Source organism: Trachurus japonicus, chromosome 1, assembly GCF_045865225.1.
Source record: "Trachurus japonicus isolate A0001 chromosome 1, Traja_1.0".
NCBI lineage: Eukaryota > Metazoa > Chordata > Actinopteri > Carangiformes > Carangidae > Trachurus > Trachurus japonicus.
In genome coordinates this window covers 20,842,081-20,911,788 of record NC_140907.1, presented here as the reverse complement: position 1 = coordinate 20,911,788, position 69,708 = coordinate 20,842,081, and the positions used below count along the sequence as shown (strand labels likewise).

General features: G+C 42.7%; 7 protein-coding genes and 1 long non-coding RNA gene across 14 annotated transcripts in view; 1 reads left to right on the top strand and 7 right to left on the bottom strand.

The window, feature by feature from the left end:
• Positions 1–642: 642 nt before the first annotated feature.
• Positions 643–6,710, bottom strand: ndufs8a (NADH:ubiquinone oxidoreductase core subunit S8a). The gene is made up of 8 exons (XM_085780032.1): positions 6,646–6,710; positions 5,180–5,229; positions 5,012–5,077; positions 4,489–4,578; positions 4,025–4,133; positions 1,899–1,962; positions 1,451–1,579; positions 643–1,330 (listed from the first exon to the last, which is right to left on the bottom strand). Exons 2-8 carry the CDS (start codon positions 5,220–5,222, stop codon positions 1,199–1,201), a joined length of 633 nt encoding a protein of 210 aa, XP_085636158.1. The 5' UTR covers positions 5,223–5,229; positions 6,646–6,710; the 3' UTR covers positions 643–1,198.
• A 4,361-nt stretch (positions 6,711–11,071) lies between these two features.
• On the bottom strand, positions 11,072–12,323 carry tmem187 (transmembrane protein 187). The gene has a single exon (XM_085780010.1). It carries the CDS (start codon positions 12,238–12,240, stop codon positions 11,452–11,454), a length of 789 nt encoding a protein of 262 aa, XP_085636136.1. The 5' UTR covers positions 12,241–12,323; the 3' UTR covers positions 11,072–11,451.
• Positions 12,324–15,610: 3,287 nt separating this feature from the next.
• LOC146991866 (uncharacterized) lies at positions 15,611–16,434 on the bottom strand. Its single transcript, XR_015036020.1, has 3 exons — positions 16,359–16,434; positions 16,084–16,221; positions 15,611–15,897 (listed from the first exon to the last, which is right to left on the bottom strand). It is a non-coding gene; the product is annotated as an uncharacterized LOC146991866 (long non-coding RNA).
• A 429-nt stretch (positions 16,435–16,863) lies between these two features.
• LOC146991865 (uncharacterized) lies at positions 16,864–17,562 on the bottom strand. Its single transcript, XM_085789209.1, has 4 exons — positions 17,559–17,562; positions 17,326–17,505; positions 17,016–17,089; positions 16,864–16,923 (listed from the first exon to the last, which is right to left on the bottom strand). The coding sequence occupies exons 1-4, from the start codon at positions 17,560–17,562 to the stop codon at positions 16,864–16,866; spliced, it is 318 nt and encodes a 105-aa protein (XP_085645335.1).
• Positions 17,563–20,757: 3,195 nt separating this feature from the next.
• saraf (store-operated calcium entry-associated regulatory factor) lies at positions 20,758–25,987 on the bottom strand. 3 transcript variants are annotated; one of them, XR_015036019.1, is made up of 8 exons: positions 25,851–25,987; positions 25,190–25,368; positions 24,573–24,771; positions 23,535–23,822; positions 23,209–23,416; positions 22,240–22,361; positions 21,469–21,809; positions 20,758–21,403 (listed from the first exon to the last, which is right to left on the bottom strand). XR_015036019.1 is itself a non-coding variant. In XM_085779984.1 (8 exons), exons 1-8 carry the CDS (start codon positions 25,915–25,917, stop codon positions 21,784–21,786), a joined length of 1,035 nt encoding a protein of 344 aa, XP_085636110.1. In that variant the 5' UTR covers positions 25,918–25,987; the 3' UTR covers positions 20,758–21,783. The 3 variants fall into 3 exon arrangements, 2 of the variants coding, with proteins under 2 accessions (XP_085636110.1, XP_085636096.1); XM_085779984.1 differs by having other exon boundaries at positions 20,758–21,809; positions 23,209–23,296; positions 23,351–23,416; XM_085779970.1 differs by having other exon boundaries at positions 20,758–21,809.
• Positions 25,988–26,918: 931 nt separating this feature from the next.
• On the bottom strand, positions 26,919–43,263 carry galnt7 (UDP-N-acetyl-alpha-D-galactosamine: polypeptide N-acetylgalactosaminyltransferase 7). 4 transcript variants are annotated; one of them, XM_085779940.1, is made up of 15 exons: positions 43,078–43,263; positions 39,146–39,260; positions 38,235–38,556; positions 36,240–36,406; positions 35,650–35,780; positions 34,409–34,488; positions 33,281–33,463; positions 31,936–32,053; positions 31,699–31,821; positions 31,469–31,584; positions 30,888–30,990; positions 30,664–30,762; positions 30,313–30,441; positions 29,988–30,018; positions 26,919–29,053 (listed from the first exon to the last, which is right to left on the bottom strand). In XM_085779940.1, exons 1-15 carry the CDS (start codon positions 43,198–43,200, stop codon positions 28,947–28,949), a joined length of 1,947 nt encoding a protein of 648 aa, XP_085636066.1. In that variant the 5' UTR covers positions 43,201–43,263; the 3' UTR covers positions 26,919–28,946. The 4 variants fall into 4 exon arrangements, with proteins under 4 accessions (XP_085636066.1, XP_085636059.1, XP_085636083.1 ...); XM_085779933.1 differs by lacking the exon at positions 33,281–33,463 and adding an exon at positions 32,834–33,016 and having other exon boundaries at positions 43,078–43,262; XM_085779957.1 differs by having other exon boundaries at positions 39,146–39,257; positions 43,078–43,262.
• Positions 43,264–45,322: 2,059 nt separating this feature from the next.
• LOC146991862 (ankyrin repeat and SOCS box protein 5-like) lies at positions 45,323–53,724 on the bottom strand. Of its 2 annotated transcripts, XM_085779920.1 has the most exons (8): positions 53,558–53,724; positions 49,723–49,825; positions 48,886–48,965; positions 47,856–47,963; positions 47,568–47,721; positions 46,679–46,813; positions 46,060–46,251; positions 45,323–45,964 (listed from the first exon to the last, which is right to left on the bottom strand). In XM_085779920.1, exons 2-8 carry the CDS (start codon positions 49,772–49,774, stop codon positions 45,837–45,839), a joined length of 849 nt encoding a protein of 282 aa, XP_085636046.1. In that variant the 5' UTR covers positions 49,775–49,825; positions 53,558–53,724; the 3' UTR covers positions 45,323–45,836. The 2 variants fall into 2 exon arrangements, with proteins under 2 accessions (XP_085636046.1, XP_085636038.1); XM_085779912.1 differs by lacking the exon at positions 49,723–49,825.
• An 11,353-nt stretch (positions 53,725–65,077) lies between these two features.
• Positions 65,078–69,708, top strand: part of spcs3 (signal peptidase complex subunit 3) — a 6,816-nt gene continuing 2,185 nt past the window's right edge. Inside the window, exons 1-2 of the mRNA XM_085779900.1 lie at positions 65,078–65,332; positions 66,244–66,319. Coding sequence (XP_085636026.1) covers positions 65,190–65,332; positions 66,244–66,319 — 219 coding nt within the window. The 5' untranslated portion in view covers positions 65,078–65,189. The remainder of the gene's footprint in view (positions 65,333–66,243; positions 66,320–69,708) is intronic.

Sequence of the window (69,708 nt, the reverse complement as noted above, 5' to 3'; positions counted from 1 at the left end):
TTACAAATTATATGCATGGATAGCAGGGCTATATTCTATATTATATTACAGGGCTATTTATATTTTTGGTGGCAGTGGGAAAGGCGCACCGAGCCGTGTCAACCCGTTAATTTTAGTGGGAAAACAGCTTAATAAAGCCTCACTGCCTTACAACACTTCATTTGGCCACCAGCAGGGTGGGCACCGGGCAAAGACTTATGTTTATGTTTTTTTGACAACTTGTAAATGAAGTTAACTTGTTAAAAGCAATGAGCTGGGAAATGGGTGCTAGTTGGGTGCCAGCTGGGCCTGTGTCCAACATTTTTAGTTCTGCACATGTCTGGGTCTCATCGTCAAGTAATAGCAGTCTGCATCGTTTCGTTTTTGGGATGTTTGAAAAATAATCAAGCAACACAATAGAAAGATTAGCTGTTTCATATTGGAAGTTACAAGCTTGTGCTTAATAGTTCAAGTAGATATCTGTACTTTTATTTCAAATTAAATGAGAAACCTCCAATAAATTACACAGCCCTGTTCTGCATTTCTAATATGAAAGGTGCTGTATCAATAAAGTTTAATATTATATTCAAAAGTTACAGCATCCCCTAATGTTTGAAATCCAAGCTTTAAATCAGGTTGAACAGATGAACCCTTCACAGTCAGTAGTTTCTCCCAGATCTTTATTATTTGATTGAGGGTGGAAACAGCATCAAGACCATAAAACTAACTGACATCCAAGATAATAACAATAATGTACACTTCTGTGGGACATCAGGATCAAACCAGGAAGGAGTCTGCCATCGGGGTGCAGCACGACTCACACTGTGTGTTAGTCCAGTGGGACTGTGCCAACACAACCACATGGTCCTCGGTGGATGACCACACACACACTAACACACCGGTCTATGCTGCCACACAGACATCCACTGTAGCATTCACCTTTCTACAATAAATATGTCGTCAATGCCGTGGTAAAAATCAAAAACATGTCAAAGCATAATCGTCGAGTCAGAGGGGGGATGACGCTGAAGTTTGGTTTGAAACAAAAGATGCATCGTCAAATAGAAATCCAACCCTGAAGCACATCCACCACAGCTGCGCCTGTCTTCTTACAGTATGTACAGTATGGACGTATGTGTGTCACAAGAGGTTATGTTGGCATGTGCTAACTTGTATATGTGTGTGTGTGTATGTGTGTGTGTGTGTGTGTGTGTGGTGACTATCGGTAAAGGTAATCAGCTTGTATGTTGGCGGCTATCTCTGCCTCCCACTTGTCTCCATTGTTGAGGAGCTTCTCCTTGTTGTAGAGCAGCTCTTCATGGGTCTCGGTGGAAAACTCAAAGTTGGGGCCCTGCAGGAAACAAGAAGGGAGACAGGTGGAGGAAGGAAGGGAGACAGGTGAGTGGAGAACAACAGAAAATGCTTTTTCTTTGAGTTTGTCACCGTCTGAGTGAGTAGCTACAGTACACACCTCTACGATGGCATCAACAGGACACGCCTCCTGACAGAAACCGCAGTAGATGCATTTGGTCATGTCGATGTCGTAGCGAGTCGTCCTCCTGCTGCCATCAGCACGGGTCTCAGCTTCGATGCTTATGGCCTGGACAAACACACACACACACAGTGTTAGTGACAACAGCGCTGCACTGACACCACCACACCTACTAGATCTGTTGGTGGTTCGTTCCAGTTAAAGAGAGTTTGATCAAAATAACGTTCGAACAAAGGAGCGCTTCGTGGACTTGTTGTTTAAAAGGATGTGCTCTTTGGAAAGGGATCAAGGATGTGGGAAAACAAAAGAAAAATTCCAAGGCACTCTCTTAACTATAAAATGCCTTTATTAAATTATGGCATGGTCAAAATGACAATTAAAAGAGAGTTTGATTTCTACATTAGTGTACATCAGTGTGTGTGTGTACCTGGGCAGGGCAGATGGCTTCACACAGCTTGCAGGCGATGCAGCGCTCCTCTCCTGAAGGATACCTGGGGTAACATCATCACACATCATCATCATCAACTGATCTCTATGAGCTGACCTTACAAATCACAATTTACTCTCCATGGCCCTCATTTATGAAACTTGCGTACACCAAAAAAATGGGTGTACACCAAATTCACCGCAAGGATCGGCATTTATTAATCTGAGCGTGAGCGTACGGTACGCACAAATCTCACGCCAGCTCTGACCAGGTGTACGCACATTTGGAACCAGCGTAGAACATGCAGGAAGGAGTGCCGCTGTGTCAAAATGATTATTAAACCATAGTCTAATAACGCAGCGATGTGGACCACATGTTGTTGTTGTTTATATTGATAAAAAGATAAAAAGTAGCCAAAAAAAAAAAAAAAAGAAACGATAAAACCAAGTCCGTGTTGAAACTCGAGTTTTATTTTGGGCAACTGAGATGAATTAAAAACCACGATGTGACAGATGCTCGTTAATCAGCTGTGTAAACAGAAACAGTCAATGACAGACAGACCTGTTATTGTAGATCACACACACAAACTTCCAACATCTCCTGCACCAGAGCATGACCGGACGGCTCCTCAGTCTCTCTCTCTGCTGGACACCGGAGCCGGCGGGGGAGGGGGGGGGGCTCCGCTGCCGTGATTCTCCTCAGTCACTTGTGTTTAGTAAACTGCAGGAGCATTTCATGAGGTCGCTGTGTTTCCTGACGTGGTCGGTGACACGTGCGTCTGCAGCCTCCATCCACCGGGATGACGCTTATCAATCACAAAACCTATCAATCTATCAATGTCCAGATATTTAATGTTGCCGCCCTCTCCCTGTTCAACGCGGTAACGCCAGTAAAGTCCCTCTTCTTGGCCGTCTTCCGTGTCTCCATGTCGTAAAAGGGGCAGGGCGACGCCTCTAAAGCAGGAATATATCGGGGCGTGACATTTAAATTAGGCTCGTTTTCAGCCGCCGGATTTATCACCACCACGCCGGTTCTACGCCGAAATCAGCAGCGTACACACTTTTAGTAAATCACACGTGACACTTGCCGTACACTGATATTTACACCAGAATCTACACCAGATCCTGCGCAAGTTTGATAAATGAGGGCCCATGTCACTGCAGGTGTTCTCTCTCTCAGACAGGACGTTTGTGCCACTGACGTTACCGGTTGTGTTTTCAGTGAGCAGCAGCAGGACTTCACGACACGCGACCTCTAACCCTTTAATACAGTATTACTGTAGCCCTTATCTCTTATCGTATGTTATTTTGTATGTAATTTTACTGTGAAACTGCTGCTAATACTTTGTTTTCTATTACATTTATGCAGGTAACAATGCCATGCAGCGATGCATGGCATTGTTACCTGTTTTCTCATTTCCTATTTTTTTATTGATACAAATGCTGCTAGTACTGCTGCTACTCCTCCTTTATATTTATGCAGGTTGCTACCTGTTCTCTCATTGTTTTAACTGCTGCTATTACTGTCTTCTCTTGCACTTATGCAGGTAGCTTCCTATTGTTATCTCTTTGTACGGTATGTCTACCCGTTTTTAAATGTGAGGACTACGGATGGAAATTAGCTCCTAGCTAAATCCGGTACATTTACATGACGTGATGTGCACCACTAATTGTTCATTAATGTGCATTGTCCTCAGCAAATAAACAATAAATGAAAAATGAGGTGACGTAAAATCAGCTGTGGTTTCTGCGGTTGCCAGGGTAGCAACAGGCTTACTATCTGAAAGCAGCTTGAAGGTAAATAAATACAACACTGTGTCAGAACTTATTCTTCTAGTGTTGGAACATTTTTTCTTGGGGTTGTGTGTTCACATTGACAGTGTCGACAGAAAATCGTATGAACAATCTATAATATAACCTTGACTTTTCTGATGCTATGTCCACATCACTAGTCAATCTAAATGTCTGATCCCAGTTTATACCGGCTCACACATGCTCAGTGTATACAAATGTGTTATGTGTTTTACCTCTGTATCAAAGACTGTACCATAGAGAACAAAACAAAAACACAGTAGAGTGGATGTTGCCTCATGTGACGCTGAGTGTTTGCTGAGGGCTCAGTCTCACCTGCGCAGGGCGTGCTCTCCTCTGAAGCGAGGCGACAGCGGCCCCTTCTCAAACGGGTAGTTGATGGTGGCGGGCTCTCTGAACAAGTAGCTCATCGTCATGCCCAGACCTGACGTCACAGCACCGTCATCCATGTTAAAAAGAGCAAACACACACAGAGCAACCGATTAGTCCATTACAATGTTTTCTGTGAACTGAAGTCATTTAATAATATTACATTTCTTTAAATCAGTCATCAATTTCACATAAATGGTGAAGCTGTTTAGTTGTAATGCACAGGGTCACAAATTGACACATCAACTCTTTGTGGTTATTTGCAGACAGTTTGAGAAAGACAAAAAAAAAACTGCTTGAATTGTCACATCAATTCAAGTCAAGTGTCTGCACATCTGTGTGTGTGTGTGTGTGTGTGTGTGTGTGTGTGTGTGTGTGTGTGTGTGTGTGTGTGTGTGTGTGTAACTGACCTCTAATGAGCTCTGTCCACAGCAGCGTCTGAGCAGCTCGGTCTGTGATGGACTTCATATCTGTGGGAAGCTCCTGAGCGTTCACATACTCTGCACACACAAACGCAATCAGGTGAAGGTGGCGCTGTGTGTATGAGGTGAGACCATATGACCATTAACTGAATTAAACCTTTGATGCCATTTATGAAAATGTCCAAGACAGCAGGAAACTGGGATCTTTCTCTGTTAAACTATTGTAAACAAACTTTAACCTCAATAATGTTCCAGTTCATTAGGATTTATATCAGTGGCAAGTACTGACAAAATTTAATATACTCATATATTTATGATTCTGTGCCATATCAGCTTTCTAACATATTTTAATACTTAAATAGCATGATCATGAAAAAGATAAAATTATTTGTGGTATTAAATAAAAACTCAAAGTGAGTTTGCTCTGTGATACAGAAAACCCTGACAGAGCGTGGTTACTCACTGATCTCCTCAGTGATACTTGAAAAGTTGTGTTTGTCGTGGTACTTACTGAATCCTTCCCTCTGTGCAGACACACTGAAGGACCTTACTAGATTTTGGGTGGTCACTAAAGTGCCTGCAGGTAAAAAAAAAAATAAAGTATTAGAAGCTGCATCAGTGGAAATGTCCTTTAGACTGCACTGTTAAACTTCACACAACATGTGTTTTTTTTTCTCACCTGGCCTTGACACAGAGTACAGTAAACGCAGCGTTGCAGCCATGACGAAGCTGAAACAACACACAAGATAACAATGAGGAGTAGTTTCAAAAAAGCAAACAAGTCCAATAAAAACAAACTTTCAACAGTGCAACATGTTAGGTCATTGTCAGCAGCGGAGCCACTTTCTCTTTTCTAACTGACTCAGGTGGGATGTTGTAATTTGGGCTTCTTGTTTTTTGTGTCAGTATTAGGGCGGTTTCTGCCTGAGAAAAAATAATATATACAAACAGTCAATCCCAGCAGTCAGAGACCAGAAGTTAAAATACTTCTACGTGGAGACATTGTTTACTCCCATGAGGAAATGTATGTCCAGCAGTTAATTACAGATAATAATAAGTATAGCAGTATTAATGACAACAATAGTTAGTAATGAATAATAAATGATAATGATTAATAAATTTGTCCTTTCAAGAGCCACTTCCTTCTATTTAGGTTGAATGTAACACATTTCCACTACTGACTTCAACTAAGGTTGTGGTTGTGCTGATGCAGGATGATATCGATGATGGACGACCAATCGAGCTATTATTTGAAAAATTAAATGAATACTAAATTCAATTTCCCTGCCACAGTTAAAGTGCATGTAAGCATGATTGCGACGCGCAGACACAATATGAACAGCTGGTTATAATGTGCTGGTTTGTGTTTTAGAAGAAGAGAGAGAGGAGGTCGACGGACAGAGCACGTCAGTTTGTCCAGTTGTCCTACGCTCCTGCTTTTCAGGATGGTAAACAGATATGTGCACAGTCTGATACACAATAATGAATCCTCCTCACAGACAGATAGTGAAGCTGTTGAGGGTGGTGTCCAACTACAGAGTACAAACATCTGGCGCCCTGAATACTCCTGACACATGACACACTGTGGTATCATCTCTCCTGGCTGCCTCCTCACACACACACTCACTCTCTTCTGTCACTGTCACACGTCCTTTTCCCCTTTCTTTCTCCTCCACATTGAGCTGCAGGTGTCTGTCTGTCTGTCTGTCTGTCTGTCTGTCTGTGCACCTCATCTGTCCATGAACTCAGTGAGCACCCCGGCTCTTCACGCCGCCCCGGCTGCCAGCAGCGTGACATTGTTCCCCCGCATCTGTAGCTCGTTGGAGGGCACACACACACGCCGTACCCCCGTGGCCACTCGACTTGACTTTACACCACACATGTAACTGTGTATATTAAATTATCGTTGTCTTAAGGTTTGCTTTTTTCCTGTTAAGTCGTGGTTTATTGCTACGCTAAGCTAAGGCAGCGCGTAACTGTCAAGGACTTTTGCAGAAAGGTCGCTTGAGGTGAATTAAAGGTAAATTTAACGCTTTAAAGACACGGATACGACTGATATGAACGGTACTAAGTGTATAATCTGGTGTTACGCAGATAAACTTTTAGAAATACAAGATATAAAGAGTTATTTGGTTTGAAACTCACCGATTTGTCGCTATTTGGCCTTCTGAACCAGAACAGCGGACGACTAGCGGAAGGGACCCTGCGTGCACAGGAAGTTACACAACGTCTTACGTCACCGCACGTTCGACGCAAAACTGTATAAAAAAAGGCTCGACGGTCATTTTTTTCTCCAAAATATATGCCTATTATTTTTATTTTATTTAGATTTTCTTATTATAATTATTAACACAATCAATGTACAAGAAAGCTAGGGAATTAATTTATAAAGGAATAACATTCAGTAAACAATGGTGGAGGCATAAGGCTGATACAACACAGTCAAAAAATAAACCTAAAGTGGCCAAAGTAAATGCTGTCCATAGTCAAGAGACAGCTGGAGAAAGAAGAAAATAATCTTGAGAGAGAATCAGCCCCCCAAAATATGAATCCACTTAAAATGTTTGCAAAAATTAGACAACTTAAAAATTGTGGATACCTCAAAATCCCATTTAAGCAGGAAGATCATTCGTTCTATTAAATATATTGATAGTGATGTAGTACCAGTAATTTAATAATAATCAACAATAAATTCAACAAACAAAAAAAGTCTCTCTCCTGCAACTTCTCCTTTCTGGTCTAATATACAGAAAGGCGTTGTTGCATAAAGAGGCAGTAGCCATGGCATCAGTTGTAAAATCTGGTAGTACCTACTTAGTACTAAAACTGCACATCTGATTTAAAAGTGGAAAAAAGCCTCCATAACCCTACAGCAGTTAAAAAACATATTGTCTGACTTATTACAGTATCGGCTATGATGATAGTTAACTTTCCTCGCTGTTTTTCAGTGGATGGCAGTATAGTTAAAAGCAGTAGAAAGTGAATTACACACACACACACACACACACACACACACACACACACACACACACACACACACACACACACACACACACACACACAACCTGCATCAGAGCCACTCTGGTTAAGTTAATGAGGCATGTGAATTTTAATTGAAAATATTTTTGATGACACTTCACTCTGAGCTCTCCAGTACAAACACACACAACTCACTGTTGAACGCTGTGGACTGACAGCTCGTTGTAAAAGTAAGTGTCGCTGTTTTCTCTATAGATATTAAACCGCACTTCTTTGGATTTTTCTTTTCTATACTGTATATACCTATGTAATAAACTCTGCTATGGTCTGTGCTGCCTGTCTCCCAGTGGCTGAGTGGTTTAATGGGACAGTGCCCATTGAAGGTCTGTGGAAGGAGCCAGAGAAATGGGTGCTGGTGGCTGTGCTGGGACTCGAGATGGTCATAGGAATTGTGGGAAATTGTTTTGTTCTCCTTGTAAAAGTCAGGGTAAGGTGAAATGAATGTGCTTTACATTTAATTGAAACTTTACTCATGGTTGAAACATAACTCTTTCACTCTTTCACTTTCAGTGCAGGGGCCAGTTCTGCTGTCGTTACTGGCCTCCGTTCCTCAGTCTCACCTTGTCAGATTTAGGTACAACTCACACAATGATGCCAATAACAATGCAGAGCAAAGAATCTATGTTGTAATGTCCTTTTTTGTTGTGTCCCACTATCCACCTCCTCATGATAATGAACCATTACGTTGGGAAGGCTGCTCCCTGCTCATCATCTCTGGCTCCCTGTTTGCCATGCTGACCGGTGGTCAAAGGTCACCGTGGTGTGAGGTTGTCAGCCTGCTGAAGTTTGCCTTCATTACTTCCTCCATAGGGAGCATAGGTACGACACAGCTTCACATAGACCGGGGGTGTCAAACTCATTTTAGTTCAGGGGCCACATACAACAGCGCAATTTGATCTCAAGTTGGACCAGTAAAATAATAGCATAATAACCTATAAACAAAGGCAACAGTAATTGTTTTCCCTTTGTTTTATTGAAAAGAAGTGCAAGTAGCCTACAAGATGCTTACAGTTAATGAACTATCCTTTAACAAAATGAACAACCTGAATTTCTTGAGAAAAATCTGTGCAATTTCAACAATATTATGCCTCTTCTGTCTTTTATGTAATTTTCACACTTGGCCTCACGTTTAACGACCCTGACATAGACCATTCAATGTTGCTCTCCACAAAGAATTAAAATGTAGCATTTTAAAAATGTAAACATTTCCCCTGGAAGGAAAAGGAGTAGTTCAGGTATAGTGACAGGCAGCACTGTATCTGAGGGTTTCTGCTCTCGTTCACAGCTCTCCTCTGCGTGCAGCGGCTGATTGGCAGGAGATCCACAGAAAGTCCTGTGTTTGTCGTCATCGTGACCGCATGCTCAGGCTCTTGGGTGACTGGGGTGGTGTTTGGGAGTGTTCCTGTTGTCTACAGATGGATCAGGTATATTATAAGAAGGGACACTGTCAGTGACATAAATTAAGTGCTTAATATCTTATGATATGAAAATTGCAGTGAGGTGGAGTTGACGTTCCACGTGGATTCCTGGATCATGAATGAACCATAGTGAGGGGAACACAAACACACACACCACTTTCCTCTGCATCACGTCTTCTCTCTCCTGTAGGTACGACAGCGCAGAGATGCTGTGTGCCGTCTTCTGGGAGAGCAGCTACTCCGACATGTTGGTCTACATCCTCTGTGCTTTCTCCATCTGTGTCTTCCTCCCTTTCCTCATCATCCTCTTCTGCTCCGTGCTGAGCGCCACCAGCTGCTGCATGAGCCGCAACAGGTAAACCACCTGACAAAGGATCATTTCATTTCATATGACACAAGCTGAAAATACAAAGGTATTGAAATTTGATGCAATTCCCAAAAATGCGATAATTAGGCTATGGTTTTATGAGTCATGCTGGTTTTGCACTTAGAGAATCAGGTAAATGAGCAACTCTGCCAAACCACCATTTTTGTCATCTTTATTATTGTTTCAGTCTCTTATCATAATTTTGAGTCTCAGTTTTGTTTATATTTGTTTCAGCTTCTGTGCTAAATGTGTACCGTTGTGATTTGTGGTTGTTTTTCATTGTTTTTCTCTTTGGTGTTTTGTCTCTTGTTTCTCCTCGTCACTTTGCACATCTGTGTTTGTTGTCTCTTATTCACATTTTTTAATGAACACTGCTTTTCAGATAAGAAATACAAATAGTCTAGATTAGATTAGATAAACTTTATTGTCCCCAAAAAGGGCAAATTTGTCTTGAGCAAAAGTGCGCATAGGCCGTATAGCAACAATACAATAAGTACAGTGACAGACATACAAGCAATAGACATACGTACAGTGACAGACATACGGGCATAGACATACAGACAAAGCAGCATTGCACAGCATCAAAGCATAGCAGTCGGCATTATCAGTTCTAAAAGAAAGGTGTGAAGTAAAAAAGGACAGAAGCCTGGCTTGGTAAAAAATAAATAAAGGAATCTTTCTATAAGATCTTTTTATAAGATCCAAAGGAAAATTGCAAGAGCGAAAACTCGAGCTATAACTTCATAGAGAGACCGTGTCGATACCGGGACAGTGCTCACTTAGTTCATGACAGCTGTGAAGTTGGACATTGTAACAGTGAAGTCTATGTGGAGCCAGACTAGCCATTGGTTGAACTGCAGCTGTTGGTCCGTCTGTGTTGGCTTCATGTGGCAGCCTCTGTCTGACGTAGTTGCTTGGGCTCCCTGTCTCCCTCAGTGACGATGAAGCGGACCTGTCTGCGGTCACTCCTCTGATCGTGGCCTCCTACGTGTTCTGCTACACTCCGTTTGTCGTGTCTGAGGTGACAGATGCGTTCACTCACTATGAAGCATCACATGTGCTGCTGCTGTACCGGCTTCTTCGCTTACAGACTGTTTTGTTTCCTTCCATCTCTCCACCAATCAGCTGGTCCTGCTGGGGAGGCTGGACCTGTCACCAGCACCAGATTGGTTGAGGACACTGTCGTCGGTGATGTCATACCTGGACTGTGGTCTTAACCCTCTGATCTACTGCTCCCACCAGGACTTCAGGGAGGCAGGCCTGGCCCTGCTGTGGACCAGGAGGAAACCGCCGTCTGAGCCGGTCCTCACTGCTGTCGTTAAACATGAGCTGTAGACACGAGCAACGGATTTTAACAAGAGAACCCACAGAGATATAATACACCTCAATGGTTTTCCTATCAAGGCACTGTTTTTTTCTTATTTTTTCTGCTTTAATCAGTTTGAAGAATAATCCATTGAAAGTTTTATCAGACATCTACTCAAATTGGACCCAGAGCTTTTGTTTTCTACATCTTTCCATGTCTCATATGGTCTAGGTTTCTGATGTAAGGATGCTCTCTATGTGGACTGTATGAGTATTATATATATATATAATAATATATATTATATATATACAGTATATTGTGTCAGAACTTCCTTGTTGTTTGGAGTAAGCTATAGGTAAGAATCACAAACCACTATTTAAACTTCTAAATGCATAATTCAGTTTTATTGCAAAAAAGGCAATACCTATCATTACTCATGAAGTCACGAGTAAGCAACATTATCATTATATCATTGTAAAAATGTTGATCATGGATTAATCTGTTGATTATGTGAGGAAAAATCCCTTGATAAACAGTTTACAGATGGAGTTTGGTCCTGCAGTCATTAAGATTGTCAAACAGTCCACTGGAGAGGTGTAAAGGTGCACACTGCTGGGGGATTTGTTACAACCTGGCAACCCAAAAGTTCTTCCCAATAGAATGAATGAATAGATTAAAATGGATCTATGAAACTTTGGTAATTGGTTTAGCCTAGCCCATTAGTAAAAAGCCTGATAAGAGGTGGGGTCACTGGTGACCAGCTGCATCTGCAGGTCAAACTAAGGTCCAGGGAGGTGGCAGGGCAGGGGGCTCCTCGCCTCTCAGTCCCGCTGCGCTGCTCCCTTCCCCCGCGTCCTCTCAGCCACCGAGGTCAGGAACCAGAAGCTGAAGTGAAACTGCAGCACGTCGCACACTTTGGACCAGAAGTGTCCGGTAAACCGCTGGAACAGCCAGTACCGAGCGAGCCAGTGATCCAGCAGCTTCAGCACCACGAACCCGGCGCACGACAGCACCGCGAGCAGCAGAAACCTCAGCGAGCGAGCGTCCCCGCGCGCCAGCTGCAGGCGAACTCCTTTATAAACGGCGACGCCCACGTGACAGCCCAGAGCCGCCTCGAAGCCGCGCTCGTGCACCAGCGCCAGTCCGTAGCTGAGGAGCGAACACAGTTCGGCCGCCGCCGCATGCGACGCGCGCCACTTCGCCGGTCCGCGCTCGAGGAAGTGGATCCACACCGGGACCCACGCGAATATCGGTAACGTGAACCACTGGTCCAGCACGGCGGGCGCGCGCCGCAGCACCGCCAGGCGCGTCCACTGCACGGGCGCGTAAAACACCGCCATGAGGGCGAAGACGTGTCTCATGTAGCGGCCGCGCTCCGGCTCCGCGGCGTCGCCTCCGTCCCACAGCAGCCAGGACAGTCCCATGAAGACGTAGAGCAGGTTCACCAGGCAGTTGCAGGGCAGAGCCAGGGCAGCCGGCAGGGACTCGACCCGCGGCTCCGCATAGTGCTCGTAAGACAGGTCCACCTCCACCTCGTCAAACAGACTCGTGTTCGCCAAGGCGACGCAGAGCACGAAGGGCAGCGACACGTGGAGAAGAGCCGACTTCATGGCTCATCCCGGTCCCGACAGCCCGGACTGGAGCCACAGAGACACGACCGGTCCTAGTCTGCACCACAGAGACTCTGTTTCCAGACTGGGAGCGAACTAAGATACATGGGAGCAAAAGTCAGAGCTGATTGTTTGTGTTCCGGGTTTCAAAACCACGTGGTAGGAAATAGAGAGCTCGGATTGGCTCTTCAGTGTAGTAAACAGAAGAAGAAAAAAACTCAACATTAGTTTCATTTTTTAAATCTAATTTTCACAGGTTGTGACAAAATGCGCTTTGACAGACAATCACAGCATCTTGTTTTGGTCTATTTTTGGTTGCATCTTTGTTCGTTTGCATAGCCTGGCTACATTGAATCCGATAAAAGCCTCCACCCACCGGTCGATCACGTGAGATCTGTTCGAAAAAATGGCGTGCCCGTTCATCGACCACCCTGTTGATATCGGAGCACAGATAGTGAGAGGATCGTTACGGCGTGAAAGGATTTTCCAGGATCGATCAAACCCGTTAAATGTTGACGATGACTGTCTGTACAAAAGGTACCGGTTCTCCCGGGCCGGACTCGAATACCTCTGCCGCATCCTGGAGCCGCACGTCGGCCGTGCGACCCGCAGGAGCGTCGCCCTCACGGTCCCACAGACTGTGTGCATCGCCCTGCGGTATTACACCACCGGCAGCTTCCTGTCCTCCGTCGGAGATGCCGAGCGGCTCAGTAAAAACACCGTCTGCCGAGCCGTCCACCAGGTGTCCTCTGCCCTGACCGACCTGATGGATGAATTCATCGTCTTCCCAGGCCACTTGCCGGCACACATCATAAAAGAAGGGTTTCATGCCATCGCAGGTGGGTCAATATCATTGTTGAACAGTTTAACTTCATATTCGTTGCATTGATAAACCATATAGGCTGTTAACAGTGGGGTGGACAATGACGGGGGGGTGAGAATATATCTTGATGAAAGAACTTGTGACAAAATGTATGTAGCCTACTTTTGCCACCACACTGCAGGGGCAGGCAGTTTCTCATTTCTTTTTGTAAGTTTGCACTTTTTAATCCTGCACCCAGCCCTCTTTGGATGTGGCACTCTTTGCCCTCTTAAAAATGAGAGAAATACATTTGTGTGTGTGTGTGTGTGTGTGTAATTTCATTATTTTACACCATGTCCATGACAGTGATACTGATGGGGACTTAGTAATAGGCACTGTGATATTGACTATTGAGGTCTAGTATTCTTAAATGCAGACCATACTAGGCTATATACAGTAATATGTGTGGACTTTACTGTTGTAATGTAGCACATTAAATGCAGACTTCTCTTATCACAGGTTTCCCCAGGGTGCTTGGGTGCATTGATGGCACCCTCATCCCCATCTCTACACCTCTGGGTGATGATGAGAGGGATTATTACATCGATAGACATCACTGCTACAGCCTCAACGTGCAGGTAAATCATTCAGTGATAACTTTACATTCAATGAGAGCATCACCAGTGGCTATCTTGCCCAACTAAATCATCATTGACAAAGCAAAGGCCCATCTGATACACATGTTTACACTGTCTACATGATAGTATATCCATCCCATACATCCTGAAAACTTGTACCAATGCAACTGGTGATGATGCTCTATATATATATATATATGTGTATATATATATATATATATATATGTGTATATGTGTATGTATATATATATATATGTGTATATATATGTGTATATATATGTGTATATGTGTATATATATGTGTATATATGTATATATATGTGTATATATATGTGTATATATATGTGTATATATGTATATATATATATATATATATATATATATATATATATATATATATATATACACACACACATACATAAGCCTGTAGCCCAATGGTTCCCAACCCTTTTTTGGCTTGTGACCCCATTTTGACATCACTAATGTCTGGCAACCTGCAAATCAAGATATTTTTATATGCTACATTTTATTTGAACTCGATTTATATTCGAGAAAGTGAAAGTATAGAAAACAGTCGTTTAAAATTGTGTGTGGTGTTTTAATCATAATTTTAAAAAGAATAATATAAACAATGTTTTCCAGTTATTTTTTAAAATTAATTACTAGACATTTGAGGCAACCCCACGCTGGGGTTGAAAAACATTGCTGTAACCTGTTCTGTGGTACATTGTTATGGCCAGGGTCTAGGGGAAACCAGATGTAACACAATGAGCTTTAAATGACCAGCCAGGACGACAGAGCTCAAATAGAAAAACAGCTTTATTGACTTCAGGTGTGAGCCACACCCAACACAACAGACAAAAGAAGCTAGAGACCCTAAAACCTATCTTTTTAGACAGGCTTTCAACTGATGTTGACGTTGTGGGGCCTCTGTAAAGTTTTCCTGAAATTGTGCTGTTGTGTATTTTTTGTTGTGATCTCTGTACTGTATTTTATTGCATTTTACCCTTGTTGTAAAGCACTTTGTGATTTTATCTATGAAAAGTGCTATATAAATTAAACTTACTTACTTACCCTGACTTTACCTTACCCAAAATAAAACAAACAAAAATACAGGTCACCTATCTAACCTAACATAACATGTGAAAACAGGAGAAAACAGAATCAGAACAAAAAGGGTTTTTCACGCCTACGGCTGCTTAAAGATTTGAAGTTACACAGTTCAACAGTCTCACAGATGAGGACAGAAGACACAGGAGCAGGCTGGGTGGGCCTTATGAAGCCTAAGGGGGGGGGCTTCACACACACCCAACTCGGCACCTACAGAAAAAAGACTTGCAATATGTACAGAGGGAAGTGGTACCTGAACGTCAGTTTGGTACACGATCTGTAGTTGGGAACCTCTGGCCTATATCACTGCCCTGTTACTGACCATAAAACAGATCGTACAAACTCGCCTTTTCTTCAACCAATAATCCCGTCCACACATTACATATGAATGTTCTTTGCACTGAACCTCCGCACTTTGTGAGAAGTTTAATCGCAGTTGGCTCCTATTGGCAAAATACGCATTGATGCTGCAGTGACTAATTGCTGTTACAAAATGTCTTTGCAGATGACGTGTGACTTCAAAGGCCTCATTACCAGCCTTGACGCCAAGTGGCCCGGGTCCGTCCATGACTCTAAGGTTTTTGACGAGTCCACGCTCTACCAGAGGCTGCAGCAGGGTATGGCAACCGCACATCGTAAGCTGTTACAATAGGGTTACAATATGTGTTTCTGAACCTCTCAATGTTGCTCTCATCTTCAGGAGACTTCAGTGGAGTGCTGCTTGGTGATAGGGGGTACGCCCTCCACCCCTTCCTGATGACTCCCTACCCAGACCCTGAACCAGGACCACAGACCCGTTTTAACACGGCCCACGCCAAGACAATGGTCACGATTGAAAATACCTTTGGCCTTCTCAAGTCCCGCTTTGCCTCCCTGCAACGTCTGAGGGTGGCCCCAGACCGTGCCTGCAAAATCATTGCTGCATGTTGTGTGCTCCACAACATTGCAACTATCAGAAAGGAGAGAGAGCCCAGGATAAACCCCCAGCCCCCTGATGTTGTGGACCCCGTTACTCTTGAATATCCAACAGGCCAAGCAGTGAGGGAAGCCATCACTGAGGTTTTTACATAGAAGCTGTTTAGCTTTCAATTTTCACATTTTCTTTTCCCTGTAAGAAAGACAAAAAGACACATTAGTGATGCTTGCATCTTAATGACGGTGTTTGAATTCTGATTTGGAGAAGGTGTTGAAAACCCTGAACAATACCCTCTTTCTATCAAATGGTACTGTCTATATTTATTAAAGTATGATACTGGTATCTAAAGTATTCTTCTAACAGTCATTATCCACGTACCTTCTCATCCTGGAGCTTTCTTATTTTTAATTGAAGATATTCGATCTCAAGTTCCATCTTTTTCATTTTTAAGCCCTTGTATTTAATGTCTTGCTCCAGAGTCCTCTTATAAAGGGCCCTCACAGGGTCGGCTGCACCCTGAAACAAGAGAAAATTTGAGCATACGGGTTAAAGCATGTAAAGTATATAACCTAGGAAAGCAAAATAAGATTTTTGGGCTTTTTGCCTTTAATTGATAGTGTAGTCAAGAGAGAAAGGAAATGCAATGCCATTACCATTTTTGATCCCTTTTTAACCGTCTCTGGTCTGCTAGCTGGAGCTGTGGACGTGGAGGCTTGGGGCTCGGCTGGGGGCTCGGCTGGGGGCTCAGCTGGGGGTGTATATTTTTCCTGCAGCATTAACAAAGCAGTGGCAGCGTATTGAAAGTAGTTGTAGTTGTCAAACTCTATGTGCAGACCACTGCAATTCACTCTCCATATTCCCACCATCTGTTGATGTGGAGCAGTTCAACTCTGGAAAAAGAAAAGCTATGCCTGCCCACTTACTAGTCACCACAAAATAATTTTTATTCCCACTGTTCCTTAAAATAGCACCTGAACAAGACCTGTGGTCGAAACGTTGTGCAAAATAAAAACTCTTTTGTGGCGACTAGTAAGTGGGCAGGCATACCTTTTTTTTCTACCATTTTTTTGTATTGCCCTGCACCTTGAACAACATGATGTGCATATTAAAACCTCCTTTTTTTTCAAGAGGTTTAACTCTACGAAACATGACGGCAAACTAAGGTCTTACCTCCTCAGAGGACTCATACAGCTCCTCCTCATCCTTTGGGTCCACCACCTGTACAGACGGGATAGAAGCGATCTATCAACCAGGTGCCAACAGCCACGGGTGACGGGTCATATCATGCTGGCGTGTGTGACATAGCCTACCTCTGTCAGAGTCAGAGACACGGTGTCAGATGGTAGCACCTCTGGCACCACCACCATCACAATATCGCCATTCACTGAGGGGAAAGTCAACAGGCCTGTGTTAGTGAGGTCACAATGATTTTTGTACAGTGTCTTGTATGCAACATGCAATTTATTATGGCATTAATGTTTGGGTGCTATGAGTGCTCTGAACGGTGTGTGTGATATAATGTGGGACTATGACTATTGTGGAGCTTGTGATGCAACACAAATCTACATGCAAACGGAGTCATCTCATCTTAAGTACCAAAGCTTTGACACGGACACGTACTTCCTACATATTTGGAGGAGCCGGCTCCAGGGTTAGAAGACACCCCACCTTCCACCCCGGTGATTATGGGGCCACCCTCGTTCTCGTTGTTAGCGAGGACCAGCTCCTCTGCAGAGGCGCATCCCGGGGCTGGACCTCCTCCGGTGCCTGTCCGCCTCTGCAAATGTTTCTTCTTTTTTGCTGTAACAGTGTAAATGAGAAGGGGGGAAATGTGATACTGAAAGCTGCTGCACCCATGGGGGATTAAAGACATACCATAAAGCCAGAAGCAATGCTCCCTCTAATTTTCAAAACTCCTGAGCAGAAATTCAACTCCCCTGATGACCTGCTTGAGCGACTGTGAGCGACAGCTTAAGCGAACACAGTACGTCCACATGCTGGTGCTATGGCCTCACCTCTCCAACTCCAAATATCAATACAATTGGCTATTACTATAATGATTAATAACAGATTATTTTGACAACATTACCTAGGCTACTCCATATCTAGGTCAGTTACAGTTAATGATAACAAAATACAATATTCTTTTGGCAAAATAGATTTTGCATTTATTGCCATATGAACAATATGGAAAAAATAACTAACATCAAGTTGGTGTCATCAACTCTTGGCACAGAAGCATTCTTGATATGAACAGTAATAATAATTCTCAAGCAAAAACTTAAATCGTAGTTGCACTACAGACTACGGTTAAGGTCATAAATTTCACAATTCGAAGCGCACATTAGGGAGAAATAAACAGTAAACTAGTCGGGGATATTTGAGTGTGCAACTTTTTTTGTCTTCTGGGCAAAGAGGTGGGGAGCAGTGTGCAATTGCACAGTAAAACACCTTAGAGGGAACAGTGGCCAGAAGTAATAAAAAGAGGATAAAGGATGTAATGCTACTGTAAAACAGCATATTAATCATGCATATTATATATAATACAGAGGAAAAGTTTGTCCCTGCTAAATTCTAACACAGCCCAAAATCAGGAAGATTTCATCCAGGCTATCAACTTGAGGAAATTGATATGATTGTGGTATCAGCTTCCAGCTTTATTGTAGCCCATCCATGTAACGTTATGAAACTAAAAAAATGTCCAACTTACCATTTGAAATGTTTTTATGCTTTTGTTTGATCTGCTCCCAAGTCCGATGTACTCCTGAGGGGTTAGATCTGGGGCAACGAGACAGCAGCACAGTGATTGGGACTCATCGCGCTTTGTTAAATATAAAGTAAGACTTCAGCCACTGATGTGCAACTTACGTATTTATGCAATCCGCAATCCTTTGCCATGCCATCTGTCGTCTCTTGGAGGCAGCCGCGGTGTTGGATTTCTCAAGTAGATCTGCCTTTTCTTCCTCATATTTCTCTAAAATGAGCCTCAGCTCCGCGTAGGAGAAATAAGGCATCCGCTCGCCTCGCTTCTCTGACGCGTCGGTGCTCATGGTTGTGATTCGTCTGCTGCCTTTAGTTGTAACCTCTTTTTTTTTTTTTTTTTTACAGTCTATGGTTGGAACCGGCACTTTTTATTCACTCACAACAAGACAGACCTGGGTTGAGTTACCGAGTTGAGTTGATACCGCCTGTCCTGGTCGCCATTGTTGTGGGTAACTTAGGCTGAGCTCGCTTTGTGGTACAGGCCTCAAGTTTCAGTCACACTAATCTCACAACCACAGAGACGAAGCTACTCCAGAAATAAGGTCCAACAAACTCTGATCCTAACCCTGAACTCTGAGCTGACTGGCCCTGGGAGGTGAAACTCCTGAGTTTTCAGATCCAAAAGCTGATCTCAGTTAGCTCAGTATGTTAACTCCGAGTTGAACGTGCCTGTGCCTGACGACGAGTGAAAAGACCTTATCAATGGAGCTCCGATACAATGATTCACCATGACAACAAGGGAGACAACTTCCGGGAAGTAACACTGCTGCGGTGAATTAGATGGTTTAGATGCTGTTGCTTTTTCATTTTGAATTTAAGATAACTTTCTTTTAATATTAAAGGAGAATTCACGTCATTTTTGACCCCTAAACCGTTGTCCTGATGGTCACCCAGTGTTTGGGGGAGCAAAAAACGCGACTAAAATTGATGCAGGCAAACGGAAGTTACACCATGGCTACCCCGGCGCTAGGGATAGCGACAACGCTAACCTATGGGGGCAATTTTTTCAACCACAACAAACACTCAAAAAACAATCAAATATTTATGGTATATGACTTGGATCCTTATGACACACCACTGAACTCATACACTGTACGGTTATAGACAGCCTAAACTCTTAAACATCCTGGAAAGACATTACTAAGCGATCGCAGAGCGCCTGCTCTCCCCGCCACAGAAACAATTAAAGCTTTTTTCCTTGTTGTGATGATTTCTTTACAAAAATAAACGGTCGGAGATATTTTGGACATTACCACTGCACTGCTTAACCGTTTATTTATGTAAAGAAATCACCACAACAAGGAAAAAGTGTTTGTTTCTGTGGCGGGGAGAGCAGGGGCTCTGCGATGGCTTGAGTGATTACATGCAAAACTATGGCAAAAACACAAAGTTTATACTGTTTATGTTTATACTCAGTATAACCGTACAGTGTATGAGTCAGTGGTGTGTCACAAGGATTCGAGTCATGTACCATAGATATTTGATTGTTTTTTGAGTGTTTGTTGTGGTTGAAAAAATTGCCCCCATACTTTAGCGTTGTCGCTATCGCTAGTGCCGTCTAGCCATGGTGTAACTTTGCCTGCATCAATTTTAGTCGCGTTTTTTGCTCCCCCCCAACACCGGGTGACCATCGGGACAACGATTTAGGGGTCAAAAATGACCGGAATTCTCCTTTAACCTTTGAGAAAGTGGCTGAATGTTGTTCAGTGTTATTTTTTTAATTGGCTGAAAACATAGGCGCAGATCCCGGTGGGGACATGAATTGTCCCCACGGATCTATAGCCTATGTTACATCCTTGATTGTCCCCCCCAATAAAAATACCCCAAATTATTCAAAATTGAACAAATGTATTTCACATTTTAGATTCACTTTTGTGTCCCCCTGGTCCCCCCCAAATCCTGACTTCGGATCTGCACCCCTGGCTGAAAATTAAATATAAAAACAGTCTCGTGGTTGCTCTGGTTTTATTCACATTCCACATATTAAACAAAGTAAAAGTTTGTTTAGTGGATATTTCAACTTCTAGTAGCTTTTACCACCAACAGATGCTGATTAACACACATCTCAGGGTTTACTTACTCTGAGTTTTCACATACTTTCTGCTGGGATACCCCTCTGATCAGTGCCTGACTACCAAACACTCACATACACTTCTAATTCAGAGCATGTTTACATTTCTAATTTGCTTTCGGTTTGACTGATAAACAGACATTATCCTCCAGGTAAGGACTAAAAAGTATGGACAGACAAAGGGATCAAAAGATCCTGATTGCTGACCAACAACAAGACAGTTTTAAAATCTCTTTATTGGCTTGTTACCAAAATACCACACATTACTCAAAAATAATATATTTATATACTATAACGTTTCAAAAATGCTATATACATTTAAATCGTTTTCACTCAATTACATGGAAAACAAGGCATGGAAGCCAGCAGGTGACAGCAAATAAAGCACTGATGAAACCACATGAATTAACACAAACACAAACTGGGTTTTGGCTCGACCAACCATGGGTATAATAGTTTTCTAAAATAGTACAAAGGCCCTTTGTTTAGCTCAGCTGCTAAAAATAAGAGGTTTTTATTACAGTCATGTTTTTATTTCTAATTCCCCTCTGTTCCAGCAACTGTGTTGACTATTGCATGATTGTTTGTTTAATTTATTAAATTAAAGCAGTAGAAACATTATGGTATGCTTAATTGGTATGTGAGGTAAACGACCAACACACACTCCTGAGTTTACAAACATTCTTTTCCCCACGAGTCTACGCTGATTTATCAGTCATGATTCTTGAATCTACTTAGCTGGACTTAGACTTATAAGGGGCACTTATCTGTCATTTACTTTATCTGAATGCAAAAGGTGAGACAGTTTCTATTCCTGTGTCTGTGGCGAACACAGAGGAAGTCACGTAGACCGCAGAGGGGCAGCTGTCCCCGATACCACATGTAATAGAATGTGTAAAAGAGCAGATTCAAAATGAAATCTTGCCTACAAAACCTGATCGAATCAGTGAACATCCAAAGTAAAGCTCATCTTAAACTATGTGACCCATCTTCACAGAAATCTAACATTCACAGAAAAACAAGCCTCCTGTCAGCAGCTGAAACAACAGTGAGCTTTCCAGAGGAACTCAGTACTGAGTAGCAACGTTTCTACATTATTGGACACATTGATCTTTGCATAAGAGGCTTTTGTCACGTTTGACCTGCCACCAGCAAACACCCAGACCGTCTCTCATTAGTGCACAGCGCTGCATTAAGCCAGAGTGGTCAACTGAGAACAGAGAAGCTGCCAACGTTCATAGCTTCTATCTTCTCTTGGTTCCTCCAAAACCTGACAAGCAAAAAAAGATGTTGGTTAACAAGCAGATCTATGGAAACTGGACACTATAACAACCTGATTACAGGTCTTGAGAAATCACATTGACAATGTCAAAATCATGTTTTATTAAGTCACATGGCCTTGACCTTTGACCTATAGCAATCAAATCAGTACATCTTGAGTGAATATTTCTGCCACGTTAAGCTGTGACTGAGATTCGCCCACGAGAATGGGACATCAATGAGTCGAAGTCTCTGAAACAGCATTTGTATTAAACAGTAGAAACTTCATATCCATCAGTTATATGGACGATATAAAAGCAGATTCAATTCAATGATCAAATAAAATTGTCACAAGTTTCTTTTACACAAACAGTCGGAAAAGTCAGCAAAGGTTAATAGAGCTGTGTTTAGTTGTGGTGTGTGTGTCTTTGCCGACATACCTGAAGCAGTGCGTGTCCCAGAGGACGAGGAGGAGGAGGAGGAAGAGCCTGAGGCAGGAGGATGTCTGCTGTCGTTGTAGTGGGGGTAGTTGTAGTTGGGGTAGTTGTGATGCTGTTGGCGTCTGTAGAACAAACACAAACAACCTGAAGCCTCTGGCTGAAGAGGAGGACCAACGACTTCCTCTCGTCTCTCTACATCCAGTAATTTTAGGCCAAAAAAGGGGTCAACGTTAAACAAATTGCAACAGAAGCAAACTCAACTGATTTTGTATCCTCAGCATCTCCTGAGTGAGGGAAAAAAAGCCCCGAAGAATCCCATTAGGGGAAAGTTTCGAAAAACACTCTACCCAATGTTTAGATCAGGTGCTGTATGTATGCAAATTAGTCATACGTAATTGGATTATGCACTGTCGGCTCATGTCATACCTGCTCTACTAAGGATGTGGCTGTCGTGAAAAATCAACCAAAACCCGGCCATAGCAGCATATTTCAGTTTGTGCGAATCAGGGGATTTTACAGTCATCTTGAAATTTAAAGTGGTCAACTTGTCGGTTGACCGATGGAGTCAACTCACTCCAGTTTTCATGCCGGTACCACCACAGCAACTTCATATATACATGTGCCGTCAAAACGGTGCAATTTATGCAGATTTATGCAAATGTATGCACATTTGCTCATGTTAACAAAGAATTTCAAAAAACTTGTAATACATTTTTTGTTTGTCTTAATGTAAGTAATCAACTCAGTAATTTTCATGGAGATATCTAAAGGTTAAAAATTTTACCCTATTCATGTGAAAAAAAATGTTTTATATGCGTATGTTTGGGTGTTTTTCGAAACTTTCCCCTAATGGGATTCTTTGGGGCTTTTTTTCCCTCATTCAGGACATGCTGAGGATACAAAATCAGTTGAGTTTGCTTCTGTTGCAATTTGTTTAACCTTTTCTCATAAAATGACTGGACTTCTAACCTCTGATTGCCAAACAGGTATCCCAGCACGCCGCCTGTCCCCATGCCGGACCAGAAACCTCCGCCTGCGCCGGGAGCAGCTCGGCCACCTGTCCCCATGCCGGACCAAAAACCTCCGCCTGCGCCGGGAGCAGCTCCGCCACCTGGGTACTGCTGTCCATGCGTGTAGTCGTTACGGAAACCGTAGCCTGGGTTGGCACCGGAGGAGCCTGAACAGATGATTATTTGAACATGAACACAAAGAATAAGCTGTAGGTTTCATAGAGGTGGCTGCAGCACTACACGCCAGCTGTTTGTATCCAATCAGCTACTTGTCGAACCAGTTACCTGTGTAGTCAGGTTTGAATCCTGGTGGCGGGGGTCCTGCAGCGGAGCCATGGTTATTATCTCTAGGATACCCAGCCTGCCCTCCGTCCTGCTCCCCCTGGGCCGCGGTGTTTCCACTGAGGAACAGCTTGTAGACGCCGTAGGCTAAGAGCAGAAGCACAGCAACCACCAGCAGCCCTCCTGAGTCCTCGCCACCCGACGGGTTCGAGCTCTGATGGCTCTGCTGCCGATGCTGATGTTGGTTTCCAGAGAAACCGCTAAAGAAACTGGAAGCGAAGCCCCCGAGATCTAAGACAAAGAGAAAAAGAAAAGTTTATCAGTATCAAGTCTGTGTATGCGGGTAAATGTAAAAGGGGTGGTGCATGTATGCGTGTTCATGTATCTGTGTGTGTGCATTAGTTAGTTTACCTCCTTAATTTGATTAAATATTTCCACTGTTTTGATCAGCCTTTCTTTACAGTATAACTTATTCCAAACATGTGTTTGTTCCCTATTTATAAAAGTTAGTCGTTCCATCTCTAAACTTGGTTCTGTTGTTAATACCATGCTCTTAATTTTGGTCTATTTGATTGTTTCCATGCTTTGGTCACCTGCTTCAAGGCAGTTACTCTCAGTATATTAAAAAAATAAATGTCCATTGCTTTTATCTTATCTTTTAAATGAATACCTAACCAGTGTTGTACCTGCAAAGGCTCTTTAAACTAAAAAATGTAACTCCTTCCCAGTATGTTGTATAGTATAATTAGTTATTTATTTTCCAATTAGTTTATTTTATTTTATTATATTTTGTCTTTATTTTCCTATCTTTGAGATCCTCACTTGGGAAATACCTCAATACCTCAGTTTGTCTCGTGTATACGTTTGTCTGTTTTCTTTAGGGTTTGTTATTAAAATGCAAAGTACAAAAACGCAAAGAGAATGAAATGACTGATTATGTTTGTGAAGGCAAGAAGCTTTGCAATAAAGTATTTTTTTTTTAAAGTCTGTGTATGTATGTGAAAGTGTAACCTCATCAATCCCACATCTCCGTTTTCTAACCTCCAAATCCCTTGAATCCACCATGGGAGCCCCCGCCGCCCTGCGTCCTCCTCCGGCCCTCTTCGGTCAGCTCCAGTGAGTACTCCAGGCCGCAGGAGCCCCTCAGTATGTACGGATCATCAGGGTGGTTGTAGCCCTCACAGCTCACCTCCAGCCTCCCAAATCGATACGCATTGTCCATATCAGTCTTACACTCCCACTGTGAAAACACCATGACAAATAATACTCAGTTTACTGTCAGTCAGTCAGTCAGTCCAGCATGAAGCTGCCATGGTTTAGGTAATGACCCCACTGGCTCCTGTTAGGCTGATAGCAATTTTGATATTTGAGAGTCCAAGAAAAACATGTTGGGAAACCTCTGTGCTTTCATATTAACGCATCACAAACAAGGAAGAACACCTTCATCAACATTCACAAACATCTACATCTACTGGCATGTCTGCTTGCTTACAGTCTGATATAAACAGTGGTATGTGTAACTTGCTACCAAGAAATCTACCATAACAAGTTAACCCAGTGTAGACTCTGAAAGGAAGTTAATGGTTGTTGTTTTTTGGGGCCATTTCATGACTCAGATTAAACTTTATACTCCATCCTCCTCATGTCTCTGTCCTCACCTGCACATCCACTCCATCCCAGCCTTTGTTCTGACACTGAACCACATCTGGTACGAAGGTGTGGCAGCCCGCCGACCCTCCGACACACTGCAGCTGTAGGACGGGGCTGGAGCGCCTGGCCGTGGTGTAGCGACCCTTGTACAGAGTCAACACCTGGACGTCCCGCAGCAACACACTGCCTGCAGAGGGAAGAGGAGAAGCTCATACAGCTGTAAACAGTGGTGTGGTGTTGTCTGATTCGTTGTAGTGGGTTTACTGCTTTTAAGGCGGGTACACTGTTCATACGTGTATCACATGAGTATAGTTAGACAGTTTTGTCGTAGTGGGTATTCTGAATATACCTGTGTATCACATAGTAGACTACAGCAAGGTTGATTAAGTGCCATGCAGGAGATAAGTGGGCAAAGGTCTATTGGAGAAGGGGGGTTTCCACAACCTGGCAACCCAGCAACCTTATTAACGTCTTCAGTGAGGTATTCACCAACAATGAAGGAGTTAACTACACTTTACCGAGCCTGTGGACTATATATAAACTCGTTGTATGTAGCTTCGGGTATATTTTCATTGCCCCGGGAAGTGGCGATGTTTGTTAGTATTTCCTGATCGTAACCCAAAACCCCCGCGACGTAGCTTAAAAGAGGAAGTTAAAAGCATTACGTACCGTCATCCCAACTCCGGACGTGTCCCACAATAAGACACTGCAACACAGCAGTAATAAACAGCTTCATTTCCCCGCTGTATGCTCTTTCTTCCCGCAGCCTAATGTGAAAATTGTCAGGACTCCTCGTTACCCCGGAAGACACGACAGAACTACAACTTCCGTGTTACGTCACTTGTTTGTGCCAGCGCCGACCAATAGGGAAAGAGCACGACTACGGTAGGTTCGACCCGCTGTGCGTTCACCATAGACGGATGTGGCTGATGTAAACCTGAGCCCATCACGGATCATGGATGTGGATCTATTGTTACAGACATAAGCGTGTGTGTGCCCAAGAGATCAAAAGTTAATTCTCATGTGACTCTTGCAGACTTCATTTATTAAAAAACTTTATTTTCTTTATTAATTAGTACAACAGTCACATTACATCAACAGTTACTTGCTTGTTAAGCAGAGCATACAATGTAAACACTGCTATAACATTATAACTGATAAATGATGTGAAAAATAAATTAGAACAAAATAAAATAAAGCTTTCTTGTAATAGACCTAAGGCCTCAATAATGCTTGGCACCTTGTTTTGTTTTCAGTTTCACTCTGATACAGTTTACGTCTCACTGTGGTCAGCTCAGCCTTCTTGACGTGCAGTATCACATGTGGGTTTATTTCTGGGATGTCTTTTAAGTGGTCAATTTGTTGAGATATGACAACTTTAGCTGTCAATAGCGACGACAAAATTGAATTTGTTCCATCCTCTGTAAAATCATTGATCATTTGTGTGTAAAAATCTTGGTTTAACAGGGACAAAGTCACATGCATGAATGTGCACCTATTACCAAACCAACTACTCACATTTAAGCCCAGAGAAATTCAGATTGCAACACAAAGAGGGGGTGTGTTTCTGTTCACTGTTCAGTAGGCTACACAGTTACTCTTCAATGACTTCATGAAGAAAACAGCTTTTAACTGTTCAGAGAACTATTATTCTTGTTTTGGTTTTCTGCCCCCACTCCCCCACAACACAATAGTCACTGATCCTTTTGAAATTACAACAGAAACACAACACAGTGGTCGTAGTAAAAATCAGGTCTTTTATTTTTCCTCAGTCACCCGCTGTTCAGCCCACATTATTAAATCTCTGCTATAAGTTAGATATTTACAATATCATTCAAGGCCCTTCACAAAATGCATCATGATCGTCTTTAGAAAGAAATCTATTTACATTGTACAAAACATTGCATACATGATAATCCATACACCAAACCCTCTTTCCCTTGCAAAAACAAAACATAAAAGGGAGTCACATTTTTTTTGTCCTTTGTTTCATTCCCCACCATAAGTTGTGCATTTCTCACTTGAATCATTCCCCAACCCAACAATCTTGTGTTTTTCTTTCCTTTTCAGACAGGCAGTTACTAAGTCACAGTCAACTGGTCAGCTACTGAAAATAGTCATCCGGACTGTCAGGAAGGCAGACGGGCCACACAGAAGTGCTCTGCCAGTCACATCTCTGTGCTCTTCTTCAGAGCCTAAATCATTGTGTCTGTAGCAGCTGCTGAAAATTCATTCGAGACAACAGCAATCAACAGTAAATGGCAGCCAATCGAAGTTAACTAAATAAAAATACAATGTGCAGGTTTCTTTTACTCATGCTGTGGTTTTGAAAGAATATTCTCTAAGGGATGGACGACTGCTGGTTTAGGTAAACAAACACTCTGGAGCTTCATGTAGGAGGAAACAAGTATTGGTCACTGTTTTCATCTTTTTCTAGGCGTGCCCTGGTCGAGCTTTTGCTGATGCTGTGTGGTCAAACACTTGTTACCCTGTCAGATTAGTTTTTTTTTTTAGCTTTGACCTCGGAGTGTTCCTTCGACAGGGGATACTAAAAATGCTGATCACAGACTCTGGAGTGCAAAAATGAGGGAAACCCAAATACATTTCAATATGTATGAGTCTTGTTAAGCCTGTTTCATATGTGCGTACAGGAGTGTTAATTGCCTCGGTTTCTACAGAGGAAAGGCGACATACTTTCACTAACATGCCGACAGCAGCCTGTTGTCTCTTCAAGAAGCAGCTGAGTGAACAGGACAGTGTGTCGTTTCCACAGGTTGATTATTTCCTGGCTCCTTTAACACATCAGCACCACACCACCGAGTCAACAACATTCAAACTTGCGATTTCGATTTTCAAAAGACATGGACATGATTGCTGGTTTCCTGGTATTTTAAACAGATTCTGCTCACCTGAGTTTCCTCCTCCGATATTCCCATTAAATGTTCTTTCTGACATCTATGTTTTAAACATGCTTTTCCAGATTGAAAGCAAGGGTGATGCCAGCCAGAGTATGTACAGTACAAACACCTGGTTAAACACACTGATGACGACGACGTGAATGAATCCTCCACCGAGAGAAAAAGGACTCTTTGGTAAATGAGCTAATCAGTTTGGCTAACAGTTGATTGAAAAAGTCTAATTGGGCCAAGCCTGCTGAATAGTTAGAATTAATATGATTAATTTCAGAAATCAATGTAGTGGTTTAGAAAAGACCTGAGAGCCCAAAAGAACAGATAGAGACGTGGTGTAAACACAAACATCATGAAGGACGAAGACAGAGCCCAACATGTTTCCAGTTCAGTGGACCAGTAACTTCACCCTCCACATCAACAGTTCTTCTGCCATCTGGAGTGTGTGTGTGTGTGTGTGTGTGTGTGTGTGTGTGTGTGTGTGTGTGTGTGTGTGTGTGTGTGTGTGTGTGTGTGTGTGTGTGTGTGTGTGTGTGTGTGTGTGTGTGTGTGTGTGTGTGTGTCAGGGATGAATCTATGGACTGAAGTTTGACAGAGGCAGATTTTTGGCTGGTGCCAGGAGTTTTGGGTTGAAGCTGTTAACAGTGGATCCTTTGACACCGTCGTGCTGGAGATGCACCGACAATGACTTGACTTAATAATAGTTTTTCTTCAAAAAAGGACAGTATCGGCTCGACAGACCTGTAAACTTAATAGTATGGATGTGTTTTCTTGGCGCGTGTTTATCGGTGTGTACGTCCTCATACAGCCACTGTGATCCATTCCCGACTCCTCCTGCTGCTGCTGCTCCGACCCTTCATACAGCCACGATGTTGTTCATCTCCCATTTCTGAGTGGTTTTACTGTTGTCACAGTCTGATAGGAACACTTTGTGGAGCACGTCAGAGCGGTCCAGACATTTCCCTGTTAGGAGAATACGGATCAACATTAGGGCAGGAACACGCTGGATGTATTTGCCTCACAGTTGCGTCACATGATCCACAGATTTGGTCTCTTGTGTCTTTGTGTAATTACTGCTTGTGTATCTTACACAACATGAGCAAACCATCATTTACACAGACCCCAGAGGCCCTGTTGGAGGAAACTGCCATACTTGCAGATCCTATCTGAACTGCTTGGTGACCATGGTAACAAGGATTAGGATTTCGACAGTAAGTAATTGTAGGTGACCTGTTCCTGAGTCAATGTGTGTATCCTTACTCAAGACAGGTAGAGCGTTTGACAATAAAAACTCTTTAAACTTCAACTGAACTATCATCTGTCCTCGCTTTCTTCTGTCCACCTCGTTGCCAATGTGTTCTTGAGATATCCCATTTACAAGGCCAAAATCATTTTTTGTTAGGTAAGGTGTTATATGAAGTCCATGAGAACGTGATGGGCAGACAAGCTCAAACAATGTTAAATACCAAACTCACAGCAAATAGAATAGAAAATGGTGAACTCCACAAGAAACTATATTAGTGTCAACAACCATAAAACAAACACAACTATATTCAACTTTACGTTCAGATATGAGTCCAATATAAAAACACCAACCATCATATCAGCAGTAAATGATTATAACCGTTAAGCCTTCAAGCAGCACCTTCACTGGCCCAAGTGCAGCGGCTGCACCTGTGTCCACTCAGCAGTGAACAGGCATCAAACGTCAAAAAAAAAGATCTCCTTATGACCCCTTCACACCCACCCCATCCTCCTCCTCCTCCCCTCCGCACTGACTGGCTGATCATCTGTTACAATCCTTCTTCCATTGGTGAAATACTGCTTGTCAGTTATGATAATGATCATGATGAAGAAGAATAGATGAGAAGTGTTTTCTGTGGTTTCGGATATTTACCTGTTGGCACATGAGTGAACCGATGGAGATCCTGGATGGACAGAGAAACAGGCTTTTAGGTTAATTTCATCACTTTTCGCTGTTAATAAAAACTTTCCAACCACAATTCATTCATTTATTGTATGTATATGTATGTATGTATGTAATGTACGTATGTATGTATGTGTGTGTGATACCTTATAATAATGGATTACATTTATATAGCACTTTTCTACCGTTACCCGATACCCAAAGCGCGTACAGAAACCATTATTCATTCATACCACATTCACACCGGTGGTGGTAAACTACGTGTGTAGCCACAGCTGCCCTGGGGCAGACTGACCTTAAAGTACTTCCAATCAGTGTGCTGGTTCCCGTCACAGTGTGTGATGATGACAGCTGAATTATCCGATCCTCTGGTCAGACACTGGTCGTACTGCATCAACTGGTTGGCTTCATTGAGACGGAATAACTACACACGCACACACACAGTTTAACTTTTTCAACAGCAAACTATTATTACTTGGTCAGACAATAAGAAGCTACACTTGTAAGTACATTGAAAAACATATTTTTTTTGTGTGTCCAAAACTTCTATTAACCACAGAGACCAGACCAGGTCCAGACCAGACGTCACCTGGACTGAGCTGGGCCACTGTAGACAAACAGCACACCACCTGAAGTGTTGCATTACCTGGTTTCCCCCCATCCTGTGGCACGGTCCAATTTCCACATTGCCTCCATTGGTGTGTCCCATGCTGTCAATACAGTAACTCGTCTCAAAGCCCCGTATCTACACACACACACACACACACACACACAGGACAGACACACACAATCTTATGTCACAAAATGTTTGACTACATGGTTATAACGAGTTGTTTGTGTGTGTGTGTGTGTTTGTTTGTGTGCACCTACCTCCCCCCACTCCACATTTTTAGGAGGCAGAGGGTAGTGCAGAGGGATATCGTACGCTATTTCCTCCATGAACCATTTGAAGCTCTTGCATCGATGTTCCTCCCTGACAACAAACAGCAGTTTGATTTGATTAGATTAGATTTATTAGTACATGAGAGAAAGAATATACTATATAAAACAACACGATGAGTTAGACATTTACGAGAGACAGGCTATCTGTCTGTCTGTCTGTTCATCTGTTCAAGCTTGTGCAAAGATTTTAAAGTGACAACATGAATGGAAGTTTTATCAATCTGTAAATGTACTGTATCATCAGTTCACAAGCTTCGGTCACAGCGCTGACGCAGCGGATTTCAAACAGCAGCAATAAGCTCATCATTGTACTCATTGTCTTTTAATGCACTTTTCTACACTGTAGCGGCAGCCGCTTTGTGAAGATTTGGTCCTAAACTGTAAAACTCTGTGTACAGTTGGTGGGAAACAAGAAACTGAAAGATGTAGAAAAGTCTGATGATGAAACACAAATTAAAAGTCTGAGTAGAAACAAAAGTGTGCATTACTCTGTTGTATGTGTGTTATACCTGAAACGTTTGAGGTCACTGATGTCTCCGTAGGCCAGGGTGAGAGTTTCAGGCCGAGTGGCATAGAAGTAGTCTTTGTAATCATCCCACCATACCTCCACCACACGGACATAGTTCTGTACACACACGCACAGACAGACAGTGTTTTTATAGCTGGCAAAAAGTGTTGGAAGACTGTGCACATTGGTCTATTTTAGCGTTGGGTGTGAATCCGCTCGTAGCTGCTTCACCTTCAGAGTGGGTGAGGATCCAACATGTGCAGGTGGAGGGTTCCCTTGCCATCCCTGAAGTCTGTAAATATGGCCGACACGAGAGCACGGTGTAAACAGCAGCTGGCCACCACACTGCCAGATCTAGACACACACATATGGAGACAGAGAGAGAGAGAGACTGAGTGAGTATCGCTCCACATGGTTGAAATGATCTTAATGAAAACTCAGCTTCAGCGAGAATAAAGCGTACTCTACCTTATAGGAGATTTCAAAATTCTCTCCGCCCCATATCTGCAGCCCAGGGTCATACAGACCCAGCTCAAAAAAGAAATCTCGCTCTATGGCAAAGAGACCACCTGCCATGGCTGGAGACCTGCAGGTACAGACAGAGATGTAGACACGAGCTCACGCAGCTGCTTCACTGTGTAGCTCAACATTACAGCTGCTCTATCTGTGAAAATATCAACAATGACACCAGCCACACTGGCTTGAAGCACAGTCAGTCTGTCAGTCAGGATTAATGACATTGAGAACTCAAGAGGACACAAGAACAAACCAACATAAAAATAAAAGGCATAAGGAGAAATTCATGAAAAACTGAGGGGAATAAAGATATGATGGATGAAAAAGTGATAGGGGGAAGGTGATGGTGCCCCAGCCCGAACCCGATTCAAACCAGAAGTTCCCCTGTAGATCTGACAGAACTCATGATCCCCACAACCTTTAGAGTAGAGCTCAACCACTGCCCACTGATACCCCTGTGCTTCAGGGGGTTTAAAAGAAAACACAGATTTAGAGAAGCCCCCTCCCAATACAATTGGAAATTTGAAAATTTACCAAAATGACTGCAGTTATACTCAGAACAGTAGAGTCAGACTGAGAGTAGAAGACATATCCCATTAAATACAGCAACACTGTAGGGAAACACCAATTAACTCCCACTTGTCGAGACATTAGAGCAGCCAATGGACAGGACGACAGTGAGACAGGTTTGGTTTAGTTGGTTAGTTGTGATACAAGGGTTAGACGAGTTTCCCCAAATTGAAATTGTTTTATAATACCTGTTGATACCCATAAACCCCAGACTTCCTGCCAAACATTTCAAAATAGCATTGATCCAGATAAACTGTCTTCCATTGACTCTGTTGTGTACCTATATGGCTCAGTCTGAGTTTTTCTGAGTGTTTTTTCTCTGTCACCCAGAGGTATTCTCTTCCAGAGCATGCTCCAATCCCAGGCTCCTCTAGCAAAGCCGTCGTTGTCTCCTCCACCCTGGGGATCCATGGTGAACACCTGGCCATTGATGGAGTCGATCAGAGGCACCGTGCACACCGTTCTGACAGAATAAGGGTGGGGCCATGCATACAAGATACATGGTGGAGGGGAGGAGGGGGGGTGTACATGAAGGGACAAAAAAACGCAAGACAAGACGGAGAGCGGTGCCAGTAAAAACGCAAAGACATGGGGGGGGTGGGGTGTTAGAGACCGAGACAGAGCGAGACACAGCGGAGGACAGGACAGGTGGGACGAAGGAATGGGAGACAGAGACACAAACAGAACAGAGGGATGAATGTTAGCATGCTAGCTGTGGCGTGTGTACCGGTAGGGCGCAGTAGTGTGTTTTCTCTTGGACTTCTCTCTCTGGCTAAGCGGCACTCTCTTCCAGAGCAGGCTCCAGTCCCATGCTCCTCTGGCCAGGCCGTCCTCATCTCCACCTTGCTGGGGCTCCATAGTGTACTCATTACCATCTATATAGTCTATCAGTGGTACTGTGCATACTTTCCTACACACACACACACACAAACGGATGCACGCACGGACACACACACATACACATCTGTGTCTGTATTGCATTATGATGATAATGCCAATAAATGACAGATATAATGTGCATTGTTAACTGTTACAGCCTACCGCTTTATGTTTGCCTTGGATTAACTCACTGTTACTTAATAGCAAAGTCACAGCTAGGTGATGAACAGGAAGCAAAGTTGGTTTGCATTTCTAGCTGCTGTAACTGAACGACTCTGTGTGTTTCTGTTTTAACACAACACAGAGACTGTGAGAAGAGTAAGGCGTGGATGAAAGGATGTTTTCTGTTCCCTCAAGTTCAGCTACTGGTTAACAACCTGATTCACTGAGCAGGTCAGAGGCTACCAGCAGCTACCGGACACGGTTACAGGTGGAGTATTTTCTTGTACAGTATGTTACTCATAATCTGTGTGTGAATGTGATGTCAATATGACAACTTTGACATTTTCGTTTGTTTTGGTGATGATAATAATTGTATGTAGATATGTCCACAATCATTATGTCCTGTGCGAGTCACTGCTTAACATATGTTAAGAACAGACAACTCATAAATTGTTTCCACTGCATGAGGACAAATAGGAAAAACATCATTATGCTACATATGGCTTACGTCTTTGACTAGGCTGTGCAGGTATCCTGTATTTTAGAATAAAGGTGAAATCACAGACATGAAATTCAACCATCACTGATCATGATGATGCATATTTGCATGTACCAACAGTCAGTTACTCATAAACTGAGCAGAATAAATGTTTAATCCTGTGTTTGTGGGAACATACTGTACACCACAATTTGTAGAAAATAAATTCAGATTTAATGAACTGGCTTCAACTGCGTAATAACGGTCTGTCTGACAGCTCTTATGTGTGAGGCTGAACTCTGTGTTTGTGCGTGTGTGTTTGTGTGTGTGTGTTACCTGTCTTTTGAAATGGGTGCAATCAGTGGAGCATACCAGTTGACTCCAACCTCACAGTGAGCATCCAGGTAGATTAGCACCTAAAAGAAACAAACAGCTGGATGATTCTTTCCCTGTAGTCGCAGCTTAACAACAAATTCACTGACAAATATCCACACACTAGTAACAGTAACAGCCCTTTTCCGCTAGCCGCTATCGGCTCGACTTGACTCGACTTGGTTTTGTTTTTCCACTGGCCCCTAGTATCTGGTACCAGGTACTTTTTTGGTAACGCCTATTAAAACGTGACGTCAACCGACTGCCATCCACTGATTGGCCAGAGCATCATCACCGGAAGAGTGGCCAGTGTGACATCTGATACAAGAATCAAACCTGCTAATTTTAAAGGGATAGTTCAACATTTTGGCAAATTGGCCCATTGCCATAATCCCTATAGTCATAGCAGTAGGTTCGTTACCTTTATTTGTCGGTGTAAGCTATTTAGAACGGCAAAGCCAAGCAGCGAGCTGCTCAGAGCTACGCAACGGAGGCTCATGGGATATCTTGGTTTCCCTCATCAAACTCATCAAATACACAACTCCAAAACGCTCTCGTGGACAAGTTGTGACCTGCACATTCACCACGCTATGAGATAATAACGGAGTGTTACGAGACAAAGTTGTTTTCGAGGCAAATGCAGAGATTGCTTGCTGAAAAACTGTCCCTGACAGGAATGTACATCAGTGGTTTTGCATGAATTTACCTTGAAAATAACTCCCATCTCGTAACGCTCTGTTATTATCTTATAGCGTGGTGAAACAGCTTGCACCGGCAATTAAAGGTAACAAACCTACTCCTAAATCTATAGGGATTATGGCAATGGGCCAATTTGCCAAAATGTTGAACTATCCCTTTAAAAACACGCCAGCAACTGTACCTGATCTGTACTGAGACTGATGTTATTCTTTCACATGAGTTAAGTGGCTGCTGTGCACAAAACCACACCGTCCTCCGTAATCGAGGTGGAGACGAGTGAGTTTGGAGCTGACGAGAGGATCGGAAAAAGAGAGCAAGACGATCATGCAACTGTAGCAGCCGTGTTATGACGACCTCGCCCACGTTGAGGAGGAACTATGAAGTAATCGGCTGTAATGGAAAAAGACCTGAACCGAGCCGAAGCGAGCAGTGCTGTGACTGTGTAGTGGAAAAGGGGCAAAACACTGTCAGTGACGCAGCAGCACTGAGACCATACTGTACCATACCTGTCCTTTATCGGCCAGCCTGGCTCCGATGCTCCTGGCCTGGATCAGTCCTTCTCTCTTCTCATTCCTGTAGACTTTGACCAGACCGTTCCACTGTTTGATGTACTCCTCCAAACGCTCCTTCAGATGCACTGCCATGAACATAAACACACACACACCCAACCACACACAGTCACCACTTCTGTACATTAACTGTAAAACCATGTTTCCTCATCTGTAGCTTAGTGTCCATTTCTCTTTGTGGGTTTAAAACAACTGTCATCATTCCTCACCTGCAGCCGGGTTTAATTACTTTTCACTTTGTACAGACAGTAAGGAAGTACATTTACTTGAGTGTGTTGTTATCTGTATTTTATGGAGTATTATCTTTTTTGGAAACGCCTTACTCCACTACAATATCATATATTTAATATTTAGACAAATATCATACTCTAACATTGAAGCAGAATAATTTATTTTATTTTATTTTGAAAATACCATAGATAATTCAATATATACATTACAAGAGGGCAACCAATTAAAAGCCAACTCCTCCACTGTCAGTCCTGTGATTTTGCATTCAACATCATCTTTGATCAAAGCAAACCCACCTTTGTTGCTGAAGTCGTCTATCATGACTATCTCCGCCAGGTACCTCCTGGGAGTCCTCTTGATGACGCTGTGGATAGTTCTCATCAGCGTAGACCAGCCTTCGTTATGGAAGACTATCACCACACTGGAGGTCAGCAGCCTGTCGTCATAATGCCAGTACTTACATCTGGAGGAGAGGGACAGAGCAGCAAGTACAGGTCAGTTACATTCATGCTGCTGTCGCTAATGTAATGTCACAGCACTGGACAAGAAGCTCACTGGTGGTTGCACAAGCAGAAAGGTTTGAGTTGTGATAGCTGGATCTCCTACGAGGTAAATAAAGGGCCAGCAGGTACGGATGTAACAAGAACCCATAAGGAGTCGATGGATGTAAAAGTCTGAAAATGGGAAGCCGCTTGTTCTTCTACAGAGCTGTAGGCGGTATCGGTACTGGAGATGTGCGAGTGACTCACATGCTGTTGTTTAGTGTGTTCATTTCAATTTGACAAAATGATAGAAACACCACAGCAGGTGTCTATAGACTTTTTGTAGCAGTAGTTTTGTGCTGGTATGTGTTGTTTTTAGTTCTTAATGGTCTTTCACCTTAGGACTCGAACACTGTTGGATGGGTTTCAAATATCAGTCATCTCTCTCCTTTTTAACTAATAATCAGTATTGGCCCCAGAAAATAACCTATAGCTAAAGGTGACTTTAAAACAACAAGCTGTGTAGCTAGCTATTGAGAAAAGCTATGATTTGTTATTGTTTACCGTTTCACCACCGTCAGTGATCACAACAATAGACCCACCTACCTGAATCACTGAACAAAGGTGCGATGTGCTACAGTACCAGACCAGAATTACAACTGAAACTGTTAAAACTCCTACTGTGTGTAGAGGTCTAAAGAAATAGGCTGCTAAGTGTGCGAACAGCGCCTCCTCCATTGTGTTTTCTCTTAGCTTTTATTAGGTGACGCTGTCGGTTGCTCATTGTGGATAACAATCGCAGTAAAATACACACATACCAGGTGTTGTAGCAAAGTGCTATAAATATAGACACACCCTTAAATACACATCTCCTCTAGACTGATCGTGAATGTGGGGCAGGTCTGAGTTAATGCCTTTTGTGTGTGTGTCAGTGTGTGTGTGTGTGTGTGTGTGTGTGTGTGTATGTGTGTGTGTGTGTGTGTGTTAATATGTGAAGAGGCATCATGGTCATTTCTAGAATAATTAACTTTCTAAACTTCATAGTAACTTGACAGTATAATCTTCCCTGCAGCCGCATATAACCTATGATACAACAAGCGCACGCACTCACTCACATACACAATGTTCAGTTGATTGTACCGAAGTGCTGCTTGTTGTTTCAACATAGCCACATAGCCATGAAGTGTATTTGTCCTCCAACTGCATCTCTGAGGTTATCCATGGGAGAGAGAGAGACTTACTCAGCTCTCTCTCATGCAGAGGCTCATGTCATGTAACATAACATTAAAGAGGAACTATGTAAGTCTGGTTGCTTTTCCGCTGTTTTGCTAACCCTCCTACCGGCCATGTGCATTTGTTTACAACGAAGCTGGCAAGAAATCAATCAATAGAGCGGTACATAATGTTATATATCATATGATGTTACGATGTGTATATTTCTGTCGTTTAAAGTGTCATAAACAAGAGATTACGGGTTACGCGGCGGCACTGATCTTACAAGGTTGGTTTTCAGCAAAGAGACGCTAGGTGGAAGGCAGAGAGCCTGAAATAAAAATGGATCATAGTTAAGCTACAAATCCTGCATAGTTCCTCTTTAAGTCACCTATAGAACTACTGTAAAAAAGTTAGTTTGTTATTAAGAATACCTATGTATCTGTATCTTGTAATTGCACTAGGGCTGCCCAACTGCAAAAAACATCAAATGTCCAGCTGAAATCACAGTATTGCAGTTGTAACACTGTAAAAACCTACAACGTATCACAGTCAACAGAAGCAACGATATGAATCAGTACGAGCAGCGGCACTCACTCTTCATGACGTATATCACTGATGGTTCTGTCCAGTGAGATCATGTCGCTGGCCACCATGTTGAAGCCAAACTCCTTGATGGACGCCTGGACTGAGTCTTTGTACTCCGGACCCAGGACAAAAGGCTTAGCTCCCTCTCCGGGACCACCGGGGACCCCTTGAGGCTCAGGTTCCTTGGGCTCAAAGTTTCCCAGGATGCCTTTCTTCAGGACGGGGCTGGCGTAGGCATGCGTGTGGGGTTTGAATGTCACATACTGCTGCTGGATGACCTGCTTCTGGTTTGGCTCCTGCGCCTGGGGGTTCTGGGGAAGGTCCTCTCCTTCTGGTCACAACAATATTAAGACATCAAAGGATGACAAAATACCACGACAACATTCAGTAGCAAAGGAAAACGGAAAAGAAGACTCTACTTTGAGACATTTTTACAGTTTTCCTTCTAATGTTTGCACACCCACTTGGCCTGGTAAGCTCTCTCGTTCTTGGGACAGGACACAACTGCATGTGCAGTGGAGAAAATATACAATAGAAAGATTAATAATCATAGTCTATCTGTCCAACAGCAATTATTGTCCCCCAGCAGCCAGGAGCAGTAAATCAGCTGGACCGCTGATCACATCTGTTCTGACATCTGGCATTAAATGTATTTGTTCTATGGCTCAATGTGCATTTGTATTATTGCTATGTACTTGTTTGTATTGTGTTGACCCCTCTGGGTCAACATAGGTTTAAGCAGTCACACCTTTTCAGTCAGTCGTTAAAACTTCTTACTAGTGCAGCTTGAATTATGACAAAGTAACATCAGTATCGGGGCAAACGAAGCCACTGTGTTTAGTAGATTCAACAGTCTGCAGAGCTGCTCTAAATGTGTTCACTTGTCTCCAAATGAATGAAAAAGTTTTTACTGATCTCACCATGCTTGAGTCTGATGGAGTTGAGGTCGACCTCGACCCCCTCCACGTGAGGCCAGGGAACCACAGGCTTAAACTGATCTGCAGGGCCTCCTTTGGGCAGCAGACTGTCCTCCTGCTGGGAGCCAAACAGGGAGCATCATCAGTAGCAATACATCAGAGAAGACCAGTGGGTGACGGAGCAATGTAGAATAACACAAGAAAACAATTAGGTATCCCTCTCGACCAACTTTATATTGAGTGACAGTGAGCTGATAAGAGTCTGTTACCAACATGCGGGGTGAGTGCAGGCAGCATCTCTCTGTTCTGTTGCTTTTTTGGGTCAATGACGTGATGCAACCCAATGTCAAGTGGTGTAACCGGTATTTTTTCATAAATATCCGACTATAAACAGAAAAATAAATCTGGACTCAGATGTGGAATAAATGTAATACACTTTTGCAATGCAACACTATGTATATTCTTGACAAATTTTACATAATTTGTCACACATTATTTAGAAAAAAAAAGCGTTGGTTTTAGCCTAGGATATGTCCTGCTCAGTACTGCCAAAATGCATTACAATTTAAATATAGATATACAGCAAAAAAATCTATTTCAATGTAATGTTTTCAGAAGAATGTACTAAACTTAAATACACTGTAGGTGGATAATATATTCCATATTCATCATTCTTTTTTGGTTACATCATTTGACGTTTTCAGGGTTTTCAGGTTTGTGTGCATCACCTGCCCAAACAAGCTGATCAAGTTTGCTACAGTGTCGCACCTGCGTGTCTCTCATTCAGCTCACTTCAGTGTGGTTCAGTTTGACCCTGGATGGTTGAACTGCAGTCGATAAATACCATTAGACAACAGTTAGCTCCAACCAAGTTATTCCATGAGAGCTGATATACAGAACACCACACCTGAGGTAACGTGTAGACAAAGTGAAAGCCAATGAATGAGTAGGTTTACTGCTGCATGATATGCAAAGAAACAAAACAAACAAACATAACACATGGTGATTATTTTGCCCGAAATTGCAATTTCAGTTGGATATTGCACTTGGCCATATTAGTTTCAATTAACTGTGCAACTCTACTGGATATCCCTACAGCAAACAATTAAAGGACTAGAAGGAAAGTTTCAGGGTCTTTAATTACAAAACATTTTGGTTGCCTTAGAAAACCCCTTTAAAAGGGCCCTGTGAATGGGTCACACAATATTATGCTCCTTCCCAGAACAGATCAAAATGTACTTTTACGGATAATTGTGTTCTCTAACTAATGAGACTGCTTGATCCAAGTAAAACTGATCGATCAGCCATAAAGAGTTAGTGTACCAATCCTATGATAGAAGCTTGATTTCAAGACCATCCTCCAACTTGCTTTGATGTTTCACTGGTTATGAACAGGCTTTGAGCCTTGATGAGTTTGTTTTGTCAACAAGCAGACAGAGTATAACTTCTGGTGTCTACACTGGAAAGTGGGTTTAGTGAAAACTCTGGGTTTCTTAATCCCGAGACAAGGGAAACTCAAATCGAGATCAGTTGACCTCTCAACTATTTCTCCCCAAATCCTCTAAATACTATGAAAAGAGATTGAGCTGGGCGGTGACGTGCACCCAAATGCCCCTGTGCTGCAGATCACCAATATCGAGTGTGTTCCCGGCCTTGCAGTGACAATCAGAGAGATTCATATCAAAGGTGCTGCGGTGGTCAAACATTAACCAGCCTCCTTGTGAACTACATTCATCACTCTGTTGTTTATTTAAGGCCAGTTACAAGACGTGATGTGTAAAAGTATGCTACCTACCCAGTTCTATCTCTCACCTCTACTAGACTCTTCTTCTGGAGAGTCTCCTTCACGTGCAGTACCCTTGCAGATGGAAAAAGCAGCAGCCACCTGGTCTTAAATCAGCCCAAAACGGCTCATGTCCCTTCACTACTCACCACTGACCTTCACTGACCACCCATGAGTCGACCACCAGGATCAAATTTAAATCACTGATGCTGCTTTCAGAGCATCATCCCTGCAGTAAAAACCAAATACTGTTTTCTAACACTGTTGTACAAGTTCCCACAGATGAGTCACTGTCAACAACATCAGTCCACTTCATCCCTAATCAGATCCATGTGGTTTAGGTCTGGACTGGAGGCTGTGCTTGTTTTCATTATGTTGTGGATCACTTTGTTGCTGGAGGCTCAAGCTCTGACCAACAACCAGAGGGTTTGTCATCATTGACCTGGAGGAAGTGTTTCATTTACTTCCACAGCTGCAGGTTCACCAGTATCTCCCTCCCTGAAAAAGGGCCTGTTCTCTATCCGACTTACAGGGGAACTCCGTTTTTGGAGAACATGAACTTTAGCGCAGTTTACGTTTTTTTTCTGTGACCGGTCACAACTCTTGAACGGCTGCATGGTGTTCTTTAAAAAAGTAAATCTTAGTAACCTCGGACCATTATTCCTACAAAGGTGTTAATCAATTACTACTATTTGATGAGTAGATGTATTGAGTGAAGAATCAATTTCAAACTTGCAAAACATCCCTAAAAGTTACATTTTTCTTAAGTGTGCTTATGAATCTGTTGCAACTTGAACTGCTTCCTTATTTTTTATCTTAAAATAATGACATTTAATAACAGGCCTTAATTACTTCCTTGACTATGTGAAAAACCCCAGGGTGTGCCACTGTCACATCTATGCAGGCCATGTAGGCTACTATACACAGTAGTCTGTATCCACACCACAGTAGTAGCAATTGCTACATTACTAAACAGACCCATCTGTAAAGAAAGGTTGTGCTTCGGTCTTTTATTGCTTATTAAGACAGGTGCAGGCTATTAAATCCTGCAGCATTTACCTGAACCATAATAAACTGCCATTTAAAAAACATCCTGTCTATGTAGGTAACACCAGATCTACACTGTGGATAGGCTATGTTAATTAAATCCTACAGTACATACTTCCATCACTACCCAACAGGTTGTGGTCCCTGCCTTGCAGCATGGTTTTACATAATCTAATCTATTGTCTTGGTGTTAATGTTTTTACTTTCTGAATGTCTCTTCGTCTATAACATCAACCTGCTATGGGACAACCGATGGAAATTAATCTGGGGCTACAATCTGGTATATTTACATCCAAATGTGTACATCCTATGAATAAGCTATGAGTTGTCCCTTCTTTTCTAAATAATATTGAATTAATTTGAATGGTGTAACCATGTAACCATAAATAATCAAGGCAAAAAAAAAAAGAGAAAGAAATGTCACCGCTGGCAGTTGGGGGTTTGGGTTGACATACTTTTTTAAAACGGAAGACAGGACTAAACTAAACTAACTAAACTCGCAGATAACCAGCAGTTCAGCTCCGCCTCACAGCGACTGGCTGAGGGGATGGTGACACACTCACACGGATCTGCATCCTGGTGTGGACCTGTGGTGGCGGAGGTTCACACGGCCGCGACCTCTGGCTCGGCTCGGCACTGTGCCACAAATAAAACACGGTGCCGCTGCTGCTACAAAACGAAACGAAACGACGGAGGATGATGCGGTGGTCGATCCTCCGTTCATCAGAAGGCAGCTACTGTGCGAACCGATCTCCATGACAACCAGTGTAGTAACGTTCGACCTGTAGCTAGGCAGCAACTACAAGACCAAGACCGTTCATGTGCTGCTGCTGCTGGGTCGGCAGCACCGGTCCGTCTGTCTGTCTGTGTGTCCTGACATTATTGTCATTCATCAGCCTCACTCCGGTTTCACACACACAAACACACAGGTCATCATGGTGCATTTCTAAGGAGACCTGCTGTTCCGGTGGGAAGTTGCAGTGTGCTAGCAAGCTCCGGTAGCCGTCAACGCTACATGGCACTTCTTGTTTCGACACTAACGTTACTAGTTCGGGGGTGAACCGGATTTTTTTTATATATATATTTCTGTAGGGAGCCCACTCACCCGTTTTTCGAAGGGACTTTCATCACTGGGTTTCGGTGAGAGAGAGGACCAGAGCAGCACCAAGCCAAGAAACGTCCCAACGACGAGCAGGCTCCGCAAAATGAATCCGACTTTCAGCCTCATGTTGGCCGCTCTTCCTGGGCTCTGACCCGGGCTGCTGCTGCTGCTGCTGCTGCTGCTGCTGCTGCTGCTGCCGACGGCTAGGCTAGGTTAGTTAGCTGCTGCTGCTGCTGCTGCTGCTACTCCGAGCAGAGGGAGGGAGAGAGGGAGCTGGGTAACCGGCTGGCAGGTCGTCCAGGCGGCCTCACTACCGGGCAGCTGTCGGTGCGGTGGGTTTAGACACCGAGGATGACCGAGAGTCGACGACAGCCAGGCCCAGGTACTAACTTACTGCTGTGATATCTAGGGGGACTAACATCAGGCTAAGCAGGCTCCTGTCTGTCGCAGGGACTCCTCTCCTCTGCCCGCCTCCTTCTGGATAGTTGAGCCCCAGCTCTGCTGCTTACGGTACTGCTGACAAGGCTCCAGTGGAGCAGCCCCCACCCCCTACCCCAACCAGTCCGCCCCTCCGCCCCGCCCCGCCCCGCAGTGTGGCCATGAGAGAGCAGCAGGGCAAGGGGGCAAGGCAAGGCAAGGCAAGGCAATTTTATTTGTATAGCCCGTTTTTACAAACAGTTTGTCTCAAAGGGCATGGCATCACAACAACATCCTCTGCCCTTAGATCCTCACATCGACTGAGGAAAAACTCCATGGAAAACCCTTTTAACAGGGAAAAACAAAGGGTGAGCAACAGGAGGGATCCCTGCACCCAGGGCGGGCAGACGTGCAATAGATGTTGTTACATACAAGAAAACAGTTTATAGTTTATGACACAGAATGTGGGAAACATGGAAATGTTAACAAGAGTTGATGAAGGCCGCACTGCCTCCATAAACTTAATGGATAAAATAAAAACTCATTCTCACACACATATTATTCCCCTTTTATTCCGTATATTACTATATAAATATAATATATTCATATTAAAATTGTGTACATTTTAAGCTCGTCGTGTCCCACAGGTTTAGTGAGTAAATGAGTTGCAGAGCTCACGGATGTCAAAGCAGGTTTTACCGGGTGTGGGAGATAAATAGCAGGACTGTCACAGAACAGGCTCTTCATTCCTGACGTGCGTGTCAGGTAGGCTACTAAGTGGGCAGTGTGACTGTGTCCATTGTTATGGCCACGTCACAAAGATATGGGGGGGCAGGGATATAAAAAAGAGAAAAGAAAGAAAGACAAATGTCCACTCAACTGAATGTAAAATACTGAGGAAAGAAATCGGAGAAATTGGAACAAATGTAATGTCAAGTGTGTCAGTTTTAATATAATGGGGGCACCACATGTTTGATAAAGCACACAACTCCATGGCTACAGATGAGACAATACGGTGCCAGTACAAGTGGAAGTTGGTCGCATCAGTCAGACTTTTACTTGAGTTCATTCAGATTTACAAGTGTATTTTTTATGTCAACAAACTGTTGTTTTGTTCCACCTCATGTCTCACTGAAAGACACCCTACTGGTTGACAAGGACGTGTAGAATAGTAAGACTTCTTCATTCTACTTCATAGAAGTAGTGTCACTATAGTTTTCTTTGAAGTGTGGTCAAGTAAAAGTTATAGCTTTATGAAAAAACAATGCTTAAGTAAGGCAAGAACACTCACAAAACATGCCAAAGCAAAGTACCCAATTAAATGTACTTCATTATGCCTCCCTGAGTGTTATAGTAAGTTTTCCAATTATTCCTAAGAAATGTTAATTCCTTTTTTGACAATACTCTCTCATCCTTCTACCTGATTTGTATCATTATCAAAATGATGGGGTTCTTTAATATTGAATTAACTTCATTATCCTAAATACTTTTTTTTTATCCCCATTCCCAAACAGAATTTGTTTTCAAATCAACCGAACAAAAAATTGTCCTTTTCGCCAAGAAATAAATTCTCTTATCAAATCAATGAAGTTATTGAACAACAAATATATTACATATGTAAACTGTTTTCCTTTTACCTGTGACTGATTAAGAAGTATTTGTATTCATAAGAAAAAAAAATCATTTTACATTTTCATTTATTTCATTTTTGCCAGTTCTACGTGCCCATTGGTCAATACAAAAAGTCAGTGTCTTGGACTCACATTTAATCCATGTAATATAATATATTAGGTATACCAGTCACAGCTCCCATTTTTCCAGTACATTTGCATTTTAGTACATTTTCCTGGTTATTGCTTTACTTTTGTTGAAGTAACATTTTCAACACTTGAGTTTTACCTATAATAGCATATTTCAACAGTATGGTATCAGTACTTTTTTAAATGGTTCGGCGTGATCCTGCTCCATGGTTGCCAGAGAGGGCACTAAGGTCATGTCACGCTTCATTTATTGGTGTTTACACATACAGATATGTGAGGGCCAGTGTAAATGAATTCACAGTATTCACAAAACCAACATCTACAATGAAAGTGAGCTCAGAGTCTGGATCCGCTGATGCTACGAGCCAGACAGTCATTCAACGGGGAGACATGTTAAGTCTAACAGAACAGATATTAAACATACACATACAGTGTGAGAGGTATAGCAGCACAAAGGCAATGTATGGTGCAACAACAGCTGTGATGTACTAGAAAGTACAAACCATGACAACAACAACATGTTATGAAATGTGATTAACCAGGAGCTTGGCACATCCAAGTTTAAGAAATCTTCCCACTCATGCTCTATGTGTGCTCCAGGTAGTGAGTGAGCAAGGAGGGTAGAGGAAGGTGGGGCAGCTGCTTCAGCCGGGAACGGCCAATGAGATTCCTGATCTGGATACGACACAACTGGCAGAGACTCCTCGGAGAACCTGGAGACAAACAGATTGATTTCCGTTTGAATGTCAAGTGGTTCCCTCACATGGAGAATCACCACCTCGGCACAAGACGCTGTGTTGCAGTATACCTTCAAATGTCAGTAGCAGATGTTGTGTTTTCCCACCGGAGGGCGCCAACTCCACAGGCCTCTGATTGTTACCGTCTCTGAGGTTGGCGTCAGCTCCGAAGTCCAGCAACAGCGACACCTGATCAGCACTGTCCTGTCTCACAGCTGCATGAAGAGGAGAGTCACCTCTTTTGCCGACATTAACGCTGGCCCCTAGAAAAGGAGAGGAGGAGAGGGCAGAAATCTTTAAATGTAAACTGAGGATGTACCCTTAGAGCAGTGTTTTTCAACCTTGGGGTTGGGACCCCACGTGGGGTCGCCTGGAATTCAAATGGGGTCACCTGAAATGTCTAGTAGCCTAATTGAAAAAAAAAAATTACTGATAAGATTTTTTGTATTTTTTTATTCTTTTTTAAATTATAAATGGTCAGATGTCTGTGAAGCATTTTGAGCTCTACTAACCTATATAAAATGCCATGCAAATAAAGTTTGATTGATTGATTGACTGAGAAGCCACAAAATGATAACATTGAAAAAAGAAAAAGTGATCATTTCAGTTGCTCAAATGCTCACTCACTACTGTCACCTCCTCAGACCACTAAAACAACAAGTGTAAGTGTCAGAGGTAAACAGGACACACCTCTGTGCAGCAGGATCTTTGTGCAGGCGGTGTGTTGGTGCAGACAGCTCATGTAGAGAGGCGTGCCCAGGAGGGGCATTTCATTGTCTGGGTCTGCTCCATGAGACAGCAGGGACTCTACACACTGACTGCTACCTGCACACACACAAAATGTTGAAACATTCACAAACGTTCAAAGACAAGGTCATGTGTGTCGTAAAATAATTAAAGGGATAGTTCGACATATTGGCAAATTGGCCCATTTCCATAATCGCTACAGTCATAGCAGGTTTTTTTGTCACCTTTAATTGTCGGTGCAAGGTGTTTTTAGAACAGCCGAGCAGAGCCGTGAGCTGCTCAGAGCTACGCTGCGAAAGATAATGGGATTTCTTGGTTTCCCTCATCACACTCATCAAATACACAATCCAACAACTCCAAAACGCTCTCGTGGCCAAGTTGTGACCTGCACATTCACCACGCTATGAGATAATAACGGAACGTTAGGAGACGGAGTTGTTTTAGAGGGAAATTCAAGCAAAACCGCTGATGCGCGTTGCCTTCAGGGACAGTTTTTCAGCAAGCAGTCTCTGTATTTAACCGGTGTGCACCCCGCCCTCGCTCTATGACAGCTGTGATTGGCTTCCCACAAACTTGCACAGATAAGTGTTATAGCCACTGGATGGATGGATGATGTCACTATAGACGCTTTGAAGTCGGCCTCATCTAAGTAATCCCATAGTTTCTCATTTTTATATTTGAATATCATACAGTTGAAAAGTTATACGCGCCAGTCAATCCCCAGTCAGTGACTTAAATGTCAACATTTTTTTACCTCATAGCTTGAGGGACTGTGATGGACACCAACTGCAGAAGAAGAAGACGTTGATATGTCCCTGTTCTGTGTCCTCACCTCTCTTGCAGGCTTCATGCAGAGCCGAGGGGAAGTGTGTGTGTGCCGTGTGTGTGTGAGCTCCGTTCTGCAGCAGCAGGTCCAAACAGCCGACACTCCCAGAGGCACAACAGTTGTACAGAGGAGTGACACCATCGATGGTAGCAGCATTTACCTAGACACACAGATAAAATGTGAGCAACACACACACACACACACACAAACACACACACACACACACACACACACACACATACACACACATATCATAACATTGCACACCCTTTCTGACAAACCCGACAGACTTACATTAGCTCCAGCGTTTATTAGTGCTCGAACACAGGCGACGTGTCCGGACAGGCAGGCTTCATGAAGAGGGGTCACATGATCGATGGTGACAATGTTGGCGTGGTAACCCTAAGAAAGAGTAAAAAGCACCAGTGATAGATATAGATTTCACAGATTACCAGCTCTCAATGACAGTTGCCCGCCTTCTCCTTTTAAATATATTTATAATGACACTTGAAGAAATAACTGCAGCTGCATCTGTTGTGTTATTAGTTATATGATGAGGAGTTTGCATGGTTTCTGTATAGGACCTCCCACCTCTCTCCACTTACTATTAAACTCTGCTATGAGATAACAACAACATTGTGTAGCATGACAGTTCTACACAAAAGTTGTATTTGTCAATGTTAATTCTATATTTGTTGGTAATGGAGGCTGTTTAAAAATGTTTCCTGAAGTAGCTCGTGGTGGATGTTGAAGCTGGCTTTGGATCATGATCCTGTTGTTTCTTTGTCTCAGAGATTTAATTGGAGCTGGCTTTGACAAGGCGCATGTTTGGGTTGGTGGTAGGCCAGCATGGTATGAGGAAATCTTGCAATGTGTGATAACGCTGCCTAATAAAAGGAGGTACTTTGACATGTTATTAAAAAAAAAACACGACTGGTGTGTGTGCAAATACAGTTTTGCTGAGTGAAACCTAATGAAGAACAAAGTAACCAGCCCATGCTTTCGATTCAGGTTAAAGTGATAGTTGATGTTATTTGATGTACTTTATCAATAGTCAGCCCCCAGTTTTCCTGCGGACCCTGACCACAGCAACACATCATTTAGTTTCTGTCCCAGTGCTCCTGCCGCTTTTCTGGATCTGCTGCAGGTAACACAATGACTATAAGTAACTACGTGCGTGAGAACTTTCTGAGGATGTTTTGGCTGGTTCTCACAACCTGAAAGGGTTTTTATGAGAGTTAGAACTAGATTAGGGTTGAGGTTAAGGGTAAAGGAAATTCATTATCACAACCAAGATAAGTGTGTGTGTGTTCAAGGGCATTACCTGGGCCAGCAGAGTACGCAGGGCAAGCAGTCGACCCTGAGAAGCTGCTTCATGGAGCGGGGAGCGATCTGCCCAAGAACCTGGACACAAGAAATTTGTGTATTTAGTCATTAATATCTTGTCATATTCTCACTGTGAAATGTGAGAAATCCTGACTTGACTGAGTGATAGCAGTAACAACACAGAAATATGACACCCAGAGCTGCATGCTATACTAAATTTACATGACAGACTGAAATACAAGTTATATATTCATGTTGTATCCATTGCATGTATGTGTGAGCATTGTGTGATCATTGCTCATCTCTATGTGTCAGTCCCCTGCACCCTGCACATATAAGCAGTATAGGTGATGGATGGATAGATCGTTGATTCTCTTCTGTCTGTCTTCTGTCTCTGGTTTGGACCCTGCCTTTATCTACAAGACATCTTACTTTTCACCTCAGCCAAATATACACATCTGCCTATTATAAAGTGGTGCTATAACATCTTCTGTATCTGTATCTTGCAAGTGCTGGCGACATGGCAGGTTTACTCAATGAAGTCACGCTTAATTTATACTTAATCTATACTACTTAAATTTCATTAAAACTAGCCTAATGTTATGAAAGTGAGTTTCCCAGACATGTGAGTTATGAAAAGTAGCAGCCACATTATTAAAACACTTAACAGGAAGGAGAAACACCTTGGTGCTGCTGGCAAAGTCTTCACCCTAGGAATTCAGCGCGGACCCCCCCTGGAGTTATTTTTAGTGCTCGTGAGCTCTTGCTGAACAACTGTAGCAGCAGTAACTTCACTCACACCACATCAACACACAGTCCTGCCTATACAACATACCCATGTCTCCGTCTCCCCACGGCACATCCAGCCACTGGTATCTGTACGACATCCTGAATGAGGTGGAAATGGAAGGACCTCACCTCCACACCTTTTCTTGTCCCTATGTCAGATTGAAGATCACACATTCAACACTGACAATGTACTGTAATTACTAAAAATAACTACTAATTAGCTTACGAGCTCGCTGAATAACTAGTTGGATAACAAACGGCTTGCCGCTGTAATGGGGAGCGGGACCTCTCACAGTGTTCAGATCAAACAAATTAAGATAACCCGCCAGATTAACCAGATAACTATCTATTACTGACTGACTCAACCACCTGCCAAGACTAGCTGCCAAGAAAAAACGTCCTCCTCCTCCTCTCATCTAATCTGCCGAGAGAAGACACGAGCTGCAGAGTTGCAGAATTGCAGAGGCAGGCAGCCATATTTAGACGGTCTGTGAGGTCGTTCATCTCCCTGCCCTCCTCTGGGTGGTACATGCCAGCAGCCATTTTGGAGAGGTCATGAGCAACAATGAGACAGACAGACATAGAGAGAACACTTAAACACCTCCCTCTTTAAATCACATTTTAACTACCTGTCTGAATATTGCCTTTCCATGTTACTCTCTTTTCCCAGTATGCTTCATTATGTTGATCAGATGGTTAATTTTACATCTTTATGTTGTTAAAGTCTTGGAACGGTACATAACTTTAAAATGGTAATTGAAGGCATCCCAACTGTTTGTGGATGTTGCTTCATTAATGTAAAAAACATTGCTCTATATCTCGTTATCAGGCCATCGACTTAAGAATAACCATTAACAAATGTCAGAGTCTGACGTGTGTGCTCTGCACCGATCAGAGAGCTGCAGGGTTTAGATCTCAAACCCTATACACAACCATATGCCACTGAATTTCTCCAATAACCAATAACACCTCAATAATTCCTTATTTCCCTCTGCCAGAACTGATCACGATACCTGACCCTTACATACTTCAGCTGCACACACGGCTCCTCCATGTCTGACACTGACTGTGGTGAACTCTTTACAAGGCTCTTCAGGCATCTTACTACGTTATTTAGGTTTTAATGAGACAACAGGAAATGCTGCAGAGAGAGAGACATGCATCAAAGGTTCTCAGTGGGACTTCCTAAACCAGAGGTGCCATAAATCCTCAGGCCACTTCATGAGAGATCTGGCTTCTCCAATGCTGCAACGCTTCTCATTGATTCCATTTCTCTCCCCACACAGCGATTTGAGACATATCAAAGATGATCTCTGGGGATTTTTCCACCTAAGTGGGTGTTCCTGGGACTCAAAGGAACCCGGGTGAGTTAAAATGGATTGTGTGTTAAAAATGATAACTTGGTGCAAGCTGGGATATAAACTGGAGAGATCAGGTAGTGTTAAGTTTGAATAAGAAGTGAGAACCCTTTCAAGCCTGCAATGGCAAACTTCCAGGTACCAGAATCAACGCAGCACAGCGCTACAGCTACCTTGTGCAGTGCATAGAGAAAGAACAGAGATGAGACCAAGGCTGGAAACTCTAAAGCTGCTTTCCCATACACCCAACTTGCTTCAAGAATCTATGGGGGCTTTTACAAACTGGACACTGATACTGTGACTGGCCTGCAGGCTTCATATATGAGGCTGGGCAGCTTCAAGGTGAGGCGAGGGACCTCCCAGGCCAATTGTGAAGAGCTGGAGGGTTGAGGAAGAATAATCTGGGTGTTCTTGAGGTTGAGGAGCAAGAAAAAGAAGAGAATCAAGCATTGTGAGTCAATGACAATATTAGGTGGCGTGCCCTTTTACAGGGACAGCTACATTGGTATTAAACAAAAAACCTCATAGTGTTGTCATGTTAACCCTGCACCTACTGTACAGGCTGCATGTTGTGCACCCTACGGCATGAAGATAAAGCATCACTACTCTCCTTCTTTTACTCATTCCCAGTGAACACCTCTGCCTCTATCCCCAACCCCACTCTCCCTACACGCACACACACACACACACACACACATCAGGTCTGTGCTGTTCATTAATAATTTGATCGTTGTCACACACGTGAGCTGTAAGCCCTCACAGCAGCGAAGAGAAGAGCTATAATATGTTGGCAAAGCTTTCTGGTTGAGTTATATAATCATTTTTTGTTGTTTTTGGAGCTTTTTTACCTTTAACACATTGAAAGAGACTATTTGTATATATTTGATTCTGTGAGTTGTATGTGTTTTGTTTCATTGATTCTTGATGCTTTGGCAACATAGTTCTCGTAACATTCATACCAATAAAGAATTCATACCTTTAGCTGCTGCAGTTAGAAACAAAGCCTGAAAGGTACATGGTGCTACCAGCCAGTCACCAGGTGCCCATTCCCTGATTTATTCAATGTGCAGCTGAACTGTCTCAGTCCAATAATGATATTTCAACAACTTTATAGCCTGTGTTACAACAGTTTTAATAATAATAGATTATTTTTTATATAATTTCACTACTATCAATATAAACATCACTGATAGTATTGAGACTTATAATAACAGTTTGCAGCCATTTGCTAAAATCCATCAGGAGACAAGTTCAGTTCAGTTCAGTTCAGCTGTTTTATGGTGGTGTTGTAATTTAAGTCTCTCTCTCTTTCTCAATCTTGAAAAAATCTAAATGTAGACATGAAGCAGCTCACGCTCCCTTAAACATTCCCTACTGGTCAGTTTGGAGAATTAAATACTATATGGACACAGTCCTCTCTCTGATCTGGTCCTCCTGACCTTATACAGCTCTCGTTTACAGCTTTATGTAGGGCCCATTTAAACACACCTTTATTGATGATTATACTCTAACTGGGTCATCGGAAAATGCAGACTTCACATTGCAGCTCACGGAGGTACAAACAGAGAGCTGTCATCATGTTGACAAGTTCAGCAGCTGGTGCAGGAACAGTGACACAAGTAGGACGTGAAGCAGTATTGCGTCAGTGACCATGCTAATAATGAGTTTTTTCTCGTATAGCTAATTGTAAGTTTTGTTTAGTTAGTTTGTTTTGTCTGTGAACTACATTTAACTTTAAAGGGAAAAGTGATCACAAAGAAGAAGCAATGCTCTGTCTAAAGATCAGATATTTTTATGCAAATGAAAGCTACGTGTATGAAATGTCCGTATATTCGACATACAGTATGTTTGTATTTATAATAACCAATAACATATGTGAAATTGAACAATTTAAAACAGTTTGTGACATGCAGTTTATGTCTAGCACATGAAATGTGTATATATGTATATTGTAGACAGGTTATGCACATGTATATTTATGCCAGAGCATGTCAAAATATATTACAAATGACATTGAAACTTCAATATAATTTCTTATGTTAAAATTTCAGAATATGTTGTTTTGAAACGTGCATCTATAGATGCATGTTACATAATATCCATTATAAAATAATGGTTTATAATTTTCCTATGATATTTATGTTATAAACTTTATCCAGATGACAGAGAAATAATATATGCCCTTGATGATAACAAATATGGCAACATCACTCTTGATAAAGGCATGGACATAGGCTAATGTCTTATATATTAGCTGCTGGTGGTCTATTAAACCTTTGCTGAGCTCATGCAGATGTTTGTCACTTCTTTTTTCCAGTCTAGCAACAACATCTTCACAATCTAGGCTAAATGTCATATTCATGAAGAGTTTGTCTACACGCCTGTAGGCTACTAAGCTTTAATATATATATATATATATATATATATATATATATATATATATATATATATATATATATATATATATATATATATATATATACACAGCCTGAGCTTTTAACCTGGGCACAGCAGTGCACCGACCTTGGCTGGTCAGGATGCCCCAACAGGCCTTTTTCCTCTCCGCGCCTTGCTCGGGTAGCGATCCGGGCTCTGCTCCTCTTTTCCGGGACACCTCCGGAGCTCCGGTCGGAACTTGTGGCATGTTCCTGCGTCTTATGTCCTCACTCGCCTGCCGCTCCAACCACACTGGCTGCAGCAGCAGCAGCAGCAGCAGCAGGCTGAGGACAGCAGAGCCGACAGGAGGGGGGGTATTTGGAGAGACGTGATTGGCTGAGAGGCTTTGTTGTTGTTGTGTTCAACGCACACGACAGCCTCACATGCACGACCACGTGTCCAGGAGCGAGGCTATTTTTGTCCTTCAGTAAGAGAGGTGGGGGTGGTGGGGGCAGCCAGCTGAGCAGAGATCTGTGGTTGTGTCGGAGTGAAGGCTCCTCCATCTGACAGATATGAACCTGTGACTCTCACGCTGCACAGAGGATCTCACCGCCGGCAGCCATCACATCCGATTGCATTTGTTCATATTGGGCTGCCTACACAGACATGCAACAGATAACATGTGGCCAACTGCATGTCCCCATATGAAGACTCATGTTGCCATATGTAGTCTGTCTATAAGATATCGATTTACATAAGGAGATACCGACTTATTATTACATCATGTGGCTGTATGGAAATATAAATTTGTAAATGCAAATCAATTAAATAAATTAAAATACTTTGGTGATTTAGATATGATATATTTGTTAAGGATACAATCTATTTTAAACATGTTTTATTTATTTATTTATTTTAACCATATTTTTGTTTTTACAGTACTTGTATATTATGTAGCTAGTTTATGATATGTTTATTATTTTTAATTATGGATTTTATGTTGCTGCCATGATAAATTATTATGATTATGTCATATGTGGTTATTGCTTGTATTTTGTGTTTAAGTTGTGAGGTATTTTTAAATTGATCAGGATTGTGGAATTTTTTTTTTTTTAAGGTTGTTTGTGGCTAGGAGCATTGTTAGGCTTCTGTGGTGATTTAGGAGTTGGGTAATGTTAACAATACTTGTAATTAATATCATCTAATCATCACAATATCAATATCAAGGTTTTTGGTCAATATTTGATTTTTTTCCTATAGTTTATTTTTTTTGTTGCATATTGATGTGTTGATGAGAAGAAGTGATCACCGCTGACATTTGCATTCAAAAATGAATTTATTACAAGAAAGAACAATATCACAAGAATGCCGAATCTTAGACAATCTCTTGTGCCAATGTGAGATCTCAAGAAAAGTCCTCTGTTAGATAATGAAATATTATGAATGACAACAAATTTTGTTTTACATGATAACAAAATAAGTAGTTATCACGGGAAAACAACAATAAAATTAAATAGAAAATACATGACCATTCTTGGCGCCTAGTCTTATGTTCAATCTTTGATGTAGTTTCACTTAATCATCCAAGGATGCAAATTGAGTTTGAGCCAGAACTTTGTTATTTTGTTGAAGTATTTTATTTTATTTTTTGATTTATGGTGAGATGAGACATCTATCTATTTATATATCTATAGAGTGATCTCAAGGAAATTTAAATCGAATGCAACTGGACTTGGTTATTTGTCTGACCAGGCTGCCAACATGAACTGATGAAGCCTCTTGGATGAGATATTGAAACGTCTTCCTAGACAAATAACAAAGTCCAGTTGCATTTGATTTAAATTTCCTTGAGATAACTATGACCTGGACAAATGAGAATATTCACAGGCTTATGTATAGAGTGAGTTAAAAAGAGAGAAAAAGACAGAGAGAGGGACACAGAGCAGAGGTAATGGATAAAAGACAAAAAGAGAGAACTTGGGGGGAATAGGGTGTGTCAAATGTCAAAACAACAGAAGAGAGAGAGAGAGAGAGATTTTTTTTGTCATGCACATTGTTGTAGTGTGCTGTGGGGGAAACCGGAGCGCCCGGGGGAAACCCAGAGGGGGGGGGGGGTCTCAAAGGGCTTTACACAGCATCATAACCACATCCTCTGCCCTTAGACCCTCACATCGACTGAGGAAAAACTCCCAGTAAAACCCTTTTAACAGAGAAAAATTGGAGACACCTCAGGGTGAGCAACAGAGGAGGGATCCCTCACCCAGGACGGGCAGACGTGCAATAGATGTTGTAATAAAACCCTATGAACCATCAGTCAAGGCTTTGACCATCATTCAGTCGGAGATGCTACAAGATGAGACATCTATCTATTTATCCATCTATAGAATGAGTTAAAAGAGAGAAAGAGACAGAGAGAGGGAAATGGAACAGAGGCAGTGGATAAAAGATGAAAAAAGAGAATTTGGGGGGAAGGGGGCAGTGTTCAAATGTGTTAACAGCCAAACAATGTCAAAACAACAGAAGAAGAAGAACGAAGAAGAGCTGAGTGGCTCACAGTGTCCCAAAGACTGATAGGAAAGGTAAAGTGATCATAGATGGTCAAAAAAGCAGAAGAAAAGAATTACTGAGAAAAAAAACAAAAAAAAACTAAGAGCTTCTCAGAGGCCAAAAGGGCAAAAAAAAAAAAAAAAGAAGTTTGAGAGGACTAGATTGTTTAAGTAAAAGCTAAAGAGAAATCAAGTTTAACTGTGAAACACACAGATATGAAATTACTGGGGCGCCCATTCCCCTGTAATTACTTTGGACACAAGAAGCCCAGTAAAAGATGAGTTTGAGTTGTCAGTGATATGAAATGAGACTCTTCGCAGAATCTCAATCCAAGTATGAAAGAAGTGCTCAGTCATGAAGGAGCTAGTGCACAAGATGAGGTCCGCTGCTCCGGTGATGAGACCCTCCCTCAACCTGGGACCAACACTACTAAGGAACTCTGTGAGAGTGGAAAGAGGGGCAGTGTCCCCCAGGTAGGAGACAGCACCACCTAAGGCCGAGAACACGGCCTCTCGGGCCGAGGGGCATGCAGCTAAAACACCCACCGCCACCGCAATGCCCCCCACGACTAACGATGTACCCCCGACCTTCCACCAGGAAGATGGGGAGCTCTCAGTGTCAGGGCTGGGACCATCTGTCTGAGACGGGTTTTGGGGGGACGGGTCTGCACTGGCAGGTGTGCTGACCCCCTGCACAGCTGAGAAAAGTCTCCCAACAACGTTACTGAAGATGGACATGATGTCACAGAACCAGTTTGTTCTTGTTGAATGTCTCCGCTCTGTTTAAACTCTGATGCTGTGAGTCAACGGGTTCTGTCTGATTGAACCCACTGTGTTATTTTTTTTATTAACACCTGTTGTGTTTTTAATCTCTGATTAAATTCACTAGATAATTCTTGTATTAAACACGCTCTGTGTGTAAGAGTCTAATTAAATTCACAGTGTGTTTAACTGAAACAGTGTGTGGTCTACTCAGTGTGTGTGTGTGGTCTACTCAAATCAATGTGTGTGGTCTATCCTACTGTTTGACTGACGAGTGACGACACAACATCAAATATAATAACGTCACACTTCAAAGGACTGTGTGACGTGTGTTCTAAGGAGCTTTTCGGTGACGTCATCGAGATGGCGTTCTGAACACGTCAGTTACGTGACGTTTACGTGTCAGTTTTGAAGAGGAAACCGTTGCCATGGAGACAGTAGTCTACTGTGTTGCGTTGGAGACAAGTTGTACGGTGGCCGAGACGTCTCAGACAACAACAAAAGCCGCAACACAACAACATGAGGGCTCAACACAACAATAAAAGCCGCAACACAACAACATGAGGGCTCAACACAACAATAAAAGCCGCAACACAACAACATGAGGGCTCAACACAACAATAAAAGCCGCAACACAACGACATAAAGTAGGAACTCGGACCTGTAGCTTTTGATGTCGCCGGCAGGGCGGTCACGTGGTTTATAGCTCCAGAGGAGACAGAAGCAGGCAGGTAGTCGGTGTAGACCATAGACTGTAAAAAGAATGGACGTAGCGTCCGTGACGTCACCCATTGGTTTTGGGGAGTCGTTTTTGTGACTCAAATATGGCGGCCTGAACAGCGCCATGTTGGATTGGCCGGCCGAGAGCCCGCCCACTGGCCTCGAAGCAGCTGTCCACGGAGCTGCTCGGACCTGTCACTCAACGTTTCCGCGCCCTAATTGGCCAGAATTTTAACCTAATAACAGTAAAACTGTAGAGTTAAAAAAAAATTCACCCCCCTCAGAGTGTGTGCGGGGGTAGAAACTATCGATTGAGACGAAAAAACGTTCTGACACCAGGCTTTTAACATGTTTACTGAGGATGTAAAGTCGGTGATTTTAACATGGGGGTCTATGGGGAATGCTCCCTTCTGACACCAGCCCCCAGAGGAATCCGAGGGGATTGCAGTTTTTTGAACGCGGAAGTGAGCTTCACTTCTCAGACCGACAACTGCCCCCTTGGTGTAGACAGGATACTCCCTCACGCAGGTCGGCTCCTGCCCCCTCCCTCTTTACACAGGGACAAAGTGAGTATTTTTAAGACAATGTACTATGATCATAGACTGTATGATGTGATCTTTAGGCTATACGGTATATTGATAGACAGACAGATGTGTCTCCTATGAGGCAAGTTCTTAGCTGTGCAGGGCAATCTACCTTTTTGAGCCTATTATTTTTAGATGCACAACAATGAGTCACTCAGAGTTAAAAATGTTTTTATTAAAAAACCACATGGCAGGTGCTATTATTTCATGTAGTAAGTAGTTAGTAGTTGGTGGTTGGATCACTCATGAGAAATGTGCTTAGTCAAGTTAAGCCTACTTTCCTGTTATTAGCGAGTAAGTAAACTACCCTATACGACATCTCCGCTGAGCACTCTTCCATGAATGTTTCCATATCTTTGGGCATCCTAGACAAGCTATCTGTGTCAATATTTTCTTTCCCAGGGCGATATTTAATTGTGAGATGGAAATCTGCCAATTATGATAGCCTACCCATCTACACCCTGTTGCATTCAATTTAGCAGCAGACAACACATATGTAAGAGGGTTATTATCACTATAGACTGTGGAAAAATGGCACATATAGAGGTAATCAATCACAGAACTTTTCTGTGATTGCCCATTTGAGAGCAAGAAACTCTAATTTGCCTGAATGCAAGTGATAATTTTCAGTCGAGAACCATAAGCAATTACACGGAGCTTCTCATTCTGCTTTTGGTACAACACTGCACCTAACCCCTGACTGGAGGCATCAGTATGGAGTACAAATGGCTGTGAAAACTCTGGGAAGCCCAGAACAGGAGGCTGGGTTAAACATCTGTCCACTTGATAGGTGTGCTGGATGGGACTCCTCTGCTATTCCGCTTTGCCTGCCACTTTCTCCTTTTATTTTGCAGGCTTTCAGTGTCCGCGGTTCCTTTGAGCAAGTCATACAGGGGGCTAGCAATTCTTGAAAAGTCTTTAATATACTGCCTGTAATAGCTCAACGGTCACAACACTGCTCTTAACTCACCAACAGTATGTGGCTGTTTGTTCTTCAGGGCTGTCACTGCAGCAGTATATGCGGGATCTATCCTGCTGCCCTCTGCTGACACAATCCTGCCAAGGTACCGCCCTTGCTCTTTATTTTTTTAATTTTTTTATTTATTTAAAGGTTTATTTGAAATGGGACCTCACATATTCATGAACATACAAGAAAACACAACATTTAATTGCAGTAAATATGTCGGATTTAGCTGGGAGCTAATTTCCATCCGTAGTCCCATGGCACTTAATTAAATAAAATTACAATCAGACATTTAAAAACGATAAACATTTAAGACGATAGACAATAACCTCCATAGGGTGTTTAGCAGCAGTTACAATTACAGTGTTGCAAATTACTCAGCAGGTGACAATGCTAGGCGACGCATTGCCACCTGCAGAGCAAAAGAGAGGAAAAAAAAAACAAAACAAAAAAACAGCTGGCCACAGTTTTTGGGTTTTAGTTTTATTCCACTCTCCCTCAGACGCTGAGATACTTTCCTCACATCCTTAACATGCTCCTCAAATGTATATTTTGTCTCTTAATCCCTCCAAGTACTCTTCCATGCACTCTTCCATCAGATCCTGTAAGTAGTCTTTCATCTCTTGGTATAAAGGCTTTGGGACAGACTGATATGCCTGTGACACCATTGGTCACAGGTGGGCGCTCCCTCACTGGAGCTCTGAGCTTGGATCTGGTGGACTGATGCAGCAGATGGGCAATCTTACCTGAATATGTCGGCAGGATATACTGATCTAATTGACTGTACTGTTCCAATAATGGTTCCTCCTGGTAATGTAATGTCACCGCTAGCTGAATTTTGCACACTAATAGGGGGAAAAGCTATCATTACTTATTTTCAAAAGTTTTTCCTTGTCTCTGTGTTTTGACTGACCCTGTTAATTACGAGGTGTTCAATGACATAAAACCCAATGATGGGGTATCTCAAGGAAATTTCAATCGAACGCAACTGGACTTGGTTATTTATCTTTGAAGACGTTTCACCTCGCCTGGTCGGACCAGTCCCAGCCTGGTCAGATGCAAGCATATACTGATGAAGCCTCGTGGATGAGAGGTGAAACGTCTTCAAAGACAAATAACCAAGTCCAGTTGCGTTCGATTGAAATTTCCTTGAGATAACTATGACTGTCTTTTAACACTAGCATGGGTATAAACTCTTCATAATTAGCGGCGAGTTTAAAGTTCACCTCAAGCCAACCGATGTACAGCATGATAATTATTGTTAAGCTAATCCTCTAAAGGTTATCATACCAATAAATAATGTGGACCTACGGTAGATGACCAAATAGTTGCCCGCATGCAAATACACGCCCGTGCTCTAATAGCCGCCGGGGTCCGACCTCATTTGGCATAATAAACACCGGTTCAATTAAATGCTCGGGCGATTAAGTGTTTACCATAGTCTTGCACAGAAAGTTTTTTTTAACAGCGTTTCACCGGCTCTCACCTCCGCGGTTGTGGCTAGATGGCGTAGGCTACATGAGCTGCAAGAAGTGACGTAGAATCTTACCAAATCTCGTCGAGAACTCCCGACTGGTTACGTTTATTAAAACTGACATGTACGTGTAAAATATTTTTTAAAAAGCAAGTGAAGCCATTGGTTGGGTTTAGGCACAGCTAAGTAAAGATTGTATGTTTTCTAGGACATCACTTCCTGCAGCTCATGTACGCCATCTAGCAACAACCCTCCGCCAGTCAGCCCCTCCTGCCGCTCTCTCTCTCGCATGCAGGCGCGCGCACACACACACACACACACACACAAAACACAGGTGCGCTAGCGGGACAGGTTGCCCTGGACTACGAACAGACAAAGACAAATAGATATATGCGTTAATGTACAGTGTTGAAATTACCGCGATCAAACCCCCTCCCGTTATCGTTCATAACACTGATCTGATGCTGTACAACAGTTTTTCTGGGACAGTGACTCTCAAGGTGTTCATAGAGAAGCAGCAAGAACTTGAGCCCACCAATCGCGCACTGAAAAGACTATCAGATACCAGATGGGCCTGCCAATATTCTACACTGTGGGCAATTAAAAAGAAATCTCCCTGCTATCTAAAGCCTGGTTTATGCTTCTGCGTCGCGGCGGACCCTACGCCGTAGCCTGACGTGCACCTCCAAAAAAATCCTGACTATGCGTCATTCAACGCGTCGCGATGGGAACCACAAGGACTGTGATTGGTCCGCTCAGAACGTCAGTGTGGTAATTCACCCGTTCAGCCTCGACTGGTCGGACAGACCACCTGCGCAAACGTCTTCTCTGTCACCTGCGCTTCAACATTTGCAATAAAAGCGTTTGTTTTTCAGTTGCCATTGTTTACTGTGACCAGAAGCAACGCGTTCCCTCGACGCAGAACTTCGAATGCTCAACGACGGCGTCTGGTCTACGCCGTAGGTACGCCGTCGCCGCGACGCGGAAGCATAAACCAGGTTTTAGCAAATCTTGTGGATGTGAGCAACCAGACAAATGCTCTAATAAGCTACTGAAGCAAGATCACTGATTGGACTGATTGATACACAGTTTGTTTTGCACATCTGTACATAGGCTACTTGCCAACCCTCCCGATTTTCCCGGGAGAGTCCCGAATTTTAATGCCCCTCCCAAAAATCTCCCGGGGCCACCATTCTCCAACACCATTCTCCAACATAGAACCCTTTTTTAGAAAAAGGGGTCTATGTTCCCCGCAGTGATGAGATTAAAAGAAGGGAAAGTGGTGGAATAGAGGACAATCAGGGTCAAGAAAGTGAGCTTGAGAGAAGGGAAAGTGATGGAACAGAGGAAAAGCAAGGTCAAGACAGCGAGGAAATGGAGAGCAGCGCTCGAGAGAGAGAGACCTGAGGGCAGAGCTAGAAAAAAATAAAGCCAAAACAAGAAACTTACTGTTGGAACTAAGACGTCAGAAAAGGATGAATGCAGCCCTACACCAAAAGAATGTGACCATCAAAACAAAATTGGAATCAGTATTTTCTCCAGATCAGATCAAAGCTCTTGGTGTGAAAAATAAGAGGACCATGAGATGGTGAAATAATAGCCTACAATCAAAAAAGTTGTACAACTTCATTTCACTACAGGGACAACCGTCTACAAGCTGCTTCAAGAAATGGAAATTCCCCTTCCAGAAATTCGGACCCTGCAAAGGAGACTGCAGCACATAAAGATGGAACCAGGAGTCCTATTGGAGGTATTTGACATGCTGAAGCTGAAGGTGGATGGCCTGACCAATATGGAGAGGGAGTGTGTCTTGACGATAGATGAGATGTCAATCACAACAGTGTTGAGCTGCACCGGAGATCAGGAAAGTTGTACGGTGATGTCACATTACCTGACCACCAAAGAACAACACATGCTTTAGTGTTCATGTTGGGAGGCAGCACGATGAGGTGGAAACAAGTAGTGGCTTTCAACTACAGTGGACATCCCACTGCTGGAAGAGTGTCGTACAAGCCGATCATTCTGGACATCATTGGGAGAGCAGCTAACATCGGCCTACAGTACATGTAGTCTCCATCACCACCGACATGGGCAGCCCCAATCAGGCAATGTGGAGAGCTTTTGGAGTGGACCACAAAGAAACATCTGTCCCTTACCCGTCAAAACCAGACAGGAGGCTTTATTTCGTGTCTGATGTCCCTCATCTTGTCAAAAACTTGAGGAGCACCTTGGTAAGTGGACAGCCATTTTTGGTTCCACCAGAGACCGTAGAGAAAGAGAACCTCCCCACCAATGAGGAACAAAGGCCACTACACTTTACAGGCAGTGGAAAGGTAATTATGGGTTAACTACGGTGACATTTCCAGCAATTGCTACATCTACCATTAGCTTTTGGGAAACAACTATTGCAGTAGTTACGGGGGGCAACCACCATTCCGACATCCCATCAGTCCGACATAGGGCTTTTATTGTCTAAATGGCAACACTTAATTTTATATCAAACGTCCCATCATTCCGACAATTTTTGCCTCCTATGGTCGGAATGAGTATCCTCAAGATTTTTGGCAGCTCTGTTAGGTCATGCATGCTTTACATGCTGGCAAAGCTAGACATGTCAGACTTGTATGGGCTCGGAGAAAATCGCTTCATTACTGCGTCGTTTTTAAACTTTGCGGGTCTGCCACTCGTCTTTTTGCCACTCAGTGGACGTTCCACAGCGACTTCCGAGTACCAGCTCAGAGCCCTAATACATCCATGTCAGAGCCCCACCCCCCTTCTCCGCCATGATGGAAGGATTCCGGCGGCAAAAGCCTTACTATGGGCAAAACAAAATCGTCTACTCCGTAATTTACTGTTTTACAATGCCGGAAATCACTGTTGTGTTAAAAACTGCTCCAGTGATTTACTTTCTCCTTATTCTTTCTTGTAATTTGTTGATCTGTTGGCGCAAAAAAGAGCTAGAATTTAGTCGCGTCTCTGTGATGTTCTGATGACGTTGCCCCTGGCAACCGATAGCGTCTCCTTCCATCATGGCCGACCGGCTGCTCAAACCCCGCCCAGATCAGACCAAATCGGCACGTGACTTAGCTCACTCTCAATACAAAGATTTTCTGAGAGAAGCAGAATGGACCTCTGTTTTAAAATCGCACGTTTCAGCAAAATATTTACTGTAGAAACACCAAAATCACACAGAATTGTTCAGGAAGTAAGGAAGGGGGGGGGACTTTTATTGTTATTATCCCCTTCTCTGTCTCGTTCTGCCTAGGTGCCTCTCAAGGTGCAGCTCTCACACAGGCATTTTATATGGGACAGTTGTTATGGTTACTCTTTATTTCTCAAATTTAATTTAAATCAGGTAAATATAAATTATTTATCCTAAATAAAATTCACTTTTTATTAATTTAAAGGTTGAATATGTAGAATATTTATTAAAAGCTATATTTTTTCAAAAATAATACATCCATGGGGCCTTTAGAGGGGTACAGAATGAAAGTATTGCTTTTCCATAAAAAAAATTTTTTTAGTCTGAATTATTATTTTTAATATTTTTGACGGGCTCGACAATGACTTTCTGTCAACGTTCTGTTTACATTCGTACCTGCCTGTAGCCGACACGTGGCTCAGATGGGAGCGTGCCTATGTTCCCTCAGCCCTATGTTCCCTCAGCCCTATGTTCCCTCTGGACTCTCTCTACCTATCTGGACTCTGTCTATCTGGCCTGTCTAGCCTCTACCTGGTCTTTTTACTAAACTTAACCAACTCCTTTCTTCATTGCCTAAACCCAGAGCGATATCTATCGCTCTGCCTAAACCCAACCAATGGTGGGACCAAAGGGCTGTGGGAATAGGGCCTAATTTTCAGTGACAACAAAAGTTAGAAATGAGGGAACATAGGGCTGAGGGAACATAGGGCCTAATTTTCAGTGACGACAAAAGTTAGAAATGAGGGAACACAGGGCTGAGGGAACATAGGGCTGTGGGAACAGGGATGACCCCGCTCAGATATCCGCTGTTTTCCTGCCTCCTCCCGGTCATATGTGTCTGTTTTCAACAAAGCCTTTTTAATAATCAATCGGTGGATCAATGGATTATCATATACATGTTAGGATGGGTGTATTTGTGTAGTCTTATCTGTCATAAACACGTTTATCTCCGCGGACTTTCGGTGCCACGGAGCTCCTTTTTTTTTTTTTTTTCCAACTTGACGAGAGCAGTGACAGCGGAGGCTCTGAGGCTCTGAGCAGCAGCGGTGTGGAAGGCAGAGAGCCTCCACTCTCCCTGTAACAAGCTACAAGTCATTTATTATGCTGTTAATGACGGTAAAAATGAAACATAAGGTAAATATCCTGCTTAGTCCTCCTCCTCTGTGTCCTCTGATCAGAGCGGAGTCCCTAGCAACGGCCCGTTTTACCTAGCAACGGTCTGGCAATCGACTGCTGGAATTCTTTTTCTGTTGTTTTTCTTGTAATTCTACATAGTCAACCTTTAATAATTAATTAAATTGTATGTATTGCCTCTGGTAACCAGACGAATTTCGACCCCTTTGGCTGCCCATAGTTGTGGGCCTGTGGTTGTTTTATTTTGAAAATCACAAAAAGGAAATACGTGTCATCCTATGACGCTTCCCACTCGAATGCATGTAGTTTGTTAACACTTCCGCTTTGCTCGCCTCGTACAGCAGTGTGTTGTGTTGTTACAGCAGCGGTCTGTCTCTCTCCATCGCCGCCGCTATGAACACGGTCCTGTCCAGAGCGAACTCCCTGTTCGCCTTCTCCCTCAGCGTCATGGCGGCCCTTACCTTCGGCTGCTTCGTCACCACGGCGTTCAAAGACAGGAGAGTTCCTGTGGACATCCACGTCTCCAAAGTCATGCTGTGAGTAGCACCCGTGGTCCGTAGCAGCTGTGATCACGAAGCCTCCTCGGTCGACGCTTTCCTAACGTGCACCCGGTCTGTGAACGGCGCTAAACGCTCAAAACACTCGTCTCTCTCCCTCCTAAAGCTGTTTCCGGGTCTCTGCTCGGTGGTGGTGGGGACTCGAGCCTGCAGCCGCCGGGTGCAGCCCTCATTGTGTGTGTGTGTGTGTGATGATGTGTGCTCTGCTCTGGGGGTTGACCGTGTTTTCTGACTGAGGTTTAGCAGCTACGGTAGCCTGTGGGGCATCCCAGCTTCACAGGTGCTTTAATGTGTTCATGCAGTACAAACAGTGACGGAGAAAGACAGCACACTAACAGCGGACAGCTTCTGTCTGCTCCACTCTCACTGTGATACGACACTGTAGTCAACTTCCGGTGTGAAGGGGAAGTGAGGTCTGTCTGAGCACGGAGCATCGGTTCGAAAAAGATATTATTGATTTACACTAGGTCTATATCTGGACTAGATTTACAAGTACACTCTGGTCAACAATTGAAAACAGACCCAGACTGTCATGTAAACACACAGATGGCTCTTGTCAAGATGCTGCTCTAACAGGGGTGTCTTACTGACATATTTCCTCATTTTGGTTAATGTATTATCCATTTTATCCACTGTTGTGTTAAAACAATACACCTTATATATCATCATAGCAGATCAAAGCAATCTAAACCAAAATTACAGCATGATATTAAATATATCTGTAGCTTTTATAATGCCAGAAATAGAGTAAATAGAGTCAACAGATGAACTGTGTGTATGAATAAGGGTGTTTGAACTACAAGCTGTGTTTTGACTTGCACTTTGTAGCATCTTCTCTTTTAGATCTCTCTCTCACCTCATTTCCTCCATTTGTTTTCTCTGTTCAACAGGAAGAACGTTGATGACTTCACAGGACCCAGAGAGCGCAGCGACCTGGGTTTCATTACTTTTGACCTCACGGCTGATATCCTTTTCACTACTGCTACTCAAAGCTACAGAAGAAGAGTTGTGTAATTTAATTTAATTTAATTTCCTTTATTTGTTTAAGAGGGACAGTGTACATCAATGAACATTTTAAAAGAATAAAATGTAAATGCACCCAATTATAGCCAAAAGGCTAATTTCCGTTGGCAGTCCCCCTGCCTGATGGAGCATGGCAGTAAAACATAAAACAAAGGTATATAAAAAGTTACATTAAGACACATTAAGACAGATATCACAGATCGCTACACAACAATACACCTTATCCCCCACCCCTCCGACCCACATGCACGTACGCACCTATAACACTTAACACATTACAGTTTCAAATATACATTAACAGGTAACAGTACCACAGTATCAGTACGCAGTACCACAGTATCAGTACACAGTTACACAGTGTTGGTACATTAAAAGTGATCACATGCCTGGTTGGCTCTAAGCCATAACTTCAGGCGGCCCTTAAAAGTAGACAGAGTAGGGCACTCCTTTATGGGCAAAGGTAGTGTGTTCCAAACCGTAGCTCCCATCGTAGACAGGGCATTTCGACCGAAAGAGGTCTTCCTGTACGGAACCACACAGTCCCTGTTAGTGATTGACCTGGTGGTCCTTGTTTGTTTAAATGCAATAAACTCTTTAAGTGGAGATGGCGCCAGGCCATGAAGTACTTTATATATTAGGCATGCAGAGGAGAATTTACAAAAATTAGGAAAACTCAGCAATTTATATTTCACTAGAATATTACAATGATGGTAAGATACCGTTTTTTTGTCTAAGATTTTGAGTGCTTTTTTGTACAGAAGCTCAACTGGTTTCACGATAGTAGATCCGGTCATAGACCAGCTGGTGATACAGTAGCTTAAATGAGAAAAAATCATAGAGTGCAGAAACATCAAAGCGGCTGCTTGTGACAACGAACCTCTGATTTGCTTAAAGTTGCTAAGGTGATATTTAATTTTTTTTGATAACGTTTTAACATGATTTTTAAATGAAAGTTTAGAGTCTATAACCACACCTAAATATTTGAATTCACTAACAACCTCCAACTCGTCAGTACCCAAAAAACACCTGAGCGAGAAGGCATGGAAGAAGCAGATTGCTTCGACAGAAATAGACAAACAGTTTTTTTTGCATTCAGAATAAGACATGAACTTGTAAGCCATGTTTGTATGTGTGTAAGTGCTGTAGAAAGCACCCGTGCTGCCTCCTCAGGATTTTTAGCTTTAGTAAAAATTACCGCATCATCAGCATAGAGCTGGACGTCCACATTTAGGCAGAAATCGGGTAAATCATTAATATACAATGTGAATAAAATGGGCCCCAGTATGGACCCTTGGGGGACCCCTACTGGACAACCCAAAAAAGAGGAGCTGGCACCGGCCACCACAGTTCGTTGTTCTCTATGTGACAGGTATGAGTCAAACCATTTAATAGATTGATAAGAAAAATTAAAAAGAGACAGTTTAGATAAAAGTACCTTGTGGTTGACGGTGTCAAACGCTCTTTTTAAATCTAAAAAGACGGCACCAACACATCCATGAGCATCCAGATAACACTTAACTCTCTCCATGAACATGGTCAACGCGGTCTCGGTGGAATGGAAAGGTCGAAACCCAAACTGCATGGGATGTAAGGGAGTAAGGCTATTACCAAGGAAATCAATAACTTGTTTGGCGACCCATTTTTCAATAACTTAAGAGACTACGGGCACAATACTAATAGGTCTGTAATTATTTAAATCAGACTTGTTGCCAGCTTTAAATACTGGAGTAACTGAGGCCATTTTCCATGCCTTAGGTACAGTTGAGTTTTTGATCGATAAATTAACTAGATGCACAAGTGGGGGAGCTATGGCCTCCTTATGTGATTTCAAGAAACTGGTGTCGAGCCCGTGTATGTCCTTGGCTTTTGAGTTATTCAGATTACTTATGATATCAATGACTTCTGGTTTTGTGATTTCTTGAATATTAAATGTAGGCTCGATATTGTCAGACAGGTTAGAAACCTGCTGCTCAGAAACTTCGAGAGGTGTGAACTGTTTCACCATTTCCTCTATTGAGTTTATGAAAAAATAGTTAAATTCCTGAGCCAGGATACTAGGGTTTCTCACCAGCTTATTGTCGATTTTTAATTCCAGACCTTTAGATTCCTGCTTGGGTTGTTTTCCTGTTAATTTATTCATATTCTGCCATATTTTTTTACTGTTACCTCTAGCATTCTCGATAATTTGAATAAAAAAATCAGCTTGTAGGATAAATCTCAAATGTCTGGTGGTGGAAGAGGAGAGTTCAGAGATATCAAACAAAACAAAGACAGTGTGCAAGCAACAGTTTGTCAGTTATTGTAGTTTTAGTGTTAGGAGGTGAAGATACTTAAAAAAAGGGATAGTTTAACATATTGGCAAATTCGCCAATTGCCATAATCTCGGTACCAATATACCAGTATACCGGTACCAATTTAGTACCGGTATACCGAACAAGTCTAGAACCTACTCCTATGACTATAGGGGTTATGACAATAGGAGAATTTGCCAAAAAATGTTGAACTATCCCCTTAAAAAACACTTAAAGACATTTAAATCTGAGCACACAGACATGATACACATATACAGCGGGAAAAATAAGTATTGAACACATCGTTTTTCTCAGAAAACATATTTCTAGTAGAGCTATTGACATGGAATTTTCACTAGATGTTGGCTACAGCCCAAGTAATGCACACACACAAAGAAATCCAAACATTTATGTCCGTAAATTAAGCTATGTGTAATAAAGTGAAATGACACAGGGAATAAGTATTTAACACATGAAGAAAAGGAGGTGCAAAAGTCTGTCGGTATTTAGAAAGTAATCCTGTCCCTCAGTGCAAAGTAATATCAGCTGGTTTAGTCCAAACTGACGCCGATAAAAAGGTTTCTCATCACCAAGGTGTCACACAAGAGGCATCTCATGATTATGTTGCAGTATACTGATGGCATCGGTTACAGATGTGTCTGAATGCACCGTTTTATCCGGTAGTGCCAATATCGGGAGCTGAAAAGAACAACATTTTACCATAAACTGGCCACGACCAGGTCCACTCAAGATTTCTTCAGAAATCTTAAGAGTTGTCCAAGAGCCAAGGACTACTGACAGGGAGCTTTAGAGAGCAAGTACAGTTATAAAATACAAAACAATGAGTAATGCATTTAACCGCCATGGCCTCTATGCATGCTCACCATGCAAGTCTATTGACGCGTTCAATACTTATTTTCCCTGCTGTAGTTTGACTAATATCATTTTTGCTGCCTGTTGTAAATTAACCTAGAAAAAAAAGATTATTGTTATAAAGTTTTCTCATGGTCTAGCAACAGACAGGCAAAGAAAGAACATGAC

Bases quoted from the DNA above. Each gene is read 5' to 3' on its own strand.
- ndufs8a (XM_085780032.1), bottom strand. From the start codon at position 5,222: ATGGCTGCAACGCTGCGTTTACTGTACTCTGTGTCAAGGCCAG. The intron at 5,078-5,179 runs GTGAGAAAAAAA...TTTTACCTGCAG, and splicing joins GTACTCTGTGTCAAGGCCAG to GCACTTTAGTGACCACCCAA. The intron at 1,580-1,898 runs GTACACACACAC...GTGTTTGTCCAG, and splicing joins AAGCCATCTGCCCTGCCCAG to GCCATAAGCATCGAAGCTGA.
- tmem187 (XM_085780010.1), bottom strand. From the start codon at position 12,240: ATGAAGTCGGCTCTTCTCCACGTGTCGCTGCCCTTCGTGCTCTGCGTC.
- LOC146991865 (XM_085789209.1), bottom strand. The intron at 17,090-17,325 runs GTACGTGTCCGT...CTTTCCCCTCAG, and splicing joins CTCCTCCAAATATGTAGGAA to TGAATGGCGATATTGTGATG. The intron at 16,924-17,015 runs GTAGGCTATGTC...CCGTCTGTACAG, and splicing joins TGTCTCTGACTCTGACAGAG to GTGGTGGACCCAAAGGATGA.
- saraf (XM_085779970.1), bottom strand. From the start codon at position 25,917: ATGAAGCTGTTTATTACTGCTGTGTTGCAGTGTCTTATTGTGGGACAC. The intron at 23,417-23,534 runs GTAACTGGTTCG...TCATCTGTTCAG, and splicing joins ATTCAAACCTGACTACACAG to GCTCCTCCGGTGCCAACCCA. The intron at 22,362-23,208 runs GTTAGAAGTCCA...TTTGTTCTACAG, and splicing joins TACCTGTTTGGCAATCAGAG to ACGCCAACAGCATCACAACT.
- galnt7 (XM_085779940.1), bottom strand. From the start codon at position 43,200: ATGAGGCTGAAAGTCGGATTCATTTTGCGGAGCCTGCTCGTCGTTGGG. The intron at 32,054-33,280 runs GTACACACGCCA...CTGTACCTGCAG, and splicing joins CACACTACTGCGCCCTACCG to GTCTCCAGCCATGGCAGGTG. The intron at 30,442-30,663 runs GTAATGCAACAC...GTGCGTGTGTAG, and splicing joins ACAGGATGGGGGGAAACCAG to TTATTCCGTCTCAATGAAGC.
- LOC146991862 (XM_085779912.1), bottom strand. From the start codon at position 53,678: ATGCCACAAGTTCCGACCGGAGCTCCGGAGGTGTCCCGGAAAAGAGGA. The intron at 48,966-53,557 runs GTCGGTGCACTG...TCTTGTGTCCAG, and splicing joins GGGCATCCTGACCAGCCAAG to GTTCTTGGGCAGATCGCTCC. The intron at 46,814-47,567 runs GTGAGGACACAG...GTGTGTGTGCAG, and splicing joins GCATGAAGCCTGCAAGAGAG to GTAGCAGTCAGTGTGTAGAG.